Below are 60948 nucleotides of genomic sequence, written 5' to 3' on the forward strand. Positions count from 1 at the left end.
TTCAAGACTCACTGTGCTGGTTGGGTATTATCAAGCAGACATAAGCCCAGGCATATATGGGAAGAGGGACTTTTACTTGGGGGAGGCGGGGGGGGGGAGGTTGGTCTGTGGAGTACTGTCTTGATTAATGACTGATGTGGGGGACCCCAGCTCCCTGAGGCTAGGCCAACCCAGCACACATGGTCCTAAATTGTATAGGAAAGCACTATAAGCAGGCCATACGGAACTGGTCAGTGAGCATGGTCTCTGCTTCAGTTCCTGCCTTGACCTCCCTCTGTGATGGATTTATAGGATGGACGCTGAAATAAACCCTTTCCTCCCCATGTGGAGTTCGGCTGTGGTGTTTTATCACAGCCACAGACCCTAAGCCCCTCGCGTACATGAGCCCAAGCCTGGGATTGAGGGCTCACCCCTCTGACAAGGAGAGCACCCAGGCTTCCTGCCGTGATAACTGTAGATTACATCATCCTGTGAAAGTGTCCTTAGTGGGCAGAGGTTCCTTATTTAACATTGGGGAAAACTGGATCTCTCTTAGCTTCATACCATCTCAAGGAAGATAAGACCATGTTTCCCGGAATTTCCTCCTCTTATGATTCTGGGTTAGGGTTGGCCACAAGAGACATGTGCAGAACCATTGGGAGGTAGAAAACAGGCTGGAACCAGTGGCCACGCTGCTCTGAAGGCACAGAGGATGCCGGGTTCCTTCTAACTAACTACTGGCTGACCATGAAGCAAGCACAAGCAAGCCAGACCTGTATCTCTTCCAGCCCCCAGTCACATGTCCTTACCTCAGACGCTCCTGGGCCACAGGGCGAGTAGTTCCCTGGTAAAGAGGGCTGGGTCCTCCACAGACAACTTACCTTATCAGAGTTGGGGGTGCTGAGGAACAAGTTACAACTGGTTCCTGATTTTCTCCGCTTCACACCCAGTGAGCGGTTCTCCTCCCCTGACCTGCAGTGATTCTCAGGCTCAGCACAGACCCAAGCAGAGGTCCCATCCCTCCTGGGCCCCTTGCAAGATTACATAAGATCTAAAGCAAGCTTCAGAAGTAAAACAACTCACGCTAGACTCCGACCCTGGGTCACTGGAACCACGGGTGTGTTTGTTAAAGTTTTTGCAAAGGTTTTATAAAGTATTTGACCTGGAGAGCTATAGATTTGCCTGGTCGAACTTTTAAAATGTGTAATTTTAAAGATATAATCCTTTCAATTGGCGATTGTGCTGGCTAGTTTTATGTCACCTTGACACAATCCATTGGAAAACAGGATCCCTGGGCTGGTGGTCCTGGGTCCTATAAGGAAGCAGACTGAGCAAGCCATGCTGAGCAAGACAGTAAGCAACACCCCTCCACAGCATCTAAAATTCCAGAGTTAAAACAAATAAACACTAATGCACGGATTGGAACACAGGATCCATCTTTCTGCTGCATCCAAGAAATATGCCTCACATAGGATAAAAGGTAGGAAAAATATTCCACACAAATGGAACCAAGAAGCAAGCTATTTTAATATCTGACTAATTAGACATTGAACCACAACTAATTAGAAAAGATAGGAAAGGACCCTACCTAGTCATTAAAAAAAATGCACCCAGAGTATATTAAAAATTTAAACATTATGCATCAAAAATGTCATCCAATTAGATACAAGAAACAATGCTATAGCCAAGATAACATATCACCCTAGCATAGTAAGAGTGAATGACATTACCAGCTTCTACCATTAGACAGACCTGTTATCTCAAGGCAAAAACTAAACAGAGAAATACTGAGGTTAAATAACTCAAATGGACTTAACAGACATCTATAGAACATACCACATAAACACTAAAACATTTACTATTTTCTCAGCATCCAATAGAAGTTTCTTCAAAATTAACCACATCTTAGGACACAAATCAAGTCTCAACAGGTATAAGAACATTAAAATAATACCTTAAGGGCTGGAGAGATGGCTCAGGGGTTAAGAGCACTGACTGTTCTTCCAGAGGTCCTGAGTTCAATTCCCAGCAACCACATGGAGGCTCACAACCATCTATAATTGGGATCCAATGCCCTGTTCTGGTGTGTCTGAAGACAGCTATAGCGTACTCATATAAATACAATAAATAAATCTTTTAAAACAATACCCTAAGTCCTGCCTGTCTCCCTCGGATGAAAGCTGGATACCAGTAAACAGACATGGCAGAAAGCATGCAAACACATGGAATCTAAACAGCTCATAACTGGTTAAAAGGAGACTGCATGGGGGCAAAAGTCAGGGAGAAAGGTGACACCTCGCTGAGCTGAGCGAAGTTCAAACACAATGACCTCAAGTGTATGCCCCACCCTGAAGGCACTTCTAAGAGGCATGTTTGTGGTGCGAAGTGCTTCATCAATACATGGGTGTGATGTCATTTTAATAACTCAATAGCACATTTGAAAGTTCAAGAAAACTAAAATGGACCACGCCTGCAAAGAGAAGGCAGGAGGAAATCTTCAAAGTCCGGGCAAAAATAAACAAAACAGAAGCAAACAAACCAGAAACAACAAAGTCTCTATGACTCTCTGAGAAATTTCAATCAGTTTAACAAACATTTGGCCAAATTAACTTTTTTAAAAATAGAGAATAAAGATGTTAATTACTAAAATTAGAGATGAAAATGGAGATACAATGGAGGGAGCCTCGATTTGGAAACTGACTCCATAAGATCCAGCTGTAAGGGCTGGAGAGACACAGCTCACCTGCTAAGAGCACTGACTGCTCTTCCAGAGGTCATGAGCTCAATTCCCAGCAACCACATGGTGGCTCACAACCATCTGTAATGGGATCCGATGCCCTCCTCTGATGTGTCTGAAGACAGTGACAGTGTACTCACATACATAAAATAATTTTTTTCAAAAATCCAGCTGTAAGGCATTGATTGATTGATTGATTGATTGATTGACTGATGTCCCAAGTGTTGTGCCCCCGACCAGCCCCCTCCAATTACTAATTGATGGGGAGGACCCAGCCCACTGTGGGTGTTGCCATCCCTGGGCTGGTACCCCTGGGTTCTGTAAGAAAGCAGGCTGAGCAAGCCAGTAAGCAGCACCCCTCCATAGCCTCTGTATCAGCTCCTGCCTCCAGGATGCTGCTCTGCTTGAGTTCCTGTCCTGCCTTCCTTCAGCGATGGACTATTATATAGAAGTCAAATAAACCCTCTCCTCCCTAAGTTACTTTTGGTCATGCTGTTCCATCACAGTAATATTAACCCAAACTAGGACTGTGATTCTAGGTGAGGATGTGTACACGCTGACTGCAAACAATGATAATACTTCAAAGAATCATGATGACGACATGTAAACCTTTGTTAGACTTACAAGAAGTGTTGAAGTAGTTAGGGAGTTTATTCTCACTGGAGTTAGATGTCCGACTAATGGTAATATACTCTTATAATACCAGCATTCAGGAGGCTGAAGCAGGAAGATCAGGTGTTCATAGACAGCCTAGGCTGCCCAGTAAGTTGAAACGATGTCTAAAGAGACACTGCCCTGTCATGCATCGAAACGCTTTAAGAGAAAATCAAATATATTGGATGTTAAATTTAGATGAGAGATTTAAAATATTTAAGAGACTCCAATGGACTATATTTATAGTGGAGCTTACACTGTTCAAGCTGAGTTAATAAAATTTTAATTTTAAAAGGACAAATGGGAGTGAAGCATAGTGGGAAGTTATGGAACCAACCAGGGCTACATAGTGAGACCCTGTCTCAAACAAGAACAAAAGAAAAGAAAGATGGGTCTGCAGAAATGGCTCGGTGTTTATCTATGCAAGGTGTTACACAGCCATCTGAGGGCTGAGTTTGAATCGCCAGCACGCACATATGTAGAGCTTCATAATAAAATAACAAAATGCGTAATTTGAACTTAAAAGGCATAAAGAACAGTAGAATGTTTAATTGATGAACAATAATCTATTCTTTGTCTACAATGTCAGAAATTACTCCCAGACCATTTTTCTCTACTCTCTAATCCTGAACTATACAAACAGCTGGGCGTGGTGGTGTGAATCTGTAGTCTCAGGGCTTGGGAGGAGGAGGCAGGAAGACGAGGGTCTGGGCAGTAAGTACTAAGTCATTGGACTACACAGAGAGCCCTTGTCTTAAAAAATAAAAAGGATGAAAATGCCCATCCTGGTCTAACTTGTAGGTGAAAGAGAAGAATCAGTTATCCAGTTTTGACATGGGCAAAGCATGAATAAACAGCTCTCCAGTCAGTAAGTACAGGCAAAAGGCATGTGACAAAATGTGACAGTAGCGGGGCATGGTGTCACATACCTGAAGTGTCAGCACTTGGGCTATCCTCAGAGGTCAGCCTAGGTTACCTCAAAAACGTTAGAAAAGAAAAAGAGAAAAGAAATATGACCACAGCCCATGCTCACTAAAGGAGTTCCTGTCCCTTCAGAAAGGACGAGCCCAAATCCTACAGGAGTGAAGGGTCAGGACATCGAGAGGGAACAAGAGCTCTGTAAACCCAAACTTACACTTCTGCTCAAACTCTCCCAGGCCAGGGAGCCCTCAGAAGCGAAGGCAGTGTGGGAATGATTAGTCAGACACGTTTCCCTTTGTGTCACAGAATCTAACTTGCCATCTATGACTTCAGAGCAGTTACGTGACAGCAGCAGCACACGGTGTCATAGCAACACACCTACACGTCCTGCTGCTATCTTCCTGCCCGCAGAGAAAACAGCTGCCTTCTTCAAAAGTCAACACAGCCAGGCACTGTGCCGCCCACCTGCCACCTCCAGCACTTGGGAGGAAGACACGTGGAGTCAGGCTGAGGCTAGTGGGAACTACAGGAGACCCTGTCTAAATAGAAAAATAAGTAACATAAGCAGCGGGTAGCCTGACATCAGCTGGATGAAATGTCACATGCATAGACTTAGTGCTTAGGAGTAGAGACAGAATCAGGTGTCCACGGTCATTCTTAGCCACAAAATCAATTTGAGGCCATCCTGGAATACATGAGACACTGTTTTTTAAATTAATTAATCAACTAATTAATTAATTTAAAAAACAAAGGAACCAAGAGTGCAGATCTTTAATCCCAACACTGGGGAGGCAGAGGCATGCAGTTCCCTGTGAGTTCAAAGTTAGCCTTGTTGACAAAGCAAGTTCACGGACAGGCAGAGCTCTCTTTCAGAGAAACCCTGTCTCAGAAACAAAACAAAACAAGAAAAAACTAGGGGGAAAAATTCTACTTACCATAGCATCAGAAAGATTAAAACCTTACCAAGAAAGTCAACAAATAAATTTTAAGACTTCTCCAATGAAAAGTCACAAAACATTGTTTAAAGGCATTTAGTACTAAATATATCAGAAGATTTGGTGTTCATGGGTTGGAAAACCTGATTGTGTTATTGTGATAATTCTGCCAACTCCCACCAGTGAGTCCAAGGCAATGCCTATAAAAATTTCAATTGCCTCTTTTTGCAGAAATGAAACTGATCCTAAAAGTCATAAGGCGATTCAAGAGGCAAGGAATAGCCAAAATACTTTAGAGAGGCCAGAAAGATGGTTCAGCAATTAAAGACATTTGCCACCAATCCTGGCTACCTGAACTGAATCCCTGGGACCTCCAACGGTGGCAGGAGAGCATCAACTTCTGTAAACTGACCTCTGACCTCCACATGGGATTACATAGGCATACAGTACCACCCCGAGTTTATACTTCTTGATGTCAAAACTTACTATAAAACTGTAATCAAAACTGTGAGACCAACATAAAGATGGACATAGATTAATGGAATAAAACTGAGAGTCCAGAAATCAAGCCATAGGCCAATTGATGGTTACCAAGATCCTCCAGTGTAAGAAGAATAGTTTTCTTCTGACTTCAGGCACTGAGACAACTGCTCAGCAGTGAAATACAAGAATTACAACTACAGGCTGGGCGTGGTGGCGCACGCCTTTAATCCCAGCACTCGGGAGGCAGAGGCAGGCGGATTTCTGAGTTCGAGGCCAGCCTACTTGGTCTACCAAGTGAGCTCCAGGACAGCCAGGGCTATACAGAGAAACCCTGTCTCAAAAAAAAAAAAAAAGAAAAAGAAAAGAAAAGTAAAGAAAAGAAAAAGAATTAAAACTACAAAGCCATTAGAAGGAAAGAGGTGGCAACCTCTGTGACCTTAGATTAGGTGACAGTTTTCTAAGTACACCACCAAAAGAATAAAAAACAAAGGAAAAAAATAGATCACTACAACTCAAGATTTAAAATCTTCTCATTTCAAAAGATAGCACCTGAGGGAGGAAGGGAAGCGGCCAGAGAGCTTGGAGTGGTAGGAAGTACTCACTTAGGGATTTTATCATTATTATTACCATTATTATTAGTGTGGGGAAGGTGTTGGGGCGCATACACACTCATACACATACACATGCGCATTTGCATGCCATCACATGTCAGAGGACAAGTTTTGCATTTTGTGTGTGTGTGTGTATGTGTGTGTGTTGGTTTGTTTTTGTTTTTTCAAGACAGGGTTTCTCTGTGTAGCCCTGGATGTCCTGGAGCTCACTTTGTAGACCAGGCTGACCTTGAACTCAGAGATCAGCCTGCTCCTGCCTCCTGAGTGCTGAGATGAAAAGTGTGTAGCATCTCAGCCAGGCTTTAAATGTGTTCTTACTTATGTGTGTCTTGTCTGTATGTGCCCCACGTGCATGCAGTGCCCACAGAGACGGTAAGAGGGAATCAGATCCCTTGGCACTGGAGTTTCAGGTGGTTGGGAGCCACCTGATGTGGGTGCTGGGACCTGAAACAGGGTGCTCTGCAGGAGCTGTGAGCACTCTGAATCCCTTCTGTTGTTTCTGCTGCTCTGTGCACTCCAGGCCGTTGGCTGTGAGCTTCCAGGTGATGTCTGTCTGTCCTGCCATTAGCAGGGAATGCTGGGATCACAGACGTGAGCCTCACATCAGGGGTTTTACATGGGCTCCAGGAGCTGAAATGTGCTTATTAGATTTGTGCTCAGCACCTCACCAGCCCCAGTACTTCCCTTCCCTTCTTCATACCCAATAAGGAGTTAGTACCTAGAGTACAACAAGAAAAAAACCTTTTTGTCAGTTATAAAAAAAAAAAAATCCAATTTTTAAATTATCTAACAAAATATTAACACTATTTATTGATATTAAATAAAATGTTAGTATCGTTTTAAATAATAACAGAAAATATTATTAACCAAAACAAAACAACAAAAACTCAATAAACTTTTTCAGAAACATATACAAACGGCCACTAAGTACTTAGAAATATGCACATTATTAGTCTCTTAGAAAAGCAAATCAAAACCAAATTGACATACTACCTATGCCAACTGGGAACTACAGTTCTCTTCTTTTTCCATTTGTGTGTGTGTGTGTGTGTGTGTGTGTGTGTGTGTGTGTGTGTGTGTGTGTCTGTGGATGTTTGCTTGTGTGGCGTGGCAGCACGTGCGCAGGCCTCTCTGCAGGTGCAAAGGGTGTGTGCATAAGGAGGCCTAATGATAACATCTAGGATCACACTCGATCGTTCTCTCACCTTGTTTGTTGAGTCAGGGTGTCTCAATCAAACCCAGATTTCACCAAGATAACAAGGCTTGCTAGCTGGCTTGCTTAGGAGATCCTGTGTCTCTGCTTTCTAAGGCTGGACTTACAGGCAAGCCACAGTGCACACCTGGTACTGACAAGGGTGCTGGGGATCTAACTCATGTCCTCACCCTTGGATGGCAAGCACTTTAACCACTGAGAAGCATCTCCCCCAGCCCCGACAGCTATACATTTTGAGTGGCAGAAATAAACGTGTTGTCAAGCACAGGAAAAGATGGAGCTCTCGTGAACAGCCAGTGAGGATGTAAGCGATACAGCTGCTGTGGAAAACCCAGCTATTGCGGAGAGTTAATGACATCAGCATGACAGGATGAAACAAACCTTTAAGGACGCTCCTGAGTGGGTTGCTAGATGGGGTTAGCTGAGGTCGGAGGACCAATTCAAATGTGGGTGGTAGCATGCCACAGTCTTGGGTATCAGGAGAAAAAGGGGGAAATCAAACAGAACGACAGCATCCAACTCCAGCTTCCCTCCTTGACGGACTGGACCCCTCTTGAACTGTGAGCCAAAAGAAATGCTTCCTCCCTTCTGCTACTCAGATACTTTGGAAAGGATCTGAGCAAAGCAATGAGAATATCGGTATGAAGAAGTGGGCTGCTGCCATGACAACCCCATCACCTGGTCCTTGGTCAGCCCTTGACCAAGGTTTGCCAGAAGACCATCGTAGAGTTTTGCAGCTTTACACGATAGAAACTCTAGAATATTATAAACAGACTTTCCTGTGCCATCCTGGCAGGAGTTCAGAAGACAAGAATATCAAACGAAATCCAGACAATAGAGGCCCAGCTCCCGCGGTTTCAGGGCGAAAAAGGACTTTATCAGAAACTGAGCAGGAGTCCGTTTCTGGCGCACTGTGGAAAGAACCTGGCTGGAATCTGCCCCTGCTCTGAGGATGTGAGTGAGGCCAGATTCAAAAGTCGCGGACTAACCTGTTTGACAGAGGAAATTTCAAAGCAGGAGAACATTCAGACTGTGTCGTGGTTACAGTGTACCGCCCTTATCCAGTGAGAGAGAGAGAGAGGTAAGTGGAAAAGAAAGATATGGAGATGTGCCATTCTGGGGGGGTGAGGGGGGTGGAAGAAGAGAGTTTCAAGTTGCAGACAAGATGGGTGCTGAGAAAGCATCTGTTACTGGAAAAGAGATTGGCACCGTTAAAGGGAAACCTTGAACAGCCAGGAGGTGATGGCGCACGCCTTTAATCCCAGCACTTGGGAGGCAGAGGCAGGTAGATCGCTATGTTCGAGCCTGGTCTTCAGAGTGAGTTCCAGGACAGCCAGAGCTACATCTTTGTCCTTTCCTCTTTGCTTCCTGGCCACCATGAGGTGAGCAGTTCTGACCCAGCATACTACATTTGTCACCATGCTCTGCCTCAGAGAGCAGAGGCCCAGAAACAACCAAATCACTCACTGTGTCACAGACCGGAGACTCTGAGATATAAGTATAGGAAATAAATTCTTCTTGATTTTCTTTTTGGCCCTGGGAATTGAGCCTAGTGTTACAGGTGAGGGTTCGAGTCTGTGGCCCCCACTCAAGTTTCCAGATCTCTGTGTCTGAGGGCAAAACATTTGGTCAGCAGGGGACACATGGTTAGAAATAGAAATAGAGACAGTTTGTTAAGAAAAAGAAAGCACTTCTGAGAATGGGGCTGGGCCTGTGAGCTGAGGGAAAAACTTGTTCTTAGAAGCACTGGGTCAGGAAATCAGTGACCATGTTTAGGTCATCTACATAGCTCCTATCTGTCCCAGTTTGAATAAGGCGGGTTTTCTCAGGGATGCTCTGTTTGCTGAGTGGAGCCCAGTGAGGAAGGACTTCCAGGGTTTGTCTGACAACTGGCTTCTTTCATGTTAATCTTGATGTGACTTTCACCAGTCCCCATGCCTTTCAGAGACTTGGCCCTTAAAACTGGGGGCGGAGGGGTGGACACAGAGGGTGATGATGAATTAACCTTCTATAGCTACGTTCATGTTGATGAGGGTGTAGTGGCTGCTTAAGAGAAACCACAGATCATCTATCTACTGCTAAAGAGAAGCGCTGGCTTTCAGTGGTAGGAATTGATTGGAATCCCTGCATTGTAGGGTGTTTCGTTTCAAGTTGTTACACAGCTTATAAGACACAAATGTTACAAAATCGGGACTACAAGATGGAAGCAAGGGTAAGCATTACACCAATGGATGAGCGCAGAAGGCCTGAGAACCAGGAAGCCAGGCTTGTCACTTTAATTCTTTTAATCTTTATTTTTAATGATGGTTTTTAAACATTTTAATGTCTCTTGTAGCCCACCACCCACGAGAGACAGTGGAAAAGAAAGGATAAGGGGGAGGTGGACCTGTCTAGAAAGGTTCTTTGGAGCAACTCCCATCTGTGCTGTCTGGAAATCAGCAGTTCAGTTCACAGATCAGCAGGCAGCCATAGCTCGACCTACTTGCAAACACTTCACGGATACATCAGCAGTCCAAGTCATTAGAGTCAGGATAGCAAACACGAGTCAACAGTGATGGCAGAGACATCCAGGCCTCAGCCTTGGCTCCAGTCTGCAGGAGGGAACAGCAGGAACACCAGGAGAAGTTCTCCACTGTGCCTCTCTCAGGGAAGTGAAGATCAGAGAAGACTCGAGACCCACAAGTGATGCACAGCTAGCTGTACCAGCAAGCCAAACTCCGCCCCGGCACCGTCCATCAACTCCTATTTATACTCTCTGCAAACATCATGTGCCCTCCACGGGTCTTGCCTCAACACTTGTCTTGTCTCAGCACTGGTACATCATCTGTCTTAGCTGACATCATTCTGTCAATCAGCCTACGTCTGCAGAAGCATCCAGAAACTATAACACACCACACCAGAAATTTCTTGGTGTGTTCTCTTTATGGTACCCCAACAAATGCAGCTCAACTATGCAAAAGTAAGGGGGACCAATACATGTGTGTAGTTAGCAAAGAATCCTTCATCACGTGTCCTTTCATGTGCTTGCTTTAGCAGAACATCCTCTCTCCTGTGTGAAACGTTCCTTCATGAGACTAGAGCCCTTAAGTTTCCTATTCACATGCTTGTGCTCGCCTTAGAAGAGCCATCCTCTGTGGCTGTTCTGGGTGTGAATCTTTTGATTGTTAAACATAAGGCCAGTGGAGACAAGACTCAGTCATTAAGAATGCATACTGCTCTTGCAAAGGACAGGGGTGCGGGTGGGAGGAGGTGGGTATGTGTGGGTGTGTGTTGGGGGTTGGCGTGTGTTTCGGTTCTTAGCCCTAACATTACACTGCTCAAAACTCCCTCTTCTGACTCTGATGGGTATTGCATTCACACTTGCAGAGGCCCTCCTCAATACACATATACACATAATTTAAAAATATAAAGAGATAAATCTTAAAACTAAAAAAAAAAAAAAAAGGTGGTTATAGATTAAGGCTGAGTCAGCCAGGAGGTAGTGGTGCACACCTTTAATCCCAGCACTTGGGAGGCAGAGGCAGGCAGATTTCTGAGTTCAAGGCCAGCCTGGTCTACAAAGTGAGTTCCAGGACAGCCAGGGCTACACAGAGAATCCCTGTCTGGAATAAACCAAGGGTTGGGGGGGGGGAGTGTGGGGGCAGGGAGCACAGTAGAAAAGGTGCCACCCATTGAAGCTCCGACTCTTGAAAATTCAATTTGCATACTGAAAGCCTAAACTAAGAATGCAACTAAAGGGCTTCCCCATGGAAACCCAACCCATCGGAGAAATGTTCCACAGGATCAGCACACAGAAGCTGACACCACAGTGGTTCAGTGAGGCCAGGCCACCCCTTGAGCTGGCAACGGAACTCAGCACTGTCCTCCTCGTGGTACTGTTTGGCAGGCATGGAACCTGCCAGGGTGAAGGGACTGTAGAGGCTTGCAGCAAAGTTCCAGAGAGCCACTAAGGACAAGCAATATGTGTCAGAACTGGAGCTCCAGCAAGGAGCCCCTAAGAGGCCATCAGGAGAGACTGAGGGTGAAGCCCTCGCTGCAGTAGGGACCCCCAGGATGTGGTATATGCCAGCGCGGTGAGACATCTGCTGATGAACGAATTTTGAGGGGCAGAGGCCCAGCTCTGGGAACCTTCATATTCTGGACCTGGCCACCTGCTCAGTGGGCCAATCAAACAGGCGCATCATATGGAAAGTGCGAATACAGGCTATTTCCTCGGTGTGGGTGAAGAAGTATTAAAAAAGTATAGCAAAGTAAAAACAAAATTCGAGGCTTTTGGGCCCAGGCTTGGGAGTGTAGCCTTTGTGGCTTAGTGCTCCAAGTACTGGTCATAAAACAGATAGCGACATTCCTCCACCTACCCGCTTCCTGGGTTCAATTCAAAGAATGGCACCCTGACCATTACTGGAACCTGCAATGCAAATGTGCTACCTTTAGGGGCTCTTAGATTGTTAGGGGCTCTTAGAAACTGCCTTGAGAGATAACCTGACACTTGTGACTTTATACTTCCTTGTGACTCTTAACTGGTATTTTTGGTATTTTCCAACAACGCCCTCCCCACCTCCATGAATTGTGGTTTCTTCCTTTAAATATCCCCTTACTCAGCTACTCGGCGCGCCATGGTCCTCTACCCCTGCGTGGTGTATGACCATGGGCCCGAGAACGCTCTCGAATAAAAATCCTCTTGCAGTTGCAGCAAGATCGTTTCTTGTGGGTGATTTTGGGGTGTCGCCTCTCCTGAGTCAGAACGTGAGGGAGTCCTCACGTTGTGGGTCTTTCATTTGGTGCATTGGCCGGGAAATGCGACCACCCCTCACACCCAGGAACCGACTTGGAGGTATGGGGATCCCCTTTTGTGTGTGTGCCGGCCGGTGTCTCTGTTTTGAGTGTCTGTTTTCTGAAACGAACATTGGAACATGTGCTTGTTGTGTTGGGTTATTTGTGTCTTGTCCTATGTTTCTGAAGCATGGCGAAGTCTGAGTTCGGATCCATCTGAGTTTATTAAATTTGTGTCTTGGTTTTCAGGTTGCGAGATCGTGGGTTCGAGTCCCACCTCGTGCCTTGGTTTTACACCTGGCAGAGTGAAATTTGTGTCTTGGTTTTCGGGTTGCGAGATCGTGGGTTCGAGTCCCACCTCGTGCCTTGGTTTTACACCTGGCAGAGTGAAATTTGTGTCTTGGTTTTCGGGTTGCGAGATCTTGGGTTCGAGTCCCACCTCGTGCCTTGGTTTTACACCTGGCAGAGTGAGGAACAAGTGTGCTTCTCTGGTTTTGGTCGTCTAGGTAGAAATGGATGCTGGTGTTTGTAGACGATGGGGTGATGGGGTCTGAAATGCGCGCGCGGTCGGTATTTGCAGCTGTCCTTTTGGGCCGTAAGGACTGGAGGACTGTGGTCGGCAGACGTGCTAGGAGGACCACAGGCTGTGGCCCCGGGGGACACCCTGGGAGGTAAGGAGAGCCAGGGACGCCTGGCCGTCTCCGGATCGGTCAGAGGGACCGAGTTCTGTTGAAGCGGAAGCTTCCCCCTCCAAAATCGTCTAATTCTTTTGCCTGCTTGTAGAGGACAAGAAAGGGTCAAATGTGTCTGGATCTGTTGATTTCTGTTTTATGTGTTTTTGTGTATGTGTTTAGAGCTATGTGAAAATCTAGAAAAGCAAAGGTAATTCTCATAGGTGCTTTATACCCTGACTAGAGATAGTTTACACCTGAGATGTGAGAGAATGGGTTTTGAGAAAAGCAGTACTCTCCGACTATCTGGGGATAATTTGGTAAAAAAAAAATAAAATAAAATAAACAGTTTTAATTGGTCTTTGGAGCCCTGCACCTGTAGTTAGGAATCTAGTGTGGCTAGAGAAGCCCTGCTAGGAGCTGATTATAAATGCTGCTCTTATAGGGACCAGCAGCTTCTCAAGTTCTACAAAAATCTCTGTGCTTGTGATAATTAGATTCATCAGGTGACAAGGTGCTCCTCTCTTGAAGTTACAGCTAGAAAAATTAAGAATTTTGTTTGGTTTAAATGAGCAAATGTATGCGGCCATTTCATTTTTGTTTCTAAATAGTTTGTTTCAAAAGTATAAATATGTTTTATATGTCTTGGTTATAGATTAGTGGCTCATAAGTTATTAGTTATGATTAAAAATTTGTAACATTGGTAACAAAAAGTTGACTTAAAACTGGTAACTCTGGGTTAGAGTAATTTAGAACTACAACATGCAGCATGAGACAACCCATGGGAACAGGTCTCTAAAGATACGCCTAAATTGAGTAATATTCTATGTAATTCTTATCCTAGAAATCCGATTTATAAAAGATTTAGGGTAGTGTCTTTTTGAAATATTGGCGGCTACACCTTCTTGTGTTTGTGTGCAGGAACAGGCCACCAAAATTTGTAGCAAGTAATGTTTTTGGAGTTCATTTTTAAAGAAAAAATAGATTGTTTTCACTGTTAAAATTTGGTTTTGCTTCTCAAAATTGTGGCTGTATGAAGCCTCCTGAGTGGCCTAGTCCACAACCTTCCCCTTATCCACAGCCTCAACCCCAGCCACGGAGGGAACCCCAAACCCCTCGGGGTGTTGAGAGACGGACCGCTGCGGGTACATGGAGCTGCAGAGCACAGAGTCCGGGCGGACTCTGGTGGACCCGCCCAAACTTTAAACCCTTCAGTACTGGTCATTTTCCTCTGCTGGTATTTATAACTGGAGAACTAACCACCCCCTTTCTCAGGATCCCCAATGCCTCACAGGGTTGGTAGAGTTCCTTATGTTTTCTCATCAGCCTACTTGAGATGATTGTCAACAGCTGTTGCAGATGCTCTTAACAACCGAAGAGCGAGAGAGAATTCTGTTAGAGGCTAGAAAAATAGCCCGGGAGCCAACGGGCGGTCTACACAGCTACAAAATGAGATTGACATGGGATTCCTTTTGACTCGCCCCAGTTGCGACTGCGACATGGCTGAAGGTAAGGAGAGCTTGAAAATCTAACGCCAGGCTCTGGTCTCCAAGGTGCCTCAAGATGGGCCCACTAATTTGGCTAAGGTAAGAGGTAATGCAGGGGCCAATCGAACCTCCCTCAATGTTCCTTGAAAGGCTTATGGAAGCCTTCAGGCAGTTCACTCCCTTTGATCTTACCTAGGAAGCCTAGAAGGCCTCAGTGGCCTGGCCGGCCTTCATAAGGCAGTTGGCTCCCGATATCAGAAAGAAACTTCAGAGATTAGAAGGTGTATTATGAGAGGGAGACAGTTATGTCAGTTATGTGATTAGTGAAAGAGGCAGAGAAAGTGTGTGTGAGAGAGAGAGAGGTGAGAGGCAGAAGAAAGAGAAAACAGGAGGGATCTTAGACAAGAGAGAAATTTGATAGGAGAGAAAGAAAAAGACAGGATCTAGACAGGAAACCTGGGCAACTGAAGACCGAGCCTCAGCTAAAAAGACTCAGCTGTGTCAGACTGAAGTTACTTACTTGAGATACACCCTTCGAGACGGGAAGTAGTGGCTAACTACGCCAAGGCAAGTAAGAAAATTCTTGGGTACTGCTGGCTTCTACAGACTCTAGACACCTGGGTTGGCGACCTTAGCTTCCCATTGTACCTCCTAACCAAGGAAGGGGAAGTGTTTGTGTGGATCCCAGATCACCTGAAAGCCTTTAGAGAAATAAAACAGGCCCTACTGATGGCCAGCCTTCGTCTGACCTAACCAAGCCTTTCACTCTTTATGTGGAAGAGAGACCAGGGGTCACCAGAGGAGTCCTTTCTCAGACTTTGGGACTTTGAAAAAGGCCAGTGGCTTACCTATCCAAGAAGTTACACCCTGTTGCCAGCGGGTGATTTTCTTGCCTGAAAGCTATTGCTGCCATAATCTGCTTGTCAAGGATGCTGATAAGCTCACTCTGGGACAGTAACTAGCTGTAATGGCATCCCACGCTCTTGAAAGCATTATCCAAAAGCCCCCTGACTGATGGATGACTACCAATGCTCCTGTGACACATCAGAACTTTTTGTTGACTGAACGAGTGACCTTCGCTTCGTTCCACCTGCTGTCCCACTGCGTGAGACTGCACCTACTCATCACTGTGCTGAGAAACTGGTACTTGAAATGATCTGAAGGATCAGATCAGCCTTGGCCTGAGGGTTCGAGCTGGTACACTGATGACAGTAGCCTCGAGGTTAAAGGTAAGCAGAAGGCGGGGACAGCAGTATGGTGGTGGACAAAAAGCAAGTGATCTAGGCCAGCAGCCTCCCTGAAGGGACGTCGGCCCAGAAAGCTGAACTTGTGACTTTGAGACAAGGTCCATAAATGGCAAAAGAAAAGTCTACACTGACAGCAGGTATGCTTTTGCCACTGTACGGAGCAATATACAGACAAAGAGGGCTGTTGACATCTGTAGAAAAAAACCTAAGATGCTGTGGCTAAAGAAAATCAGATGGCAGATCTAACCACCAAACAGGTGGCCCAAGGAGCAATAATCCTGGCAGTCAAGGAGCCTAAAAATTATTATGACATCAGAGAGACCAGCTTTAGATACACTCCTGAGCACTATCAAGTTATGGACAGTATTTGACCCACCTGGGGGCCAAGAAATTCAAAGGTGTGGTTAGGTCCTTTGACTACTATGTTACAGGACTCTCTGACTTGGCAGAAGAAATAGCCAAAAGCTGCAAGGCCTGTGCTATGACGAGGTAGAATTTACAGAAATTAAGCCAGCTAGATATTGCAACAAGTACTTGTTAGTGTTTATAGACACCGTTTCAAGATGGATAAAAGCCTTTCCTACCAGGACTGAAGATCCTAAAAGAAATCTTCCCAAGGTAATGGACCTGCCTTTGTTGCCCAGGTAAATCAGGGACTGGCCAAGACATTAGAGATTAGTTAAAAGTTACATTGTGCATGCAGGCCCCAAAGCTCAGGACAGGTAGAGAGAATAAATAAAACCATTAAGAGACCCTTACCAAATTGACAGCGGAGACTGGCGCTAATGATTGGATAGCTCTCCTCTCCTACCCTTTGCTCTTCAGAGTTAGAAACACCCCTGGACAGTTTAGACTGACCCCCTTATAAATTACTCTACAGGGGGCCCCCTCCACTGGTAAAAATAGCCTCTGTACATAGTGCTGACATGCTGCTTTCCCAGCCTTTGTTCTCTAGGCTCAAGGTGCTCCAGTGAGTGAGACAGCGAGTGAAACAGCAGCTCCAGAAGGCCTGCTCCAGAAGACCTGCTAGACATCTCCACGCAGAAAACCTTGAGACTCTGGTGGAAAGGCCCTTATCTTGTACTCTTGACCACCCTACTTTCTACCTTTATGGGACCCCTTTTGATTTTGCTTCTGCTTTTAATTATAGGTCCATGTGTGTTAAATAGGCAAGTCACCTTTATTAAAACAAGAATTAATGCAGTGTGGCTTTTAGTTTTGAGATAACAGTACCATGCCCTAAAGGATCAACTATGTCAGGGAGAAGATAGTGTCTAGTTCTAAGATTAGAACTATTAACTAGTAGAAGTGGGGAATGAAGAAGTATTAAAAAAGTATAGCAAAGTAAAAACAAAATTCGAGGCTTTTGGGCCCAGGCTTGGGAGTGTAGCCTTTGTGGCTTAGTGCTCCAAGTACTGGTCATAAAACAGATAGCGACATTCCTCCACCTACCCGCTTCCTGGGTTCAATTCAAAGAATGGCACCCTGACCATTACTGGAACCTGCAATGCAAATGTGCTACCTTTAGGGGCTCTTAGATTGTTAGGGGCTCTTAGAAACTGCCTTGAGAGATAACCTGACACTTGTGACTTTATACTTCCTTGTGACTCTTAACTGGTATTTTTGGTATTTTCCAACAACGCCCTCCCCACCTCCATGAATTGTGGTTTCTTCCTTTAAATATCCCCTTACTCAGCTACTCGGCGCGCCATGGTCCTCTACCCCTGCGTGGTGTATGACCATGGGCCCGAGAATGCTCTCGAATAAAAATCCTCTTGCAGTTGCAGCAAGATCGTTTCTTGTGGGTGATTTTGGGGTGTCGCCTCTCCTGAGTCAGAACGTGAGGGAGTCCTCACGTTGTGGGTCTTTCATGGGCACTGGGAGGAATAAAGAGGCCGGGGACTCCTCAAGTCCATCTTGGCAGCCCTGAGGGACACGTAGGTTTACTTGTTTTTAAATGGTACTTGTTTATCACACACACATACACACACACACACACACATACACACACACACATACACACACACATACACATACACACATACACACACACACATACACACACACATACACAAACACACACACACACATACACACACATACATGCACACACACACACACCACAGAGTTCATGTAAAGGTTAGAGGACATCTTACCGGAAGGGGCTAGTTTCTCCTACCATGGGGGTCCCCGGTATCTGTCTCAAATTGTCGGCCTTGGTAGAAAGCATCGTTAGCCACTCTTGCCGGACCTGTTTTTTTATTTTATTTTATTTTATTTTATTGAGGTTTAAGTTAAATGGAGAGCAGAAGCAGTTAAGTGCCCCTCACTGCTGAGCCAGTCTCTGCAGTCCTAAGTGGCCATTTAAAAGACTTTAACCCACAGAGACACATAAATGAACCTTGACCTTGTTCTCTAAGTAGTCAAAGTCCTGAAAAGAAAAGCAGCAGAAAGAAAGCATAAGCAATTATCTTAGTAAAGCATAGAGACTTGGTCATTTAAAACGTACATACTTTTCCCCGTGGGGACCCGGTGTGCAATGTTTGCTAACAGCTGCCTTTTTGTGGCGCATGCAGCCTGTTGCCTGTATGGGTTGCCCTAAGAGACCTTGGAGACAATTTTCAGGCAGTCGCAATTTTCTGATCTCAATGCTGCCCCGACCCAGGCTCCAGACAGGGATGTGTGATGCCTTAGCGAAGCCCCAGGGGAACAGTAACCAGGGTTCTCACTGGCATCCGCACCAAGCTGCAGAATATGGAACATGTGACTGAGGCTCCTGGGAGAGTTCAAGCTCCCAGGCCGCCAGGAGACCCACATCTCAAAGAAGCGGGCTTCACTAGGTTTCACGCGGGTGAATGTGAAGACATGGTCTCTGAGAAGCAGCTCATCTCTAATGGCTGTGGGGTCAAATACATCCCCCATTCGTGGTCTCCTAGACAAGAGTCCGGCCCTGCATTCCTGATGTTCCACGTGTTCTCCCGAACCCTGCCAAATCGTGTGAGTAATAAGTCTCATATCCAGCCTGAAAAAAAATGTACATACACAATATATGTTACTAATTATCCCATTAGCAAAGTTAGTCATCTGAACTCTGACAAAAATATATGGATATTTCATGTGGACAAAGCAGAGAAATGTTGCAGAATTTTCCCTGTCCAATCACATTAGGGCAGCGGGAGGCTTGTGATTGGACAGGAGAAGGGAGGTGGAGCGAGGAGTTGAGACAGGTCAGAGGAGGAGAGGGAGAACCAGAAAGGAGGCTGACGTGGTGTTATCAAAAGATTAGAATAATTGCTTTATCAGTATCATTTGGCTCTGAAATTATTGTACTGGCATCTTGTAAATTGTGTTATTATTGATACATAAATCTAATTGACTAATTAATCATTAAGAGTCTTGATTCTACCGAGTAATTAGGTAGATGGTTAACCAGGGTTGAGTGGGGTGTTGCGTGAAAGTGAGAGGAACTCAGGGGTACCATCGGAGGTGGCCTGGTGGGAGCCATGTGACCTAGCAGAGCTGGCGAGTTGGCGGTCCGAGAGACCTAGTGAGTGAGATCTCCTGGTGCAGGGGCTAGCTCTAGATATTTCCCGCAACAGAGAAATCCTTCAGAAGTATCTCTCCATACAGGTCACAGGCCAATCATCTTTTAAATGTTGGTCTCAAGTTTGCCCGGCTAGGACAACTTAGTCCTCTTTGAGTGAGAGCCACAGGCAGCCCCTCCCGCCCCATGAGGCGCTGGTGGGTCTGTCCACCTTTCCAGCAATATTTAGGGTTTTTTTCTGTCTCTTTCTTTTGGAAGCTGCCAGAGCCTGAGTCGCTGCTCTCTGGTACTTTGGCTTCCTTGCTCTTTCTCTAACGCTCCCTGCCTGCCACGTGGCCACGCGGTCACTGGTCTGTCACGTGGCTGTCTGCCTGTCTGCCACTGGCCGACCTCCATGCCAGTGTCACACAGACCAAATGACTTTCTCTTCCCTCTCTTCCTCCTCCAGGCCACTGCCAGGATTTACTCTCCGCCCACTCTGGGGCTTTTCTTTTAAAGTCTTAATAAAATTGTCCTTGAGCTTCAAAAAAAATTTTTTTATTAAAGATAGATATGAGCTATGCACCTTGAATCCTATAACAAGATAGTCTTAGGTTCAGTTTCTAGAATTTAACAGCTGGGAGTGTCTGACTCTGCCACACCCTTCTCCACCCTGGTGACTGTGAATTAAGTCAGATTGAGTTGGACCGCCCACCAGTGAGGGGAGACATAGTTTCCACCTGCATAGGACAGCAGTGCGGTGACCTCCTCACTCTGCTGTGCTCGCTCTTGGTGGTTGGCTTTGCTGTTCGCCTTTTAAAAAAAAGTAAGACATTACCTTACCCAGTTACTTTGGTTTGGACATCTGTCACTAACTGTTTTCCAGTCAACATAGTCTGGCCTGACTGAGGTAATGTCCCAGCTAACCAGTTTTGGGTTTTGGTTCTTTTCAGTCCCAAATTTACAGCTGACTATTAAATTTCTATATTTTCATTAGTCTTCCCACACCCAGTGAAGAGTGAAAAAAAAAAATGAGACAGAAGCACTGTTCTTATATGTTAGAACTCAGACCAGACACTGCTCAGGTCTTGCCCATGTGTTTCCCAGCTCTCACATAGAGGCTTCTGCATACTAGCCCCAGGTTGACAGTCACCAAGCTGTCGGGGGCTACCTGTGACACACCAAATCTGGTGGGCACACATTAACTAATTGGATCTCCTTTTTCCTACTTTCATAAATGCCTTTCTCAAATACAAAGCTCTCTCTCTTTCCCCTGACTGCCCAGGAATCAGAGCCAGCCTGTTTATAGCTGTGAGCTATGGGTGAGTCACCAACTGTGGAGAGCCGCAATAACATTTACCATCATAAGATGGCGCTGGCTTCCGCAGTGCCTTATGCCACCTAAACAAAGATCAAGCTGTGTGCACATGTGCAGGAGTAAAAGCGCGCCAAAGTCACAAGCCCACCCCCGGGGCGTATGAGATCGTGGGTAAAGCAACCAGTCAGGCGTGGGGACATGCCACACCAGGGGGTATTTAAGCAGCACCTTTCTGAGGCTTCTTGGTCTTCCTCATCAATATGCAATAAAGTTTGGCTGCAGAAGGATCCTTGTGTCCCGTGTGCATTCTTGCTAGCGAGAACAATAGCTCGGGACAACCAACCATGGGACATGGAACCTTCTTCCCTCCCAAGAAAGCTAAGGAAGCCCCTGTTCTTCCACCTGGGCTGGAATACTCCTCAGAGTGCACAAGTACACACGTGCGCGCGTGCCCCACACCAGCCATCTGTCTGTCACTGGGGTTGAATTCTCTCAAAGCCTTTGCCATGCTGTCTCCTGTACCATTTACACATCTTCTAACAAACCTCTTACCCAAACATCAACCTGCCTCAGCACCCCCTTGAGCCCCAAATCCAAGACTTTTCTCTATATGTATTAATGTAGCCCCCAAACCACTCCTAAGAGTTTGAGTTTGAGAATGAATGCACCTCACACACATTTCAAATTAACTATGCCAAGAATAGTAGTTTTACAGTTCAGTGAGTTTGAAACTATTCAAGAGGCTGCAGAGATGAGAGGGATTACTGGTTATCGGGGTGCTCGCTCGTCTTTCAGTGGACCCAAGTTCTGGGCCCTGCATCCATACAGGGCACCACAAAACCACCTCCATCTTCAGCTCCAGGGAGTCCCAATGCCTTCTTCTGAACTCCATGGTTGCCCACACACCCACAGCACAGACATACACACATGTACATGAATTAAAAACAATTATTTTTAAAAACTCCAAACTGAAGTGACCAGAGGTTTGCAACGCAGTTGTTTTCAGAAATACTAGGAGCAATTTAATGTTTGCCCCAATGCAAATTAGTGAGCTATCCTACGTTTAGAAAAGATAAGTCCACTAGAATTCTCCCTGGGCAGCATCAGCTGATATAGACGTATTGTTTCCCATGGTGACAGAAACACAAGAGAGATCACAGCACCCTTGTTTCTTTGTCTCAAGTGGCTCAACAGAATCCCAAGGGTTCAACAGAGTAGAGCCCCAAAATATCAACACATTTCAATATTCCCTGTAGTGTGGTAGTAATGTTATGTGCTGGAATAGCTCAAGAGGACTCCTAGTTTGCTCAAAAGAGCTGCCAAATTAACAAGACCATTATACACAGAACGCAGTAGCCCAAAGATCTCTGCAAGACCTCAGTGACACGGAATTCCTAAAGACAAAACAGAGGCTGGAATGGTACCAAAAACAAAGAAACAAACAAAAAGAAAACAAAACCAAATAGCTTGAAGGGGACCCCAAACTATAGGAAGACAGACACCTGAGGTGCACCCACCATGGAGTAGCTTACTAAAGGTCAGACTTTCTCAAGAATACAAAACAAAGTCCAAACATCTTCTCTGCTTTACCAAAATGGGGGTGGGGGATGGTGTGCCTGAGAGGGGATGAAGCAGGATGCTGGGTTGGACTGGTTAATATTTCTTCTCCATCTGGGGTCAAGCGCCTAATGCTCACAATATGTCTTTACTCCCGGCCATGGCTTATCAGAGCCTGAGGCCTGGAAGCCCTAACAACCTGGGCTTGGCCATCCACCCTCCACAGGCCAATTAAACTCACAAGTAATAGTGAAAAGCAGAAAAGGGAAGTTGATTCAGCAAAGCCACATTAGGAAGAAGAGCAAAGAGTTCCAGCAACACCCACATCTATTTTTGCGGTCCTGATGTGAGGAGTAAGTCCCGACCGAGATACTGTCCCATCCATTGCTGTCAAATCATTGTCTCCAATCTCTCCTGCAAGATGATCTGACAAGTTCTCAGAATTATGTGAGATCTCTTTCCCAAAAACACGTTCCTCTTCTGCCTGGCACCAGACTTCAGTCTTCCTTCTTTGTTCGTATCAGGAAGATCACACAGCCACGAGGAGGGCTGGATCAAGAGAGAGGCTATTTGTGTTCTGTGCAGTGCTGGGGACATCAGGGAGGCTACGCACGATGTTTGGAGCCTGGTGAACCCTTGATGGCAGGTATAGAGAGACATGGCTAGCACCATGCTGCTTCATGCTGAACTTTGGTTTGCTCTGGTCTGATCATTCCTCGCTATGTCCCCATTCCTCCTTGTGAAGAGGAATATTCATTATGTGCCATTGTGTACTGGAAGCTTGTAACTTTTATTATTATTATTATTATTATTATTATTATTATATAGGAGAAACTCTAGACTTTTGAAAAGTGTTGGGACTCTTACAGACTATAGGGACGTTTAGTGACAGGTGGAATTCATCTTATAAAATGGCTTTGTGATTATAGGGACAAAAGATGGAAAGTTTTGGCTTACAAGTGATACATCTGGGTGTCACTGTGTCAAGGGCTGGACTTGTAATGTCTGACACTGAACTCGACGAGATCTAGAATCCCTTAGGGGGAGAATCTCTGAACATGTTCATAAGAGAGTTTTTAGATTGGATTAACTGGGGTGGTTTGAATGAAAAATATCCCCCCATAGGACTAGGTGTTAGAATACTCGGTCTCCAGTTGCAGGTGCTGTATGAAGTGGATTAGGGGGTGTAGCCTTGGTAGAGGAAATATGTCACAGTTGGGAATGAGACGGGCTTTGATGTTTAAAAGCCACTCTCCCTTCCCAGTTCTCTCCCCACCCTCTTCTGATTGCAGTGAGGTGAGTCCTTGGTTCTCAGCTTTCAACTCTGGCTGCCAAGACTGCTGTCTGCTGCCATACTATCTCCACCATTATGGACCCTAAACCTCTGGAACCATAAGCCTCAATAAATCCTTCCTTCTAAAAGTTCCCTTGGTCATGGTGTTTTACCACAGCAATAGAAAAGTAGCTGATATGAATAGAGAGACCTGCTCTAAATGTGGGCGGCACCATCCACAGAGCCCTGGTCTTAGTACTAGCGCAAAGCAAGAGGCGCACAGCACCTAGCCCCTGCTCTTCCTGACAGACCATGCAGTGGGACTCGCCTCCTCTGCAGCCTCTATAAGCTCATCCCCTTAACATGTAAGCCCTTCCTCCCTTAAGTTGTTTTTGTTAAGTATTTGAACACGACAATGAAAAAAGTGACTCACAGACTGCATGAGCCAGCAATTCCTTTAGGCAGTCCCAAGAGAGTTAAAAACACATTCACACAAAAACCTGTGTATGTTTCTGTTCTGTTCATAGCATTATGGGTTTTTTGGTTTTTTTTTTTTTTTTTTGGCAGTAAAAGAATTGAACATGGGGCCTGTACTGGCTAGTTTTGTGTCAACTTGACACAGCTGGAGTTATCACAGAGAAAGGAGCTTCAGTTGAGGAAATGCCTCCATGAGATCCAACTGTAAGGCATTTTCTCAATTAGTGATCAAGGGGGAAAGGCCCCTTGTGGGTGGGACCATCTCTGGGCTGGTAGTCTTGGGTTCTATAAGAGAGCAGGCTGAGCAAGTCAGGGGAGGCAAGCCAGTAAAGAACATCCCTCCATGGCCTCTGCATCAGCCCCTGCCTTCTGACCTGCTTGAGTTCCAGTCCTGACTTGGTGATGAACAACAGTATGGAAGTGTAAGTTGAATAAACCCTTTCCTCCCCAACTTGCTTCTTGGTCATGATGTTTGTGCAGGAATAGAAACCCTGACTAAGACAGGGCCTTATGTATGCAGGATGCCAAGGCTCCTTCCTTACGTATGCTAGCTGTCAAGGCTGGTTTTTGTGAACTTAACACAAACCTAGACATGCATGGAGAGAAGGAATCTCAACTGAAGACTTCCCCTCCATTGGAGTGACCTGTAGGCGTGGCTGTGGGACATTTTCTTAACGGCTAGCTGAGGGAGGAGGGCCCAGCCCACTGCGGGAGGTGCTTTGCCTGCCAGTGGGCTATATAAGAAGGCAGTTGAACAAACCACGGAAGCAACCAGTAAGCAGTGTCCCCCTCAACAACCTCCCCCCCTTATTTGTTTCTGTTCCTGCCTCAAGTTCCTCCCTTGGCTTCCCTTTCCTCCTCCAAGTTGTAATGGTGCTTACCACAGCACAGAAAACAGACATGGACATAAAGCCAGCACGGTTCCACTGACCTACAGCCCCACACAATGGAATATTACTCAGACATAAAGAGGGATGAGGTTCTGAAATGGCACCCAGGGCCTGGAGCACATTAGGTAAGTATTCTGCTACTCGGCTGTATCCGTGGGCCATTAGCCTAGAAATGTAAGGGCCTAGGCACTATTCCATATACACACACACATATACAAACATACACACTCACACAAACATACACATACAAAAACTCACACGTATACTCAAATTCACAGACACACAGACACTCACACTAACACTCATTTTATCTCAATAAGAAAGAATGCATAGAGGAGCCCTCACATCTGAGCTAGAAATTGCTAGTCTTAAGGAAGGTATCAAGTGTTCAAGCAAGAGCTGGGAGTCACCCAAGTCCCAACTGTCACCTGATAATCAAGGTAAGGAACACACCAGTCAGTCAGGCTGAAGCCTCTGTGTTGCTAAGAGAGGACAAAGAAAAGTCCACTGCTTTTCCAGAGGCTTGTCTCAGACCAAGAGCAGAGGCATCTATGTGACTGAGACCCCGCTCCCTGCATCATGAGGACAAGGCATCTATGGAGGGAGACCCACGAGTCAAGCTCAGAATACTTAACAGGTCCCAAGGATAGAAAGACACCAGTCAGAACAAAGGAGCCACACACAGGCTCACCTGTCATCAGGAGAATGTGTGCCAAAACAGGACAACCTTTCCCTCTTATTGAGCTGCTGGGAAGAGCTTTTAAGATAGAAAGTTGAGGGACACTGAGTGCTATCATTGTGCAGAAGGCAGGAATGAACACTGGTAGAGCCACTTTGGGAGGCAACTTGCCAGTGTCTGTTCAAGAGAGGTGCCTAGCCTGTGACTCAGCAAGGCCTGTGCCCAGGTCTCATTGCAGACACACTCCCGAGTGTACAGAGAATTTAGTGTTCTGATGGAACACCACATGCTGTGGTGAAAGGTGGGGAGAGGCCTTGGTGTTTGTGAACGTATGGACCTCTAAAGTGCCTCTATTCAGAGTTGGTAGGGTGGCGCGCACTGTAACCCTGCATGTGGGAGGCGGCGGCAAGAGGATTAGTCGTTCATAGGTTAGAGGTTTGTATTGGAGGCTTATAACAAGTTTGAAGCCAGCCAGGCTACAGGAGACCATATCCTATCCCCCAACACTGCTCCCCCTGCCCCAAAAGGCTCAGTACCAATGTTCTGTAAGGTGAGTAGTTCTGGGTATAAAATGAAGAGAACTACAAGACATATGGTTATATGTACAGGGCAAATCCGAGGAGTACATGCTGTTTGTCATTCATGATAATAAGATTTCACGTGTGCTGGCGCACCCCTTGAGCACCCACCTAGCAGGTGAGGCACTAGATCAATAAAGAAAAGACTTCTTGTTGTTCTTGTTGTTGTTGGTTTTGTCTGTCCCTCTGAGCCATCGCTCCAGGCTCACTCCCACACTTGGTCTTATCTTGTTTTGTGAAGTCTTATTTCTCAGGTAAAGAAAACGAAATAAGACTGTATGTGGGAGTCGGCCTGGAGAGATGGCTCAGCCATTACGACACTGGCTGCTCTTCCAGAGGAAGGGTTTCCAGCACTCACTCTGCTCCATAACCATCGAATAACGCCAGTCCCAGGGGACCCGACGTCCTCTTCTGGCCGCTAAGGGCGACAGGCATGCACATGAGGCACAGCCATACATGCAGACAAAATACATAGACGATAATAAAAGAGTTTATTTGAAGACAAAGAGCCTGTGTCTGTCAGACAGAAGCTGTTTTGTCTCCAGAGGGGAATGTTTGAACAGTGGAAAGACTCACAGAGGATTTCTTCTTCAGGTTTTATTTCTGGCTGTGTGTTCAGAGACTAATAACAACTTTATTTGATGTTTCCTTCAGAGAACAGAGGTGGCAGTCATGCCTCAAATAAGGAACGGAAAGTCGGTGCTGTAGGATGGCACACCCTTATCATCAGAACACTTGGAAGGTAGAGGCCAGAAGACCAAGAGTTCAAGGTCAGTCTTAGTTATACAGCAAGTTGTAGCCAGCCTGGGCTACACGAGACCCTGCCTCAAAAAACCAAAACCTAAGCTGTTGGAATGGCTCCGCTGAAAAGGCGCTCCTGCCACGCCTGACAACCTGAGTCCAATCCCTTGTTTTTAGCCAAGAATATCCCTAAAATATTTTTTTTTTTTTGGCAGACAGGTTACCATGTGAGCCAGGCCGACTTTGAACTTATTTTATAGCCAATTATGACTTTGAACAATTTATCCTCTTGCCTCTACTTCCTGAGTACAGACTATAGCACACATCTGCATGCCTGGCTGCGTACACTAGTCTCTAAAAACACATCTGCATCTGTATGTATGTGTCTAGTACTGGATGAGTACTCCTGAGTCAGGGCTTGCATCTACAGAAGCAGACGGAGAACCAAAACTGAGGAAGGAGACAGAGAGGACCAACCAAAGGGAACGAGCGGCTGGCATGGCGGCACACACCCATAATCCCAGCATAAAGGAGCTGCAGGTAGAATGATCAGGAGCTCCAGGTACTGACTGGCACTGACTACATCGTGAGTTCAAGGCCAGCCTGGGCTACATAAGAGTCGAACTCAAAGAAAGGGAAAAAAAAAAAAAAAGGGAGAGAGAGAGAGAAAGAAAGGAAGAATAAAAATACTGAGTCTTGGCCGGGCATGGTGGCACACGCCTTTAATCCCAGCAGCACTCGGGAGGCAGAGGCAGGCGGATTTCTGAGTTCGAGACCAGCCTGGTCTACAAAGTGAGTTCCAGGACAGCCAGGGCTACAGAGAGAAACCCTGTCTCAAAAAAACAAAAAAAAACAAAAAACAAAAAAATGAGTCTTATCTATAATTTTTTTTTCTTCACTCAAAAATCTTAAAACATAATTTACAGCTTTATTGTATCATGAACTCTATTTTACATACACACACACACACTGAACGCCCATAGTGAGATCAGAATGTTCTGAGAGCTCCCTAACCAGTTTTTCCTCTCTGACCAGGCAAAGTCAGCTCTGGCCTGTCCATTATCCCTCACTGTTCTTCCCTCACTAGCCTTACCTGAGGTGTGCACTCGACAGTAGATGCTTGGGGAGTTCATCCCTCTGAAATACACCCCACAAACTGTTCAGTGGCCTGCTGCTGCTTCTCCCTTCTCCTCCTCCTCCTCCTCTTTCTTCTTCTTTCTTCTTCTCCTTCTAGTTTTCAAGAATATTTTTTAAGAGCTAGAGAGACAGCACAGCAGTTCAGAGCACTTGTTGCTCTTGGAGAGGACCAGGGTTTGATTCTCAGGACCCACATGGCAGCTCCCATTCATCCATAACTCCAGTTCCAGGGGATAGACACTCTCTTCTGACATTCAAACACACAGGGCATACATGTGGTGCACAGACATAGATGCAAGGGAAACATTCACACAAATAAAATAAATAGTCGAGCAGTGGTGGCACATGCCTTTAATCCCAGCACCTGAGAGGCAGAGGCAGGCAGACTTCTAAGTTCGAGGCCAGCTGGTCTACAGAGTTAGTTCCAGGACAGCCAGGGCTATACAGAGAAACCCTGTCTTGAAAAATCCAAATAAATAAATAAATAAATAAATAAATAAATAAATAACTTTGCTATTTAAAGGATATCTTTTTAAATCTTTGATAATTTAACAAAATGTAGGATTATCTTGCTCATACCCACCCCTATTCCTCCCCTCCACACTCTTTCACATCTTTTCTTTTCTCCTAATTGTTTTTTAAACCCACTGAGTCCGATTAGTGCTGCCGACTGGAAGGCTGATTAGTCTTATAGGTGTGATTCTATGCAGTGAGCACATGGGTGCAAAGACCATGGGTGGTGCTTTGAATAAGAACAGCCCCTGGCCAGTCGGTGGTGGCACACACCTTTAATCCCAGCACTTGGGAGGCAGAGGCAGGCGGATTTCTGAGTTCTAGGCCAGCCTGGTCTACAAAGTGAGTTCCAGGACAGCCAGGGCTACACAGAGAAACCCTGTCTTGAAAAAAAAAAAAAAAAGCCAGCCCCGTAGGCTCAAATATTTGAGAATTAGAAGGTTTAGGAGATGGGGCCTTGTTTGAGTAGGGTTGGTCTTGTTGGAGGAAGTTTGTCACTAGGAGTGGGCTTTAAAGTTTCAAATTGTAAACAAGCCCCCAATTAAATCCATATATATATGCATACACTCAGACATACATACATGGATATGCTGGGGCACACACATGAAGGAGTGTTTTCCTGAAGTAGACACACGTGAAAGACTAAGGCAGACCTGTGAAGCTAGAACTCGTGTAACCAGAACTCGATGGGCAGTGACAGAGGCTGAGCTAGGCTTGCTGGTACAGCTAGCTGTGCAATGCCTGTGGGTCTCGAGTCTTTGCTCATCTTCGATTTCCTGAGAGAGGCACAGCCAAGAACTCCTGGTGTTCCTCCTGGTCCTTCCTGCTGACTGGAGCCAAGGCTGAGGCCTGGCTGTCTCTGCCACCACTACTGACTCGTGTTTGCTATCCTGACTCTAATGACTTGGACTGCTGATGTATCCGTGAAGTGTTTGCAAGTAGGTCGAGCTATGGCTGCCTGCTGACCTGTGAACTGAACTGCTGATTTCCAGACAGCACAGATGGGAGTTGCTCCAAAGAACCTTTCTAGACAGGTCCACCTCCCCCTTATCCTTTCTTTCCTACTACCTCTGGTGGGTGGTGGGCTAAAAGGTAGTTAAAGCATTTAAGAACCATCACTGAAAACGGGTTTTGAAAAATGTAAACACACACACACACACACCTATCCTTGGCCATAGCAATAGCAATAGAGCAGTAACTAAGACACCATGTACAGAAGACAGTACTTCACACCCCTTCTCCCTCCCTGTCCTCCAGCTCTTACACTTCCTGCCCCTCCCCCATAATGCTCCCTGAACCTCTGTGGGAAGGGTGATAAATTTAGAGCTGAACTCTCAACTGTCACTCATTCTCTACACTCTGACCTCTTACCAGTCTCTGTAATAACTGCTGCCCACTGCAGGCTGAGAACAGCAGTAATTCATGGGTGTAATTATAGTTAGCAGTTTAATAGTATGTAGTAGGCTGGAGTCTATGATCTCCCAAGCCATGGGCTTTTGATCTTTTATATTTTAGTTTAGTTTAATTATTTGTGTGTGTGTGTATGTGTGTGTGTGTGTGCACACACATGCATGCACGTAGGTGCACACGTGATCTGTGTATGTGAGTGCAGGCACACAAGAGCACAACTTTTGGAAGTGGCTTCTCCTCCACTATGGATTCTAAACTCAGGTCTTTAGGCTTGTTCTACAAGCACCTTTACCAGCTAAGCCATCTCATTAGTCCTGGCTTGTTCTTCCACTACATCTCTCTTAATTTTATACTTTTCCATATGTTTACTACTTGATTTGTATTGTGGTTTTTCTTTTTTTTTTTTTTTAAAGATTTATTTATTGATTATATGTGAGTACACTGTAGCTGTCCTCAGACACTCCAGAGGAGGGCGCCAGATCTCGTTGCAGATGGTTGTGAGCCACCATGTGGTTGCTGGGATTTGAACTCTGGACCTTTGGAAGAGCCGTCGGGTGCCCTTACCCACTGAGCCATCTCACCAGCCCGTATTGTGGTTTTTCTAATGGCATATGGGGACCCAAGTTTAGAGCTCCAGACATCCCAGGAAGCAGACAGTTAATAACAGATAGTACAGTAAGACAGACCACAGAGTGCACCCTAGCGAAGGAAGCAGGAAAGAGGCAGCAGACCCTCAGGGACCACCAGAACTGATGGAGAGACATCAGCAGAGACAGACTCTTACACCTCATTGTAAACTTTTAGCAACTTTGGGGGCTGGGTCAGGTTCTCCCTTCTTTATCATAGCTGACTACCCCTTCCACAACTGGTTCTAGTTTCCACCATATTTTCATGTTCACATTCAACCTATCAGGGTGCCTTAAATCTAAGCAGAGTGCATGTTTGAATATGCTTGGCCCATGGAAAATGCTATTAGGAGGTGTGGCCTTGTTGGAGTTGGTGTGGCCTTGTTGGAGGAAGTGCATCACTGTGGGGGTAAACTTTGATGTTCTATGCCCCAGCTTCCTCCAATAGAGAAGAGAGCCTCCTCCTAGTTGACTGCAGAAGTGAGGACGAGTCAGTCTTCTTCTGGCTGCCTTAGGATCAAGATGTAGAACTCTCAGCATTTCCAGCACCATGCCTACCTGGATGCTGCCATGCTTCCTGCCATGATGATAATGGACTGAACCTTGGAAACTGTAAGCCAGCCCCAATCAAATGTCGGTCTTTATAATAAAGTTGCCTTGGTCATGATGTCTCTTCATGGAAACCCCAACTAAGACAGTGCATTAGAATTGAAGGAGGAGAAAGTCCTTAACTTGCCCAAGCTATCCTACCGGACTGAACTCCCACTCTGTACTCCCAAGACTGGCGAATGAAAGGAATTCCTGTAGTAGTTTGTAGCCTCAGATGACACACAGACTTCTTCAGGAGGATGACTCTTGATTGGCACCCACACCTTGAAGAGCTTTGTAAGTAAATATTCCAGGATGCCAGCCCGGAGCCCAGCATCCCTGCCATCCCATGTTGCTATCTACTATAAATTGTTATAACTTGTTTAAAGTTGTCGGTCCTCAACTGTCAACAGAGACCAACAATAAAGTAACTCCGATTTGCTGTCTCCCACTCCATTCTTCGAGGAGGGCTGGACAAGAATCCAGTCATAACTAACTGCCCTGATATATGATGTGGGAGGCAGAGGTAAGTGGATCTCTGGGAGTTTAAAGCCAGACCTGGTCAGTTTAGTGCCATTCAGTGAGACCTGGTCTAAATTTTTAAAATTAATAAATATAAATGAATATATGTACAGCTATACACTTAAAAATGGTAAATATGGTGAGCCTTATGCATATTTTAAACACAGCCAGTGGTCCAGATACCTTAAATAAGGGACAACCCCTCTTTCCAGTTCTGCTAATTGAGGATCCTTATCTGCTCAGGCCAGGAAGACAAGAGCTTCCCATGGGCACTTTCGGCCAGGAGAGGCCTGGCATACAGATAGAAGAGAACACCGTCTCTCTATGATCAAATGAAGGGTGACACTTCTCACCCTCGCCAGCGGGGTGGCTCCAGCTGTCCATCATAATTTACCTGTAGCATCTGCTGATTTTCACTGCTCATCACAGCATGCCCCCCCCCCCCCATGGCCAGTTTGCCATTTTGATGCACAGCACAGCACATCACTGTAACATTCCTGAAAACGGAACAATCTGGCTTTGGCTGCACAGAGCGGCTCTTTGCAGTTTATCCCTGCTTCGGATGACACTCATAGGCAGAGGGGGAAATGGAGGCATGAGGTAGCTGGTAGGACTTGAGTTACTTGAGTCTCAGAGCTGAGGGGCAAGGCAGGGACTAGACCTGCTGTGTGTTGCCTACTTTCACCTGTTAGCAAGAGGAATCGCTCAGACACAGGTGTAATTAGGAGCTCTGTGAATGAGGCAGCCCTACCCCTTCTTCAGATCCCTCTCTGCATTGTGAGGAATGAAGAGAGCGCACACAGGGCCCGAATGCTGCGCATGTGAAACGTGTTCAACGCACTGAGCCGCCTCTGCTGCCTCCATCCACCGATGCAATGCATCGGTCCAGCGCCCAGGTAAACCGCTGCCCCTTCATCTCCACTCCTTGCGACTTGCAGACTCAAGTACCAGTGAAGGGGAAGAGGCACAAGTACCCTCTGAGCACCTCAACAAGGTATCTTAGTTAGGGTTTTACTGCTGTGAAAAGACACCATGACCCCAGCAACTCTCTTTTGGCTTTGTTGGTTGGTTTTTCCTTCCCAGACAGTGCTGCCCTCCCTGGCATCCTTGAGAATTTGCTTTACTAGGCTCATCTTCCCAGACCAAAACCCTCAGGACGCAGCATTAGAGCGGCACACACCAAGTCACGTGACATCTGCTTTCCTAAACCAGCTTCACTTCCTGCCAGGATTACCTCGGTACACCGTGGGCACATGCAATCCTGAGTGTTAGCAGGCCCTACGACAAAAACAGAGAGAGAAAGGAAACCACAAAGGAGGCACCCAGAACCTGTGACCTCAGCTCCCACAACAAACACCTGAAACACTGCAGCACGCTTTCACATTAGGGTTCAGCTCGCCAGAAAGAAACGGGCAAAGGGTGGGCATGAGGCTCACTTAGTAGATCGCTCTCTCGAATGGACTCAGTGCTACGGTGCTTTGTTTGTTTGTCGTACTGGGGTGGGAAGGGGGCAAGGTGTTGTTTTGTTTTTGGGTTTTTTTTGAGACAGGGTTTCTCTGTGTAGCCCTGGCTGTTCTCTCTGTAGACCAGGCTGCTATCAAAGTCAGAGATCTGCCTGCCTCTGCCTTCCAAATGCTGGGATTAAAGGTATAAGTCACCTCTGCTTGACTGATGTTAGGTTTAACACTTAGCACTGCATAAACTAGGTGTGGTGGTGCATGGCTCTCATCCTTATCATACATATATACATACACACACATATATATCATATATTATATATATATATCATATATATGATAAAGATGAGGGACATATATATGTGTGTATATATATGAATGATAAGAATGTATATGTGTGTGTGTGTGTATCACTAACATCAGAAAGGAATGTCAAGTACCATGGCTGGGGACAGCACTGAATCCAGAGGCAGCTGCCAAGGCGCTGTCAGCAAGCACTGTCCAGAGCTTTGCTTACCCAGAGTCTGAGAAAGAAAACCTTTAGAGCTCCCAGACAGGAAACTGGAAAATAAATCCTCCTAAATAAAGTAGAAACCTTAAGGGAAATCTAAACAAAGAACAAGAACCTACTCAACAATTCAGAAGCTCAGCAAAGCCATTTGTCTGCCTCCAAAAAAAAAAATGTCTTCCCAGAGGTTCTCAAAACAGCACCTGCTGAAGCCTTGCTCCTGGTGTCACCACAGTCAGGTGTGAAGACCCTGTTGCTGAAAACGCAACACAGTGTGGGCAGTGTGGTCGCTAGAGAGAGAGTTCTGGGTTATATAGAAAGCAGGCTGAGCAAGCCAGTAAGTGCTGTCCCCCTGTGATCTCTGCTTCAGTTCCTGCCTCCATGTTCTGTAAGTCAGAAGTCTAAAGGAGGCCTCAGCTAGGGATGCAGCTCACACCCTGGCCTCAGCCCCCAGCTCATTGCCCTCATCTTCTGTCTTGCAAATCAGCACTGAGTCCTCATATGACTGCTTGTTTGTTCTTCTGCTTCCACTTGAGACCACTTAATATGCCCAGCAGAGCTGTGCACCTCTTTAATCCCAAGCATTCAGGCGGCAGAGGCAGGTGGATCTCTGAGTTTGAGACCAGCATGGTCTACAGAGTGAGTTCCAGGATAGCCAGGGCTACACAGAGAAACCCTGTCTCAAAAAAAGAAAAAGAAAAGAGAAGAGAAGAGAAGAGAAGAGGAAAGGAAGGAAGGGAGGGAAAGAGAGAAGAAAGAGAGGGGAGGGGAGTGAAGGGGAGGGGACCACTGTGGTGACACTGGGTCTACCTAAAGACACAAGAAGATAGGAACCCCCCCCCCCTTTCTCTGGGACTAGGGATTAGCAGCTCTGACGCAACAGTGACTTTAACTGACCTTTTCCAACTAAGTATTTAGTTCTATGGATGTAAACAACACCGAGAGACAGGGTCCTCCTGGCTGGCACAGGCTTCGGCCTTTTCTTTCTCCCAGCATGAGATTCCTGGGGAAATTCCAGTTTCTTGGGGGACCATTTTTGCAGTCATTTCTGTAGCCAAAGGATATCTTCATTCCTACCAGGGCAGGAGAATAAAAACATTCAAACACATAAAATAAACAAACCCTTTGAAATTATTTTAAAATATTTTCAAAAACATATTTCTAATAAGAGATTAATATCTGAAACAGTAACTAAAATCAAGATGATTAGAACAGGAGCAAAAGACCTAATAAACATTTCTTCAGAGAAGAGGTACAAGTATCAATACACATGTGAAAAGCTAAGGAGCGGAGAATTGGGATCTCACGGTTTAGTGGGTATGGAGTTTGGGGTTATATTGCTTGTTCATGTATGAGGGGGAGGGCGTTGGTCTCACTGCTTCTGGCCAGGATGGTCTCCTGGACTTAAATGACCTCTCCCACTCAAGCTCCCGAGGACCAAGAACCTCAGACAGACACATGTCATCATGTCCAGCTTAAGAGTTCCAATTTTGCCGGACGTGGTAGCACATGCCTTTAATCCCAGCACTCGGGAGGCAGAGGCAGGTGGATTTCTGAGTTCGAGGCCAGCCTGGTCTACAAAGTGAGTTCCAAGACAGCCAGAGCTATACAGAGAAACCCTGTCTTGAAAAACCAAAAAAAAAAAAAAAAAAAAAGAGTTCCAATTTTATAGTATAAAGAGAATATAAAGATGAAAGATGATGCGTTGGTTGTCATGGTTACAGCGAAAATACTTCAGAAGACAACTTAGAAGGAGAAAGGAGTTGATTTCGGTTCACAGTGTCAGAGATGTCAACCTCTGACTGACTGGTGCCATTGCATTGCTGTGGTGAGGCAGAACTTTATGGCGAAAAGGGTGTGGCAGAGTCCTCTCACTTCACAGCATCTAGAAAGCAGAGATACTGAGGGAGACAGACAGAGGAAGGAAGGCCATGAGGATAAGACACACCATTCAAAGGCTTGATTCTAGTGAGCCACTAACCCTAACTTGGCCCCACTGCCTATTTAGCCATGAAGTCATCAAGGGAGTACTTCACAGATGAAGCCTGCTTACCTCCCCATGGCACTGCTGCTCCAGCCACGAGCCCTTTGCGGTTCACTTCATATCTATCTTGTTAGGGTTTCCATTGCTGTGAAGAGGCACCATGACCAGGGCAACTCTTATAAAGGAAAGCATTTCATTGGGGCTGGCTTATAGTTTCAGAGGTTCATTCCATTATCATCATGGCAGGAAGCATGGCAGTGTGCAGAAGGCACGGTGCGGGAGGAGATGAGAGGTCTACATCTTGATCCTAAGGCAGCCAGGAGACTTTCACCCACACTGGGTAGAGCCTGAGCATTGGAGGAAACCTTAAAGCCCACTGCCACAACTATACACTTCTTCCAGCAAAGCCATACATACTCTAACCAGGCCACACCTCCTAAAAGTGCCACTCCCTGGGCCAAGCATCCAAGCACATGAGTCTATGGGGCCCAAATCTATTCAAACCACCACAGTATCCAAACCTAACACCAGTGTTACTTCAGGAGAGCCAGGTAGGCCCTGTCCCTGTTCTGAGCCCTGTGGAGGAAGATAGGCTTTGAATCTAGAGGTAGAGGCTTTAATGAGGACACAACTCATGGTCTGGCCAAGATGCTAAGTTCTCTGTGCACTCAAAGCGTCTTTTTAGCAACTTTCTTTCTACAGTTCTTCAACGCCATATCCTATTCATTCCTACAGGGCCAGCCATCAGCTTCCCGCACCCATGACATCTGTCTTCAGATTTATGACTAACGGTGAAGATGTTGGAGCCTGGGAATGAGGAAGGAAATTCCTTCAGTTGTAAAGTTGTCATGGTCTCTGCTGGGCATGTGGTGGAGGGTGGTTTCCTTTGAACAGAACATGCTGTAGCTCCTGGCTCGAGTGGACCCTTGAAGAGCTGTAGTGGGGGCTGGGGAAAGGGAGGAGGGTGGAAAAAATGAAGAGACAGGAAGCTGAAGCATGAGATAGAAAGAACAGATCTAACATCCCCCAGGTGCGACCACAGGGCTGTGACATTTCACCAACACTATGGAAACAACTGTGAAGCCCCCAAATGAGACATATCCTTGAGATAAGTCAGCAGGGGAAAGAGTGGAGGGGGTTCAATGGCCCGTGCTTCCCCAGTGTAGCAACTCCAGCATCCTCAAATCAGAATTCCCAGAGGAGCATGAGGCTTAAGACGATGACCCACGTAGGTGCCCACCTTCAATCCCATGTGCCCAGGGTCATGAAGAGAGATGGCTCAGGTACCTGAAGATACTAGTGACCAAGCCAGCCAGAAGCAGGAAGGATAAAAATGAGATTAGGTCAAGAAAGAAGTTTGGCAAAAGTTCCCCCAGGCAGTGGGTCATATCTGTGTCACAGGCTGGCATTTAGAAGAAATAAAACCAGGCTGGAGTGGTAGCTCAGTCAGGAAAGTACAAGGACCTGAGTCTGATCGCCAAAACCCAGTTTTTTAGTTAGTTTCTTTGTTTGTTTGTTTGTTTGTTTTGCTAAAGGATCCCAGGGTTTGATGGTCATCCAGCCTCCTCTACTAGGCAAGTTGCAGGCTAGTGAGAAATAATATTCTTCATCTTCATCTTTATCATCACCACCACCACCATCATCATCGATGTCCCTGAGGAATGAAACCAAGGCTGTCCCCTGACCTCCATACACATTAACAACTACACACACACACACACACACACACACACACACACACAGAACAGAAAAAGACACGGGGAACACAGGGCTAACTCTTGCCCGCAATTATATGCAATGTTCAAGAGCTTGCATGGCCAGAAACTCAAACCTCAGTTATATAAGGCTGGTTGTCATGACTCCGCCCCTTTATACATGCAATAGCTTTGCTGTATGTGTTGTGTCCAAGCTGGGAATATAGCTCAGACAGTAGTGTTTGCCTAGGATGCAAAAAGCCCTGGGTTTAATCCCCAGTACCACATAAACGTGACGCGGCAGCACAGCCCTATGGCACCAGCAGCAGTGGCTTGGTAGCAAACCCTGTAACACCAGGAACACTCAGGAGAGGGAGGCAGAAAGATCAGAAGTCCCAAGTCACCCTCAGCTACCAAGCAGCCTTGAGGCTACCTTGCATATATAAGACCGTCTTCCAAACTGTTGTGCTTAGCCGTGCCACCCCACCTCTAATGGGGTGTTCTGTGGTACTAGTTTTAGGCAAAATCTGAAAATGCCATGATTCTAAAACTAACCTGCCCCTGGGAGCTTCAGAAATAATCTGCAGTCTGCTCCTGTCTGGTCACCTCTGGAAGGGCTGGGCTATGAGAGAGGACACTTGCCAGGGACAGATGAGGGCACCCAGCGTCCATCCCTATCAACAGGACAGGCGGCTGTGGTTATTCATTACTGAGAGAGGTGCCCAAGGGGGGGCGCATGTCTGTGAAGCTCAGCAGAGCTGGGTTTGCCCCTTCTTAGTCTCTCCGGAGTGCGGAAAAGAGAAGGGGGTGGAGGCTGCTGAGAGAGAGAGAGAGACAAAGAAAACCAAAACAGCCACAACTGCCTTCAAAGGTCGGTTTACCACCCAAGTGGAGTCGCAGTGGCTGCTGCCCAGAGCACATAGGAGCCACCAGTGACACGATACAAGCAGTTGGGGCTCAGAAAAGATCTCCCTGGGCAGGAGCTATGGCATGGCCACCTCCCTACTGGCTCTGCATGCTGGGGACCTTGGTAGGACTCTCAGCTACCCTAGCCCCAAACAGCTGTCCAGACAAACACTACTGGACTGGGGGAGGACTCTGCTGCCAGATGTGTGAGCCAGGTAAGAGTGGGCCTCAGCGGGGTTGGGGGGGAGATTGATATTTAAGATGACGGAGGTACTCAGAATAAGGCTGAGCTCAAGCAAAGTCAGGCAGCCTGCAGAGCCTAGAGCCAGCACCTCCTTGCCTGGACTTCCACCTGGCCCCTCTGCTCACAGGTACATTCTTTGTGAAGGACTGTGAACAAGACAGAACAGCTGCTCAGTGTGATCCCTGTATACCAGGCACCTCCTTCTCTCCAGACTACCACACCCGGCCCCACTGCGAGAGCTGCAGGCATTGTAACTCTGGTGAGAGGGGCAGTGTGTGCGGAAGATAGCACCGAGAAAGAGTCGGGGCAGGGGGGGTGGGGGCAAGGCCAGTGGAGTCAGAGAGCTTCAGCTGCTTCAAGGCCCATGGAAAGTGGAGCCCATGCTGAAACCCAGTGTGCCTTGGGCGAGGCATGTGGGGAGAGGTCTAGTGTTTCATGGGAGATATACAGAATTCGAGGGATGGCTAAGAAGGGCTCCATGGATAGGACTCAGACAATGAGGGCCCATGCAGTCACGCATGTCCATAATCCCAACTACAAGGCAGGCTGAGGCAGGAGGATCACTGGATGATAGGAGTTCAAGGCCAGGATGAACAACATAGCAAGACCCTGTCTCACAAAAGAAAAAACAAAGCCAAGGAGATGGCACAGTAAGTAACAACGGTACTTGCCACTACCATGCCTGAGTTTACTCTCTGGGCCACATGGTAGAAGGAAAGAATCAACTGGCAAGTTGTCCTGAGATCGTCCTATGTGTCCATGAGTACACACGAAAAATGAAAAATATATAACTCAAGAGTGCAGGGGAGGAGCAAGGTAGTTCCAGAAACCCAGGTTGCAGAAAAGCAGCGTCCAGCCAGTGAGCAGCCTGTGTTCCCACAGCGTACATTTGTAGGTCAGCTCTTACTTGGAGCTGGGGAATGACACCAGAAACCAGGGCACAGCAACCTTTTTGTACAAAAGCCTTTTGGGTGGAAAGCAAGTACATCTATCATTTCTCTTAATTTATACATTTCTACTTTTTGCAAAGGAAGAGGTAGGATATCTGCAGTCTCCTTTCAAACTCCCCACCTATGCCAGGGATTTGGGAGGCCTACGTTACCATACACTAGAATAGCATAATTTAAAGAGGCCCCTTTAACGGTGAGCAGGCACTTTGTGTATAGGGGAAAAAAAAAGAACTCTTTAATTGCTGTTGCAAAAAAAAAAAACCACCCATATATATATACATATACATACATATATATATATATACACACACATACATAACTGATTTTAATAACATTAATAGAGAACATGCTCTGGAACATGAAGGCAACTGGCTGGTAAGCTCTAACAGAACCATCCAAATGGTTAGTCTGAGACAAACATCTAACAAGAAAAGTCTTCATTTGTGGGACTTTCAGATGAGTCCTACAGAAATATTACACTGTGCCTAAACCAAACTTGAATTATTTTCCAAGTTTCATATAAGTAAGGGCAGGTGTGGTGGCGCACACCTTTAATCCCCGAATTCAGGAGGCTGAGGCAGGCAGGTTTCTGAGTTTGAGGACAACTTGGTCTACAGAGTGAGTTCAGGGACAGCCAGGACTGTTGTTACCCGGAGAAACCCTGTCTTGAGAGGTGGGTAGTATGTGATATGCCAATAAAAAGCTTTAAAGTAGCAGTGAGTAGGAAAGAAAGTCATACAATCTTTTTCTACTTTCAGTTTCTGTGTCTGAGCCTGGGAAAGGTAGCAGGCGGCATCAGCATAGAGAGAGGGGCAGGTGGCAGCAGGGGAGGGGCAGGTGGCAGTGAGGGAGGGGCAGGTGGGGGTGGGGGAGGGGCAGAGGGGAAATAGGTAAGGTGCGGGGAGTGGAAGACATTCATACCCTATGAGTGAGTCTCGGGGGTCTCAGGAGAGAGTCAGGGGCAAGTAGACACCCCAGGTCTCTAAAGATCTGTGATGTCCTGTTTCTCCTGGCTCTCCTCTCTCCCAAGGTTTTCTCAACCGCAGCTGCACAGTCACTGCCAATGCTGAGTGCACCTGTTCCACAGGCTGGCAGTGCAGGGACCAGGAATGTACAGAGTGTGACCCTCCTCTAAACCCTGCACTGACCAGACAGCCATCTGAGGCCCCGAGTCCACAGCCACCACCCACCCACTTACCTCATGGCACAGGTATGCATCAGGCTGCTCCTTATCCAGTCCGGGACGAGGCAGAAGGCTGCCTGCCCAGCACTGCCCAGGCTGTGTTTACCCCTAGCTAGGTTCTGGGCCAGCGTGTCTTCCTCCTGTCTGACTCCTGCAAAATCACAGGAAAGCCTGGGACATCCTGGGAGGTTTCCTGCTTGTGACTCATTCTGTCTGTTTCTTCCAGAGAAGCCATCCTGGCCCCTACACAGGCATCTTTCCGACTCAACTGTCTATAGCCACCAGTCATGTGAGTTGTCTTCCTAATCCCCACCCCACAGAGAAAGCACAGAGGAAAGAGGCCAAAAGAACAGCCACAGAAAACCCCTAGGTGCTGGGTGAGGGAGGGGGTACAGAGTTGGGTAGAAAGTTCGGTGGATAACTTGCTGTACAAGTGTGACGTAATACCCAGGGCCACAGGGAAAACCAAGCAGAGTATGGAAGTGCGTATCTGTAGCCCTCACATGCAGAGGCAGAGGCAGAGGCAGAGGCAGAGGCAGAGGCAGAGGCAGAGGCAGAGGCAGAGGCAGAGGCAGAGGCAGAGGCAGAGGCAGAGGCAGAGGCAGAGGCAGAGGCAGAGGCAGAGCCAGCAGAGCCCAAACCATCAAGCTTCCAGGTCATGGAGGAATCCTGTCTCAAGGGACTAAACTAGACTCTGAGAAAGACACAGAGACAGACAGAGCTGGAGGCAAAGGGAAGCAGACTCTAGTTAGAGATTAGGAGAGAAAGGACTGGTCCAACAGGGGCAGGGTGACTCAGGAAAAGGACAGCCGGACAGGGCTGAGGGTCCAGAGTGAGATGAGCCTCCAAAGCCTCCGTGTGCTCTTGTCCGTCACAGCCCGTAGACCCCTGTGCAGCTCGGACTGCATCTGGATCTTTGTGACCTTCTCCAGCATGTTTCTTGTCTTCGTCCTGGGTGCAATCTTGTTCTTCCATCAAAGAAGAAACCACGGGCCAAGTAAGACACGGGTCTTCCCTCCTGCCTCTCAGCTGTGCTACCCACACCTAAATCCCCCACCCCCCACTCTACCCATCTACTCTGGCTCCTTAAGTGTCCTTCCCCCAGGCTTCCCCAGGCTCCCCCAGGCTTCCCCAGGCCCCCCAGGCTCCCCCAGGCCCCCCAGGCTCCCCCAGGCTCCCCCAGGCTTCCCCAGGCCCCCAGCTCCCAGTCCTCCACTTGGGCTTTTCTCCTCTCCCCTCACCTTCACCTTTCTTCTCTCCACTGCTGACCAATTGTGTTTGTACAGATGAAGACAGGCAGGCAGTGCCTGAAGAGCCTTGTCCTTACAGCTGCCCCAGGGAGGAGGAGGGCAGTGCCATCCCTATCCAGGAGGACTACCGGAAACCCGAGCCTGCTTCCTACCCTTGACCCGGTGCTGGGTGGGGCCCTTCCACAGAGACCTCGATGGTGGCCTGCTCCCCTGTCATGGTCATCAGAACCCTTTCCTGTGAATACTCAACAAACTGCCCTTCTGAGACCAACGGGGACAAGAGCAGGATCCCAGTGTGTGGCCCAGAAAACTGGGGAGACTCAGGCTCTAGCTATAAAACACACTTACTCTAAGTGAAACCGTCCAGCTGGCAAAACTACATGCCAGGGGTAGAAATGGCTCACCAAGGGCTCCAGAGGGGGCTTGGCAGTGAGGAGCACGAAGTGTTCCTCCAGAGGACCAGAGTTTGACTCCCAGCACTGTCGGATGGAGCGAAACCGCTGTAACTCTACTTTCAGAGGGTCTGACACCTTTGACCTCCTCTGGTATCTACAAACACAGGACTCTCTCTCACACACACACACACACACACACACACACACACGATGAAAAATAATAAAAGTGTTTTAAAAAGTGGAATGAGCCACCGGCAGGTACCCAGGTGCCAGAAGGGCTGACTGCTGTGAGAGACACTATCTACAGACACAGACTTCCTGGCCTTGGTTCCATCTTCTCTGTAAGTTGTGACAGTGCTGTGGGAAAGCTGAGGCTCAGACTTTCTCTCAGTTGAGCTAAAACTATAAATAAATTCATTTGTCTACTTCTATACACATTGTCCCTTCTCTCAGTGCAGGCAAACACTGGAACCCGGAGCCAGGCCTTATGGCCCAGGGACTCTAGTAACAAGCCAGCTATGTGCTATTCCCCTTCCTACAGAATGGGGGTAGGGGGAACAAGAGGAGGAGGAAGAAGAAAAAAAAGAAGGGACAGTGAGCTGGGAAGAAGGATAGTGTAAATGCTAACTTCAAATATGCACACCTACAACTGAAACAAACAAACAAACCAAACGACCCCTCATTGTGGCCCTGAGCTTGTAATTCAAGGGGTTAAGTGGTGTGGCGAGGGTGGGGCTTGGAGTGGAGACAGCAGGAGATCACCATAGCTGTGCTTGTTGGCCACCAAACAATTCCAGGTTCAGAAAGAGACCCTGTCTCTGAAGAATAAGGTGGGGTAATAGAGCAAGACACCCAGTGCCCTCACTGAGCCTCCACACACAGGCAGGGCTGGGCATACTCACCCACACGAGTGTATACACCGCATATACACAAATACAAGTTAAAGTAAGACTTCACATTGTAGCTGTCCAGCCTCCTAAAATTCCAATCCTACAACCAGGCCACACCCCATCTCATCCGTTTGATCATAGATCTGAACAGGGAGTTGTCACCAGGGCAGACCCAAAGGATTTTGCAAGGACTGAAAGGAAGAAGTGTCCAGAGTACCGGGGAATCTTCTTCTGGCTCCACCCCCTCTCCAGCCCTCTCATAGTTGGGGCTGATGGGAAAGCTGATGTGGTGATATCAGGTTTTGAAATCACCTGGGGATTTCTTGGGTGCAGGGTGGACGTTAGGGAGAACAGAAAGCAGAGTTGGCTGCGGCTGTTACTGGCCTCGGGCAGGCCGGCCACAGAGGCAGTTGAAGTGAAAGTGAAAGAGAAACGGATAAGAGAACAGGGACCACAGGTGCTAAGTGAGGGTGCTCACAGAACCCCCTCTTCAGCCAGAGATCACTAGCAGGGGAACTGTGGAGAAGGCAGCCAGCAAGGAAGAGCCTGAGAGTAGCCTCCATGGGCTTGGAGCCCAGCTGGTGTCTGCTGCTCTGTTTGGCTGTCTCTGGCGCGGCAGGGACTGGTGAGTGCCGAGACCTGACTGGGGCCTGGGGGACGGGGAGGAGGAAGCGCGGAGCTAAAGGAGCCCCAGGAAGCCACCTTCTCAGAACAGCGCCAGCTTGTCTGCTAAGCCCAGCAAATGAGTGCGGCACTCAGAATATGCGGAACCAGTTTGGAGAGGGGTACAGCAGAGAACTCACAGAAAAGAGAGGCTTCCTCGGTGGAAAGGCAGGGTGTTACCATTCTGTGGGATGGCACACTGCCCTGAGTTGAACCCTTAGAAGAGGAAGGGGCTCCCCAGGCTAAGAAATCATTGGGGAGGTGACTCCTGGTGGGCGTGGCTATGGCTGAAAGCAGAGGCCTCTGGGAAAGTTGGGTGATGAGAAAAAGGTTGTCAATGTCCCTAGGAACAGCAAGTGTCTTGGCTCCCCTCCCCTGTGGCAGTATTTCTCATTCCTTTTTTTTTTTTTTTTTAACCTGAAAATTTCTTTCAAGAAATTCCCTTGCATCCCACAGCTGAAACTCAGAAATATAAAAGCATAAATCCCTCTGGCTTTGATCAGGACAGATCTAGAACTTGAAATAACTCACAGAGCAGCTGCCTGAGTAGCAGGTGCCTCAGCAGAAGCTGGGTTTATAGGTAACACCAAGACAACGGGACCCAGAAGGCACCTTTACCTGCTGATCAGCCCGGGGCTTGGTGAAGGGGTGGGAAGAGTGTGGAAGACGAGGGTGCTTGTTCCACTTTCCCTGCAGGCCCTCCCACAGCACCCACCACAGCAGAAAGACGGTGGCAGCCCACAGACATCGTCTTAGACTGCTTCTTGGTGACAGAAGACAGGCACCGCGGGGCTTTTGCCAGCAGTGGGGACAGGGAGAGGGCCTTGCTTGTGCTGAAGCAGGTACCAGTGCTGGATGATGGCTCCCTGGAAGGCATCACAGATTTCCAGGGGAGCACAGAGACCAAACAGGATTCACCTATTATCTTTGAGGCCTCAGGTAAAATCTCCCCATCCTAGGCTTCCTCCACAGGAACCCTGTTCCCAGTTCTGTCTACCCACGCCTGCCCCCCAGCTGCCTGGCGTTGTCCATCCAACATCACTTCTGTATGCTGCCCTTCTCCCCAGTGGACTTGGTACAGATTCCCCAGGCAGAGGCGTTGCTCCATGCTGACTGCAGCGGGAAGGCGGTGACCTGTGAGATCTCCAAGTATTTCCTCCAGGCCAGACAAGAGGCCACTTTTGAGAAAGCACATTGGTTCATCAGCAACATGCAGGTATCTAGAGGCGGCCCCAGTGTCTCCATGGTGATGAAGACTCTAAGAGATGCTGAAGCTGGAGCTGTCTGGCACCCTACACTGAACCTACCTCTGAGCGCCCAGGGCACAGTGAAGACTCAAGGTGAGAAAACAAAATGCAGCGGCACAGGAACATTTTGCATTATAGTGTGTGTGTATGTGTGTGTGTGTGTGTGTGTGTTCATGCGCACATACGTGTGCACATGCCACAGCACATAGATAGAGATCAGAGGACAGCTTACAGAACCTACCATGTGGTTTCCAGGGATTGAACTAGTTCACTAGGCTTGGCAGCAAGCACTTTATGCACTGTGCCATCTCAATAGCCCCAAGATGGTTTTTTGGTTTTTTGGTTGTTTGTTTGTTTGGTTGGTTGGTTTGTTGTTTGGCATTTTGTTGGGTTTTGTGGTTAGAGCTGGGATAGAAGGAAGAAAACAAATATCCCACAGGTCCTCCTGAGGTACCCACAGAGCTTCATCTTTTCTTTCTAAAATACCCTGAGTCAAGAAGAGGGGATGCTGGGACATCCTTAATCGAGCAAGCATCAAAACATAACAAGCATTGGGTGTTTTCTCCAAAGTGGGGATGCTTTTCTCTCACTGGGCTATCGTGGGGAAGCAACGCATGAGGACACTGTAGCTACACATGTCACTACATGCTTATTTAGCCAAACTCATGTTTCCTCCCAGGGAGAGGGAGTCTGGTCCGGTGCTTCATGGCAGTTACAGCAGAGCACAGGGAGACAGAAGTGCTCAGTAGCTCTTCCTAGTGAGCCCATTCCTCATCCTCTCCCACTTAGTGCCTCCTACCAGGTTCAAAACCAAGAGGAAACATATTGACAGGCACCTGGAGAGTCCAGTTAATTATTTTGCCTCCAAAAAGGAGAAAATCAAGTCTACAGAAGATGAAGATGAGGGGGCCCCTCTCCTATCTCTGCAAACCCCTAAAACATTAGCCTTTAGTATTATGTTGTCCCATACTGAGGATAGAACCTAGAGCCTTGTGCTAAACACGAGCTCTACTACTAAACTATAGCTTCAACTCCTTTTTCAGTTTTATTGTGAAACAGGGGTCTCACCCAGGTGCCCTGGCAGGCCTGGAAACTTGATTCTGTCATGCCTCCTTACTAGCTGATGGTACAGGCATACACTACCACACCCTCTGGCTCTACAGTCCTTTCTGAATGTGCCTTGCCACATCAGAAAAGATGTTCAGCATCTCCTATCCTTGGTCATGGGTGGTTTAGCGCTTCTCCCTTTTTGAGCTAATTCAGATCTACAAATAAATGAAACAACATACACCCACCCAGCCGTGACTTATTTCTGACCTATTTCATCAACTGTCATGGTTCCTCTCTGCCTCGACTAAAATAGATATCCTCCCCTGGACTGACTAGGCTGTAGGGACCACAACACTTCACCCCCAAATGCTCCCATGTGCAGTTAGGGCTGATAGCTGAAAGTCAAGGCCACTCTGCTTCACAATAACCAAGGATCCCAAAGGCATATCAAGGCTGGGGAGTGCTCTACTCACAGTAACAAGGGTCCAGTGCACACAGGACTTAACAGTATTTTATTCATGAAAAGATGTGACTATTAAAGCCAGACGTACTGTCCACATCTGCAGCCCTAGCACTGAATGGACTGAACCACGAAGATCGTGGGTTCAGGCTCTGATATGTGCCTTGCTGCACCATTAACTTATGGCTCCACTGGACAGGAAATGAACTCAGTACCACTGTCCAGGGAACGGAGCCGGAGCTGTCTGTTCATGGCTCAGAGGCGAGGTGACCTTAAGGAAGAAACAGTCTGTAAGTCACCCTTTCTTTCTCTCTACAGTGGAGTTCCAGGTGACATCAGAGACCCAAACCCTAAACCACCTGCTGGGGTCCTCTGTCTCCCTGCACTGCAGTTTCTCCGTGGCACCAGGCCTGGAACTCACTGGCGTGGAGTGGCGGCAGCAGCATAAAGGCAGCGGCCAGCTGGTGTACAGCTGGAAGACAGGGCAGGGGCAGGCCAAGCGCAAGGGCGCTACACTGGAGCCTGAGGAGCTACTCAGGGCTGGAAATGCCTCTCTCACCTTACCCAACCTCACTCTAAAGGATGAGGGGAACTACATCTGCCAGATCTCCACCTCTCTGTACCAAGCTCAACAGATCATGCCACTTAACATCCTGGGTAAGGACAGGCCTTGGGTTTTCTGGGATAAGGAAGAGGGAGATGCCTATGGGAATGTTTCCCAGACTAGAATCCAAACCCAGAGAGAATTTCCTCAGAGAAAGAATGCATTCCCACAACCCAAACACCATCTTCATTCTGGAGGTGTGGGTGATCAGATAAGGCGTCTCACTGAATGCCAAGATAATTCCCCCCCAAAATAACTACATCAGAATAAAAAACCCTGGACTAGCCGTCTGTAATTTCAGTCCCCTGGACCATTTCCTTGAGAGGGACCCTGCAGGTGTCCAGGCATGGAAGTCAATCACAGGGAGAAAGAAACCTTGGTTCAGATTAACTTCTTCAACCTGGATCAGACTTGGGAAGTCTGATACAAGGCGATTTATCCCCAACAAACTTAAACACAGTATAACTGGGGGAAAAGTTATACTGGTATAATACAGTCCCTTGTAATTGCATCAAAACTGGACTTAGAGTCCATGTCATTTCTTTCAAGGAAATGGGTTCTAAAGATAGGAAGCCTGTACTAGCTTTAGGGCTTTAGGGAAGGCTCTGAGATGTTCTCAGTCATACAGATAGTGTAGAGGTCATTTGGGCTATTAGCCACCTCTGGTCCTGGTTTTGGGAGCTTGGGGGAGCCCCCTGGTTATACAGATAATATAAGGGTCATTTAGATCACAAGCCACCTCTGGTCCTGGTTAGAGGAGCTTGGTATGGACCAACAGATAACGCAGATCACCAGGCTATTAATCACTTCCAATTCTCAGCTTTGTGGATGGATGGAAGACAGGTTTTTGGTTTTTTTTTGTTTGATTGATTTTTTTTTTTTTTTTTTTTTTTTTAGAACAGGTTTTTTAAAAACCTCTTTCCCATTGGAAAGACAGTCCTGCGTGCTTCATTTCTGGTTGCTCTGGAGACCTGTGGCCACGAGGGCCTTCATCTTATGTTCTTAGCACTTCCTAAGGGGGGCAGCAGCCAATTAAGGACGGGCAAAAAGAGCAGTTCTCAACTCAATGAGCAATCACTGGCTTGCAGAGGTGATAAAGAGAAAACCAAATGGTAGGGTATGTGGCTCAGTGGCACAGTACTTGCTAGTACTTGTAAGGCCCTAGGTTGAATTCCCAGCCTTTTAAGATCTGTGTCCAGGAAGAGCCCTCACCTGAACATCTTGAAACACTGAGACGTTTTCGTCTCTATAACATACCTTCACTCTTAAGAGGCTGCAGGCTCCTCTGAAGGCTCTGGTCGGATACCTCTAAAATCTTACTCCTTGTTCTTTCTCCAGCTCCCCCCAAAGTACAACTGAACTTGGCAAACAAGGATCCTCTGCCTTCCCTCATCTGCAGTGTTGCCGGCTACTATCCTCTGGATGTGGCAGTGACGTGGATTCGAGAGGAGCTGGGTGGAGCTCCAGCCCAAGTCTCTGGTGCCTCCTTCTCCAGCCTCAGACAGAGCTTGATGGGAACCTACAGCATTTCTTCCACGGTGACGGCTGATCCAGGCCCCACAGGTGCCACTTACATCTGCCAAGTCGCCCACGTCTCCCTGGAGGAGCCCCTTACAACCAGCATGAGGGTTTTGCCAAATACAGGTACTGGGGGTGTCCTCTCTCTCCCCCTGTCTATATTCAGGCTGGGACTCCCCTGCTTACACGTCATCTTTGGCTGTGTGCTGATTCTCATGCGCTTCCTCAGTTCCACCTTCTGCACACTCTTGACTTTATCTTTCCCAGAGTGGCATCCTCTACCACTATGAATCCCCAGCCTCCAAATAATGAGATGAGTAAGCTTGGGCTGGGTAGCAGAGGTAAAGGAGTGCTGTTCCTTCCCATAGGAGCTGGAGAGACAAGTTGAGGCAGACAGGGAAAAAGACCCAAAACAGACCTTTGAGCCCAGCCCAAGTTCAGCAGGAGGGGAGCCCTTAAGACTGGAAGCAAGCCGGGCGTGGTGGCGCACGCCTTTAATCCCAGCACTTGGGAGGCAGAGGCAGGCGGATTTCTGAGTTCGAGGCCAGCCTGGTCTACAAAGTGAGTGCCAGGACAGCCAGGGCTACACAGAGAAACCCTGTCTCGAAAAACAAACAAACAAACAAACAAACAAACAAAGACTGGAAGCACAGTCCATATGAAAACCAAATGGCACAAGAGTCTACAGAAAACCTAGGGGCCTGAGGGTATGTGCAAAAAAGGGCAAGAGGCAATGATACTTCAAGATGATTACATCTGCACACCAATATGACCAAGCATTGGAAACTGAACTTCTACACTAACTTTAATATTTTATGTGTTTGCGTGGTTTGCCTGATGTAAGTGCACCATGGGCATGCAGTGCCATGGAGACCTGAAGCGGGCATCAGATCCCCTGGGACTGGAGGTACAGATGCTTGTCAGCCACTATGTGGGTGCTAAGACTGGAACCCAGGTCCTTTGCAAGAGCAACGAGAGCTCTTGACTTCTTAGCCAACTCTCCACCCCCAATATACTCAAGAGCTTCTGAGGGTGATCTCACATATTACACCTCCCATTTATTTTTGGAAACCGGTCTTACTGAGCAGGCTGGCCTCAAACTCCTCTGCCAAGCAGCCCTCCTACTCAGCCTCCCAAATAGCTGGGACTACAGACACCATCGCCATGTCCAGAATTCATCTTACATATGAGTAAGCTGGCATTTGCAGACACTGAGCAGTTTGTCCCAGGTTCTCTACCAATATACAATAAAGGAGACACTATAACCAAAAGGCAAGCTGCATGCCCTTACATGTTTACACCCTATTATCTACACACACTTCATCCCAAAGGCCACAGAATGCTGCAGTTCCAGGCAGGAACTGCACCTCACAATGAAATATCCAAGAGCTTCAGACCTATTTAGTTGCTCGCTAGACTATGAGCTTCCCCAAAGCTTGCCTTTTGTTTTGGCTCACATCATTCCCCAGCTATTTGCTGGTAGTCACTGAGATAGCCTCATTCTCTTCTGTAAAACATTTTCAAATGTCCTGAGATAGAATAGTGTCTAGTGGGGTGTGCCTATAATCACAGCACTAGAAGGCTGTGGCAGGACTCCTAAGTTCAAAGCCAGCTTGGACATCATGAGGCCCTGTCTCAGAATAACAAAGCCCCGATGGAGTTAGAGGCAGAACAGCAACACACAAACTTGACAGTCTTGAACAAGTGCGCAGGTGCTGCTGCGTGTGCAGGCTCCCGTCCTTCCGTGAGGATTCACAGCACCCAGGCCAGAGCTTCCCTCTTAAGGGGAGGGGCACTGGAGGGTGAGGGCTCAGCATGTGGTCTGTGTTCATTCTCACCCACAGAGCAGAGAGGAACCTTGGGAGTCATCTTTGCCAGCATCATCTTCCTTTCTGCGCTGTTGTTTCTGGGACTTCACAGACAGCAAGGTGAGTCTGTAGATCAACCTACTCTCAGTATCTGCCCACCCGAACCAGGGATGCAGTCCAGTGGGCCGAGTTCCAGATGTTTCTACCATACCCCCAACATCTGTTTTTGGAATTATCCCAATTGAAAACAATCTTGTTCTGTTTTTCTCTCAGCTTCTTCGTCAAGGTCCACCAGGCCTATGAGGCATTCTGGGTAGCTGCCTGCCTGCCTGCCTGCCTGCCTCCGAATACAAAGTAAAGTACTCCACATCCTGGCTACCTAAAGAACCCCGTGTGAGGTGTGGGGCTGAGCCAGGCCTGAAGGCGCCAACACATTGGGAGTGCGGTACTGGCCCTGGACTGTACAAGTATCTGCTTTCTGTGCTATTGAGAAGAGAGCCCTGAGCTGATGAAAAGGGACAGGACAAGAGGATGGCAGAATTATCAAAGTGGAGGCTAACACCATCTATGTGAGGTGTTAAGAAATCAGGGGTGGGGGCTGGTGAGATGGCTTAGTGGGTAAGAGCACCTGACTGCTCTTCCGAAGGTCCGGAGTTCAAATCCCAGCAACCACATGGTGGCTCACAACCATCTGTAACGAGATCTGACTCCCTGTTCTGGAGTGTCTGAAGACAGCTACAGTGTACTTACATATAATAAGTAAATAAATCTAAAAAAAAAAAAGAAAAAAGAAAAAAGAAATCGGGGGGGGTGGGGGGGGGTGGACACAGGGGAGGATTACCTAAAAAGGGCTTTCCCTTCTCAAAGGAGAAGGGGAAGGAGGAATGGGGGTGGGTCTTCATGCAGAGGTACTAGAAGGAGAGAGGGAACTGATATTGGAATGTAAAATGAATAAATGAAAAAAATCAAATGTAAAAAAAATTCTCTTAGAAAAAGGATCAAAGGAGGGGCAAGTGAGGGGAAGCGGGGAGAGGCGGTCACCACTCATGAATGCCAACACTGTCAAAATAAAAACATGCTGTGACTACAGAGCACTTTCTTCTCTCTCTCCCTGTTGGTTCCAAAACATTCCTAGCTGTTCCAACTCATAGTTTCAAGGTATGAAGCAGAGGCCCTGGGCTACAAATGCACGGTTACATCATCAGATATTAGGGTTCTGACCCTTCAGACAGTTGCCAGGAGTTTTGGGAGAGTTATACAACACTCCCTCAGCTACATGAGAGGTTCCTTGTACTCACTGCTATGAAATACCTTATGGATACAATGCATCCGAGCCTATAAAGACCATGAATTATGATGTCTGTTATCAAAAGTAAAGTGGGAGGCTAGAGAGATAGCAACCTGTGGTTAGGAGCACTGGTAGATTTTCTACATAACCTGGATTTGGTTCCCAGAACCACATGGTAGCTCACAACCATCTGTAACTAATTCCAGGAGTCTAACACCCTCTTCTGTCCTCTTAAAGCACCAGGCATGCGTGTAGTACTCACACATACATGCTAGAAAAGCAGGTATATGCATAAAATAAAAACAAATGCATCTTTAAAAATATCTGTGCATGTGTGTGCCTGTGTGTATGTGTACCAGATGCACCCAGATGCCTGCAGAGGTTAGACGGGGCACTGGATCCCCTGGAACTGCAGCTACCCACAGGTGTTAGTGGCCATGTGAGTACTGCAAACGGGACCTAGGTCCTCTGAAAGTTCTCTTTAGATCTATTTATCTTACCACTTTATGTGTGTTGAGTGTTTTGTGTGCAAGTGTATATGTACACCACCTGTGTGCCTGGTACCAGGAGAGAGTGTCAGATCCCCGGGGACACACAGAGGGTGGGGGTGGGCTGGGGGTGGATTGTGATCCTCCATATAGGTGCTATAAATTGGACCCAGGTCCTCTGCAGGAGTAACAAGTGCTCCTCACTGCTGAGCCAACTCTCCAGCCCCAAACAAAGATTTTAAAAAGTAAGTTGTGAATGATGGTGCATGCTTTAATCCCAGCACTCGGGAGGCAGAGGCAGGGGGATCTCTCTGAGTTTGATGACAGCCTGGTCTACAGAGTACATTCCAAGGCAGCCAGGGCAACAAAGAGAAACCTTGTCTCGGGAGTTGGGGGAAGATTTTCTGGGTTTAGAAGCTACTTTTGCAGACATTAGGAACAGACCAATGTCTTAAAAGGAGGCAGGGGAAGGGCTGCAGAGATGGCCCCGTGGCTGGGGCACTGGTTGCTCTGGGAGGATCTGGATTTGCTTCCTAGCACTACAAGGTGGCTCACAATCATCTGTAACCCGAGCCCTAGGGGAGCTGGATGCCAGGCACACACGTGTTGTAAATACATACATGCAAACACTCACACGCATACAATAAACAGGAATAGATCTTGAAGTGAACTTGCTATTTCAGAAGCATTAGTATGGAGAATCCACTTACGAGGCAAGCACAATGGGGCACACTGGAAACCCTGTCTTGAAAAACCAAAGAAAAGAGAAATGAAGCTGAGGGGGACAAACCATGCACGACGGGCTGGAAGCCTCCCCCAAGAGGTGACGAGCAGGTGGCGAGGCCTGGGAGGGGCTGAGAAAGCCTGCCACCGTCTGCCAGCATGCAGTGCCCACTCAGCTTCCTGTCAGCACTTCCTCTCACCAGCACCTGCAAGCCTGGCTGCTTCAGGGACGAAGGCTAAGACACAGACCACTTCCGCTGCCAACACAGAGACTTTAATCTCCAGGAAGACCAAAAAATACACACACCAGCCCTTCTGGCCTAGAGCCAACACAGGACACCACCTTCCTCTCCCCCTCCCCAGCACAGCCCAAACAACAATCAAGTCGATGTTGTGGTAGGAATTTGTATTTTTCGCCTTTGTTGAGAATACATGAGATTGGTAAATATGTCACATGCCTTTGGTGGAAGTACAGCTCTTACTACTATACATAAACTGTGAGACTGGGTTAGGAAAGAGACAGAGGTAATGACAGACACGATGGAAGCCCCACATCATCCCATGGCAAACAAAGAGGAGATGTGGGAAGCTTGGCTTCAACTGACTGCAAAGTCCCAGGGTTAGCTGCATATTTGCTCATGCACATGGGTGGTGGGAGGGAGAGAAGACTGCAGAGACACAGAAGGGGGTTCAGGGTGAGGTGAGATAGAAAGTAGAAGGACTAACACCCCCAGGGAAACGAATGCCGACTACACCTAATCCTTAGAGGGACAGAAACTCAGAAATAATTCCCGTGCTGGGGCTGGGTGGGCCAACAGGGAAAATACCCTCCAGGCTTGGGGCACACCAAGGACATGGTTGGTTTTTCTCCAGCAGTGGCCCCCCTGCACTAGGCAAAGGAAAGCCCAGAGGAGAGTGGAGACCTTCAGGGGACATAGGGAGGGTACACTGACTGCTTTCTTCCAGCTCTTCAGCCCTGCCCTGAGGCAGCACGAAGGGAAGGTAGGAAATGGGCAAAGGGAAAGGGAGGATGGATGGATCTGCAGAATGAAAGGCTGCTGCGTGGGAAGTGGGCCCCAGCCTAGCATGGCCCTGCCTCCTCCAGCTTGTGGACCAGAGCACTGAAGGAATAGAGGTCTGAGAACATTGCCATCCTCTTCCCACCCTGCGCTCCACCTGCCCGGCACCTGGCTTTGTCCCATGCGTTATCCTATCATGACGCTAGCAGAAGCTCCCGAGACAGACTGAGCAGCTCCTATCCTCGGTTCCAACAAACACAGCATGCAAAGGGAGTGAAAGACAGGAGGCAATGCAGAATGGATGGGCACAGCGGCTGCAGGGAGAACTAACAGAAGAGTGGCAGGCAGCTGCGGATGCGAGGCCCATGCCGCACAGCAGCGCAACGGTACACCAACACAGCCTGGACCCTCCTATCCAAAACTGAGCTGCGGGCTCTGTGGACTTCTCTAACTCTGGAAAGGCCCTCCTGTCCCTCCCCTGTATTACATACAGGTTAGTGTGGAGGAAAGTGTTCTGTGGCAGCCTGGGAGTCTTACCATGTAGCTCTCATTTCTCGTGATCAACAACAAGGGAGGGACAGGCCTTTCATTAGTGAGATGGCAAGAAGCACACTCCTGAAAGCTTGTTATTTTCCAAGCCCCTGATTCCCTGAAATTATTTGGTGCCTTCATGAACAACATCAAATGCTTCAGGTGACATGAAGAGAAGCATGTGGGATGGCTTCTAGAAGGTAAGAGTGTCCTGGTGTTTTTACAACCAGAAAGTACGTCTTTCCTAGGCCTACAGAGAACAAAGCGAGCGAAAGGCTGTAAAGTTCCCCACAGACACAGAAAATCCTGTACTGACAGGTAAAGAGTAGCTACAAAATACAAGTCTGACTTTTTCTAAAAGGGATTTGAAGTTGGTCTTTAAACAGACCTCTGGGGCCAAAGGCAGGTCTGGTATGGGAGAAAAGTTTCAAATAAGGACAACAGTTCCCAGCTGATATACACACATACACGTGCATGTACATACACATATGCATATACACATGCACTGGCAGCAAGCTACTACTTCCCAACTATTTTTGCTCCCCTACTGCCAAAGGCCAGCCTTTCTCGGAGACACCATGGACACAAATACCCTTCTCCTCCCCTCAGCCATGCTAACTCCTCAGACACTTCACCTCTGCCATTCCCGACCCCCTCCTTCCCTTGGCCACAACTCTTTTAAGCTCCAGGCACACGATAAATGGGTAAGGAGGAGGTGCCAGCCGTTGTCTTCGGGTAGTGACTTCGGGACTGGACCACGAGCAGCATCTCTAGTTTTGAGGAAGGGTGCAAATGATGCAACAATAAAGGAAGGGTCATGGAGAAGCCTGGGCCAGGATGGAGAACGGAGGATGGAGGAGTGTGTTGAGAAAGCAAACAGAGGGGAAGAGACATGAGCTTGGGTGGCAATGGAGAACAGGGAAGGGATGGCACATTCTCAAGTAAAAAAGTAGACTGGACACAGGAACCAGCAAGTCCCAGACGGAGAAGGAAAAAAGAGACAGGAGAGAACAAGAGGGCAAGTTACAGCACATCACCAGACATTCAGGTCTCTCAGTAACAGGCACCCCAGCCCCAGGGTCTCCCTTGGACCTAAGCTAGTGGCAAACAGCTCAACCCACCTCCTCAGCAGAAGGGGCAATCTCCCACAATCCTTTGCAGGGGGGCAGCTTGTCCATCAAGGAATGTCCTTGTTTTTGCCCTTCCTCCCTCCCAAACCAGACGACGATCCCCCAGTAGCCGTCTCCATACCTCTGCAGAGCGGCCCCACTCCCCAGGCAGGCAGGCAGGCAGGCAGGCAGGGCTGGGAGAAGTCTCCAGGACCTTCCCACCTCTTCACCCCATCAGCGACCTCCGCGATACTTACTTACAATCACTACCACGATGATGGCACAGATAGCTCCCAGCATGATCATCATCTGAGGAGACAGATGGGGACAGAGCATGAGCCCTTGCACTCAGAGATGGGACCACCCACAGGCCTCTGCCTCCCGTATGGTCACAACTTCAGGAGCATAGGACCTGCAGCCTCATGTTGTTTACTTCCTGTTGCCTGTTTTTTTCTCTTGGAATTCCAATGGATGGGCAAACTTTGTGAAGTACCTGCTCAGGCTACAGAAGTTGTAGATGTTTAAATACATATACTGAGCCAGTGTATGGCTGCTGGGTGTCTGAGGAAAGAGCCAGGTGAGTCTTTCTGCAGAAGACACTAATGAGAAAGAGCTACCTCACTAGTCTAAATTCTGAGTTCCTCTCCCTAGGGCTTTCTCAGTGGTTCTGTTACTCTAGCCTACCCTGGTGGCCAATACAGGTACTACATATCAAGGAGGCTTCCAGATTTCAGAGGAAAGAAAATGAGAAGTTAATGGCTCTCTTGCCTCCTGAGAGGGGAGCGAGGCAGGAAAAGCTGGAGAGGGCAGGGAATCTCACCTTGCAGTTTTTCCACCAGTACTTCCTTTTTAGCTTGGCAGCACTGCTCTCAAATTGTGACGCTCCAGCCTGCAAGGCGTCAGCCCGGTCATCCAGCTCTGACAACTTCTGGTCCCTCTCCAAGACCTTGTCCACATTCACACGCATGATGTCCACCACCTAAGGAGATTGCAGAAATAAAGACGCTGAGATTTCCCCCCTAGAGGCGGAGAAAATGAATAATGCCTGGGAGATCACAAGCCAAGGCCTTTGGATCCATGGCACGCTTTACCCCACCCCACCCCCCTGAGCCTTTCCGCTATAAAAAAGAGGAAGATGGGTAAACCGATCCTTGACTTAGACACTCTCACGGAGGGTGCCAGGCGCCTACCTCCTCCACTTGTGCCTGGGTCTGCTGTAACCGTCTGTTACTGGTCATGTTAGGAGGAGGACCAGGAGGACCCCCACCAGGGGCAGCCCCTTCTGTCCCTTCAGCAGGCGGCTGAGCTGGAGCAGACCTGCGGAGAGAGGCAAACAGTACACAACGTAACTGAGACAAGAAAAGAATCCCATGCATCCTCACCTCACACCACCAAAGCAAATGCTGAATGAAAGTGGAAGGCATTGAAGCTCCTCAGCCACCCCAAGTACTGAGAGGCAGACACATCCTCTGGCACAATGGCCGTAGGGACAAATATGCCAGTCTTGACCTAGATGGAATTTGCCTGGCCACTACAAGCTCCTCACATGAAATAAAATGGGACAACCCAATCCAGGGGAAGAGAAATCTGTAGAAAACACTAAATCGTAAGGCCACATGAATCTGAAGTGTGAATGTGAAAGGGGCAAGTTGACAGTCCTGCTTGGGGCAGGGTCTGGTTCCCGGTTGGGCTTCACACTGTAGTTGGTACACCACGGCTGCTGCAAAGACAGTTTGGAGAATCACCAAAAGCAAAGTCTGTATAGGTGGAGTGAATCCGAGCCGGTTGCTTTGTTCTTGGCAGAGAAGCCAGGAGTTTCATTTAAAATGAATCTGAGACCTAAAACAATTATACTATTTGTTCTGAAAAGCTCAGACCAGAAATAAAAATGCTAGAAACAGTCCTCAGTGTACACACAGCAGACACTGTGTCCATTCATCTTCAGACTGGGCGATGTCTCAGGATAGTCACCCAGTCCCATGTCAGAAAAGGAAGCTTGGGGCTGGTGAGATGGCTCAGTGGGTAAGAGCACCCGACTGCTCTTCCGAAGGTCCAGAGTTCAAATCCCAGCAACCACATGGTGGCTCACAACCATCTGTAAAGAGATCTGACTCCCTCTTCTGGAGTGTCTGAAGACAGCTACAGTGTACTTACATATAATCAATAAATAAATCTTAAAAAAAAAAAAAAAGAAAAGAAAAGGAAGCTTGAACTACACTGCTGTGTACGTGAGGACCAGTCTCTCCACCAGCACCGCTGAGGGCAAAGCGTTCCCACAGCCTTAGAAAGGAATAATCCAGAGTGGGTTTGGTTTGGTTTGGTTTGGTTTGGTTTGTGTTTCGGATGGTTGGGTGTTTTGTTTTGAGATGAGGTCTCACGAAGCCCTGGGTGTCCTGGAACTCTCTAAGTAGACCAGGCTAGCCTGAAATACAAATCTATCTGCCTTTGCCTCCCATCTCCTGGGGTTAAAGCAACTGTGGGGCCTTAAGATGAACTTCTCTCTGACAGTCACCAGCTAACAAGTTCCCAGAATTAAATCTACAGAAGCAAGGTAAAGAGAGAAATCTAAAATTTGATGGGGAATAGAAATTTCTTAAATGCTAAAAAAAAAAAAAAACAACTTTGCTAGAAGAGTCCAAGAATAAGTACAGTAAAGGTTAAGCCACCAGAAAGTTGCTAAAAAAGTAAATTCCTTGATTAATTACAACAGAACTAAGATACAGAATCTCTTTTTCCATAACTAAGGGAAATGTTCTAGACAAGATGTAATAGCCCCAACCGCTTCTCGGCCTTTTGGCTAAGATCAAGATGTAGAAGCCCCTCAGAAAGACTCTATTAGCAGATTACACCAGCTTCTTCCACTTAAAGGGCCGCTTTCCCATTCCCTTCCTAAATATAGAGGAATCTGCAAAGCCATGGGAGCCACAGGATCTGCACTGCTACTGAGCTAGCTAAGCAATCTAGTTCTAGACCAGAGGCAGGGATTTCAATGAGTTGGTAGCAGCTAGTGTTGGAAGGAGTCCAGGATGGTGGCACCAATGACAAGATTAAGGTCAGAGACCTCGTGATTCCCTGCTAGCCACCATGCTTTCTCAACCTCCTTCCAAACATCACACACGAAACTACCTGCAGCCAGTCAACTAAGAAGGACCCCTCCCCCTACCCTAAACATCTAGATCTATGGGCTTGTAAAAACTGCACAGAATGTTAATGCAGAGAACAGATAAAATGGCTGTGAAGCTTTGGCGAACTCACTTTACTTACTATTTGTGGGAGGTAGAAACACTCCACCCTAACCTATCCAGGGAGTTATAACCCTTATGTAATACAAAATCCTGCCCCCCCCTTTTGTCAATAGAAGCAACACAAGCAGAGTGTGGTGGTGTACACCTTTAATCCCAGCACTTGGAAGCCAGGGGCAGGTGGATCTCTGAATTTAAGGCCAGCCTTGTCTATAGAGGGAATTCTGAGACAGCCAGGGCTACACAGAGAAACCCTATATGGAAAAGCCAAACAATGAAGGGGGTGGGAGAGAGGAAGAGGGAGAGAGAGAGGAAGAGAGAACAAACACAAATAAATCTAGCACCAGGCAAGAGATTCAGATAATAAATGAAAAGAAAGAAAATTCTTCATTGTATGTATGTGATCCTAAAGGGAAGTTCTTAATTTATCGGGCCACAGATTTCAGAAGGGGATGATGCCAAAAAAAGAGCTAAAGGCTAAACTATGTGTTTTGGATAAAATGAAGAATTCACTGTTCTCCCTATTTCTCCTCCAATATTTGGCTAGGACTTGATCACTGAAAATCGCCTTAGCATAAACAGCTGCATTAAGATCTCATACCACTGTCCCCTGAGACTCTCTGAGCTGCTCGCAAGGCGCCACAGAACTAGCAAGTTAAGTTTCTGCAGCTTTGCTCACAGCCATGAGGCAAGTACATCACACTCTGAGTGAGGGGCATGCACAACGCAGAGACTGCGGGCACTCCAAGTCAAGAATGGACAGGGACACCTACAAGTCTTCCCAGAGGCTTTAAGAGGCTGACAAACAGAAAGGGTCTCCGAGTTTCCTGTCTGAATCTATACCTCCCCCACTTTTCCCCCTTTGGGGTTCCACGATACAAAGACAAGAGGGGAGGGTGCGGTGAAGTGGGACCCCCGCGCCCTCGCCCTGCCGTGGAGTGCCAGCTGCAGTTGGTGCGGGATGGAGCGCTGCCCGCAGTCCGGGGTGGCCCGGTCTGGGGGCGGCGCGAGCTGGTGGTTCCCGGCGTCGCCGCAGCTGCTGCAATGCGCCATTTTCCGTCCCGCAGAGTCGGACACTGCGGGGGAGAGTCGGTAAAGAGGTGTCGAGGACCCTAGAGCAGAGTCAACTCACATTTTTCTGAAAGAGGAAGTGGAGGTCCGTCCCCTCTCTGGAGAATGAAACGAGACGGGCAGGGAGACGCTGCGGCTGAAGCAGACGGAACTGTCGAGCGCCGCCTCACACGAAGCACCCGGAACTCTAACTGCGGTGGAACTTACTGCAGGTGCAGCGCCGGCTCTCGGCTTTATTAGACATGACCACGCCTCTGGGATGATGTCAAAACCTCCAGGTCCAATCCTCGTGAGGCAGGGCCTGCTAGTCCCGCCCCCACGACTACAGCAATTACCATTGTCCTCTTATTTCTATTTCTTCACTGACCAATACAAAAGTGGCTTGCTTAATGTCCAGCTCAAACTCTGAGGGCTGTCTCCGCCGCTGAGTTAGACCTTTTATGGTGCCTACCAACCAATCGCTGAGCTGGAGACTGCTGTCACTCTTACCGCTCCCGCCCACAGCACCTGGCAGAAGGAAACCCAAGTGCCTTAGATGCTGGAATCCAACTGGCTGCGAGGTTCAGCAGTGAATGCATATTCATGAAGTCCTTGGCCACAGGACCACCCGGTCACCATCCCGCCTGAGACCATAAAACCCACATTCTTCCTTCTTCTCTTCCCTATCACGAACTTCATCCCTAAACCTGTTAACAAGGCGACTTAGTTAACTCAGCCCAGAAACCTGAACTAAAGTAGACTTCCCTATTTTCTGTTTTTGCTTTGTTTTGTTTTTTGAGACCTCTAGATAGATAGATAGATAGATAGATAGATAGATAGATAGATAGATAGATATAGATATATACAGATATATAGATACACACACACATATATATATGTATATATATATATATATATATATACACACACACACACACATATTATGGTACAAGTTTCTGCCTGCATCTATGCATGCTTGGGTGCCCTTGAAGGCCAGAAGAGGGTGTATTCCCTAGATGGTTTTGAGTGTATGTGAGTGCTGGGAACCAAACCCTCTGCAAAAGCAATATGCTCCCTCCACCACTGAGCCATCTCTCTCCAGCCCCAGCCCTTTCCTCTTTACTCCTCCTCCAAAATCTAAGTA

General features: G+C 47.5%; 3 protein-coding genes and 1 non-coding gene across 6 annotated transcripts; 3 read left to right on the forward strand and 1 right to left on the reverse strand.

Annotated features, from left to right (window-relative positions):
* The first annotated feature begins 18201 nt into the window (after positions 1 to 18201).
* Positions 18202 to 18331, forward strand: LOC147003804 (small nucleolar RNA SNORA70). Its single transcript, XR_015047706.1, has one exon. It is a non-coding gene; the product is annotated as a small nucleolar RNA SNORA70 (small nucleolar RNA).
* Positions 18332 to 35540: 17209 nt separating this feature from the next.
* Vamp1 (vesicle associated membrane protein 1) lies at positions 35541 to 60241 on the reverse strand. 3 transcript variants are annotated; one of them, XM_085839889.1, is made up of 5 exons: positions 59887 to 60241; positions 56703 to 56829; positions 56333 to 56491; positions 55770 to 55821; positions 35541 to 36438 (listed from the first exon to the last, which is right to left on the reverse strand). In XM_085839889.1, coding segments are annotated over exons 1-5 (501 nt in total). In that variant the 5' UTR covers positions 59889 to 60241; the 3' UTR covers positions 35541 to 36277. The 3 variants fall into 3 exon arrangements, with proteins under 3 accessions (XP_085696015.1, XP_021020575.1, XP_021020574.1); XM_021164916.3 differs by lacking the exon at positions 35541 to 36438 and adding an exon at positions 54653 to 55357 and having other exon boundaries at positions 59887 to 60231; XM_021164915.3 differs by lacking the exon at positions 35541 to 36438 and having other exon boundaries at positions 54653 to 55821; positions 59887 to 60232.
* Cd27 (CD27 molecule) lies at positions 37923 to 42532 on the forward strand. The gene is made up of 6 exons (XM_021165670.3): positions 37923 to 38307; positions 38464 to 38595; positions 40317 to 40496; positions 40696 to 40758; positions 41347 to 41466; positions 41756 to 42532. The coding sequence occupies exons 1-6, from the start codon at positions 38172 to 38174 to the stop codon at positions 41875 to 41877; spliced, it is 753 nt and encodes a 250-aa protein (XP_021021329.2). The 5' UTR covers positions 37923 to 38171; the 3' UTR covers positions 41878 to 42532.
* Positions 43200 to 51137, forward strand: Tapbpl (TAP binding protein like). Its single transcript, XM_085839888.1, has 7 exons — positions 43200 to 43629; positions 44364 to 44606; positions 44735 to 45007; positions 46743 to 47081; positions 48367 to 48672; positions 50391 to 50474; positions 50628 to 51137. The coding sequence occupies exons 1-7, from the start codon at positions 43566 to 43568 to the stop codon at positions 50669 to 50671; spliced, it is 1353 nt and encodes a 450-aa protein (XP_085696014.1). The 5' UTR covers positions 43200 to 43565; the 3' UTR covers positions 50672 to 51137.
* Positions 60242 to 60948: the final 707 nt, after the last annotated feature.

Source organism: Mus caroli, unplaced genomic scaffold, assembly GCF_978045245.1.
Source record: "Mus caroli unplaced genomic scaffold, Mus_caroli_1 scaffold_7, whole genome shotgun sequence".
Classification (NCBI taxonomy): Eukaryota; Metazoa; Chordata; class Mammalia; order Rodentia; family Muridae; genus Mus; species Mus caroli.

Coding starts and splice junctions, on each gene's coding strand:
- Cd27 (XM_021165670.3), top strand. CDS start 38,172: ATGGCATGGCCACCTCCCTACTGGCTCTGCATGCTGGGGACCTTGGTA. Junction 38,308..38,463: donor CTGCCAGATGTGTGAGCCAG/GTAAGAGTGGGC, acceptor CTCTGCTCACAG/GTACATTCTTTGTGAAGGAC. Junction 40,497..40,695: donor CCACTTACCTCATGGCACAG/GTATGCATCAGG, acceptor TGTTTCTTCCAG/AGAAGCCATCCTGGCCCCTA.
- Tapbpl (XM_085839888.1), top strand. CDS start 43,566: ATGGGCTTGGAGCCCAGCTGGTGTCTGCTGCTCTGTTTGGCTGTCTCT. Junction 45,008..46,742: donor GGGCACAGTGAAGACTCAAG/GTGAGAAAACAA, acceptor TTCTCTCTACAG/TGGAGTTCCAGGTGACATCA. Junction 48,673..50,390: donor GAGGGTTTTGCCAAATACAG/GTACTGGGGGTG, acceptor TCTCACCCACAG/AGCAGAGAGGAACCTTGGGA.
- Vamp1 (XM_085839889.1), bottom strand. Junction 56,492..56,702: donor CCCAGGCACAAGTGGAGGAG/GTAGGCGCCTGG, acceptor CAATCTCCTTAG/GTGGTGGACATCATGCGTGT. Junction 36,439..55,769: donor CATCGTGGTAGTGATTGTAA/GTAAGTATCGCG, acceptor CCCTTTCCCCAG/CCCCCACTACAGCTCTTCAA.